The sequence below is a fragment of the Vicia villosa genome, linkage group LG1, assembly GCF_029867415.1.
Source record: "Vicia villosa cultivar HV-30 ecotype Madison, WI linkage group LG1, Vvil1.0, whole genome shotgun sequence".
NCBI classification, from domain to species: Eukaryota; Viridiplantae; Streptophyta; class Magnoliopsida; order Fabales; family Fabaceae; genus Vicia; species Vicia villosa.
In genome coordinates, this window is record NC_081180.1 from 241,320,876 (window position 1) to 241,392,964 (window position 72,089).

Sequence of the window (72,089 nt, forward strand, 5' to 3'; positions counted from 1 at the left end):
CTAAAGTACCCTTACTACTAAACAGCTAAGCTAATGGGACCCAGACAGCATCTTCTGGTCAATACTATCTTCTGAGTAACCATCAGAAGATCAGTCCATCTTCTGAATATTGAATTACTCTTCAATATTTATATGTATCTCAACCAACCTTAATAATGTTTCATCGTATATTAATTTCGAGTTTATTTTGATCTCTTAATTTAAAAATGTTTATATTAGTTCTTTAACTTTTTAAGTATATTATATTAGTCTTTTTCATCTAATTAGTAATAAATTTAGCGATCGATTTTAGAATTTTCTTTGTTATTAAATAGACAAAAATAACTAACAAAGCATGTTTTGAAGAGATAAGAGATTAATATGGATATTTCTTAAATTAAGAGATCAAAATAAATCTTAAGGTTAACATATCAAAACAAAAAAAGAAATTAAGCCTAAGAATAGAAAGCGAATAAGCTCTTCTGTCGAATTCTCTACTCTTACTTGTAAGAAATTCTTGATTGAATTTATAATAACTATTTTTTAATTATGATCTTTTACAAAGTATGATTATTCAATAAATTGATCGTCAAATAATTCGCTTATTCTAAAGTGACCACCAAGGTACTGGGAAAGCTAATCGCATTGTGCAAAGGTTTTATAACACGTAAATAAGAAGACTATTTTACAAAAACACGATTATCCAAAAAATTGATTGTCAAGTAATCCATTTCTCTCAGACGATCCCCTAAACACCGAGGGGACCTAATCACAAGTGACAAATGTTTTATAGCGCATAAAATTAGACAATTTTACTAATTAACAAGACTATTCTTGTCAAGGATCAAGTAATTATCCCAATCCTATAATTTCATTTATTGGATGTATGAATCTCTCGTTAGGTTTCATTATTATCTAAATTAATTATCTCAATTTCGTAGAAGAGAGAAAGCATTAAACGGAAATAAAACTACGTAATTTATCAAACAAAGGTTCTTTACGGAGACAATTACGAAAGATTATTTTGTTCACATATTAAAGAAAAAAAATCATATAAGGGAAACCTAATCTAAGAGAACTAGTCATTCATCTTTAAGAGATTCATGACTATTACAATTAAAAAGCAAAAGATCAAACTCATAAGGATTATGAATGAATCCCTAATGGTGCCTTTGGTTTTCCCGGCTCCTTGATGTCAAAATATGTCTTAGACTCTTAGAATTTCAGAACCTTATGGCTAATTTTTTTTTTAACGGAGATCGCGCCACGTCTATACTTAATTGTGCTGCATTTTCTCAATTTCTTTATTGTGGAAATTTGGCAGAATGTATGAACCGTGTTGTTGTACTGTTGAAAACACCACTTTGATTGACTAAAGTTTAATAGCGGTTATGTGCTCTGCAGGCGCACTGCTTTGATTGACTTTTATAAAAAAAATTCCCTGATTTTCTTCTGTTCTTTGTGTGTTAGTTCCATTCTTTCTTCTTTATCATAACTTTCATAGTAAAATACAATAAATTTTTCTGGTTTGACTAAATTCGATTTGGTTTGATCTTTTCCATGATTCTTTGAAATCTTTATTAAAACCCACAAAACAAAAATGCATTAACGTAAAATACAACAAAATTGAACACTAAAAACATAGTAAGACAGATTGTCATCACAACCCCTGGCTTGAATCTTTCTTTCTCCTCGAGGAACATGTTTGAAAAACGAGATTTTAAGAAAAATGAGAATTTACATGCTTTGATTATAATTTTCAAGTTGATGCTACTTACTATAGTATTTTCATGACCTTGTTCCATCTTCACTTCCATTATCATACCTTGGAACGGATAACTCAAAAGATTTTATTCTTGCACATTATATGTTCAACTTTTTCTCTCTTCTCTTTAATTCCCTCAAATGAAAATGTACAGTCAATCAACAAGTATAGATCATTTTACCATAGGCTTGAATAATTTTTAAACAATCTATCAAATAATTGCTCTACACACACTTTTAAGGTCTTAAGAGTTGTCACTACAAAAAAACGCTCATTAGCGACGTGATTTTCACGCCATAACGTGGAAAATCACGTCACAACCTATATTTTGCGACGTGAACGCCTGCGTCGCAGGAGAATGTGTGGCAACTTAGTAGTGACATGATCTTCACGTCACTAATTTGTGACGTGAAAATCATCACGTCGCAACATCCTGCACAGAAATCAACAACTTTTCAGTTGCAGCATGCATGGCAGAAGGGGCATAGAAAACGCAAGAATTTAGTGACGTGAATGACATGTGTCACAACTTTGCGACGTGAATCCCAAGTTACTAAACAACTGTTTTTTTAATTTCTGTTTGACATCAGCATGTTGCGACGTGATCTACATGTCACCAATTTGTGACATGTAAATCACGTCACTAAAATTATATTTAAAAAAAAAAATGATTAATATTAATAAAAAATGTTTTTATTATTAATTTTGATTCAAAATTAATAAATATAATACAAAATATTTATTTAAATATAAAATAAAAATTATAATATAATAATAAATAAAATATAATTAATAAACAAAAATAAAAAACTTTTAATTAAAATTAAATTTAATATCTTACATAAATTAAAATTTAATATCATACACAATTTCAAATTTCAAATAAAAATAAAAATAAAATTAATCCTATGTGTCTTCTAGGTTGGGAAAATTGTCAGGATTAATATCATCATCATTCTCTTTGTAACACCCCATTTCTACCCGGCAATTATAATGCGGAAAATATCAGAGTATTTAAAAATTTCTCGACAAACAAATGAGGCGTCACATATTCACTTCAACAATAAATCACTTCATCGCATTTCAGCGGATACATAGCACTTTCTAAAACAGAATAACTTCTTTTATTAATAAAACAGCGGAGTCATGATTCTCAATTTCAAAATCAAGTAACATCTTAATCACATAAACAACATCATATTAATAAAGCAACTTCACTTAACATATCATCCTAATAAACCAGGATAGTCACAATAAACAACAACATCATAAACATTATAAATTGTCCCCCCGAGTGCTACATATCAGAGCGACAACCGACTCGATTAACGGCAACTAAATCTTCATACTCGAACACCTGCACGTTACCAATATAAAGGCAACGGCGAACAAGAGAAAAGGGTGAGATATCAAATCATATAAGTGAGCGCATGATAAATTGTATATTAGGATCCAGGTATATATAGTCATCACATCACAAGTATTAATGTTGCTATACACTTCATGCTTTCACTAATTCACAAATCTCACATACTTTACATCTCACAACAAGTCACCACCAATCATATTCACATCAATTACATATAAATCTCATTCCTTTACTTTGCAAGCTAATTCATGATACATCACATATAAGTCACACAAGACATGTTCAGTTAACCGCATTCGCAAGTATTGATATCCTCATACTATTCACAAAATCATCAATTCACATTCTCACATACATTCATCATTTAACAAGTCACGGAATACAGTCACGATATAGTCACAAAATGTCATAACTATGAATCACATAAGACACATGGGACATGACTCATGTATATGCATGTGGTACCAATCGGAGCTTCAGCCCCCGTCACCAATTGCCCGAATCTGAGGCATAAGGCATAAGCCTTCGTCACTAATTTGCCAATCCGGGCCGTCACAGAGTATGCATATGAAATGTGACTCGACAAAAAGACATACACAACATACTCATCACAATCACACATCATCACTAGGCATACGCCCACGTCACTTATAATTACCAATTATTAGAGGTAATTCAACGTCACAATTAATCATTCATCTTCACTTAGTCACAAAATTATCATCACAAATATATACAACATCACATATTATCAATCATCACAAACATCGTCATGTTTCGACACATCTTCACAATTATACAACTTCTCATATAAACAAGATAATCACAATTATCATCATGTTCGGCACGTCATCACCAATCAACACATTAAGTCAATTCACATTAGCCTCATAATTCTCTATGAATTAGTCTTTTAATCAACTCACTAATCCACTATCGACTAACCAAAATCATTCACCTAATATTCTCTAATTAATTATATATATCCTACGTCACTACCGATTATCTAAATTTCCGGTTAAATTCACAATATTCACGACTTTATGAGTTTTCGGGTTATACTTCCAAGTCACTAAAATCAAGGATCAACCAGTTAATTCGGATACAATTCTATTCTTCATCGGTTATTCGATTCGTTCAATTAAATACTCAAGATATCGTAATTTACCGATAAACCGAATAGTTAATCTAAGTTCATATTTATTCTAATTAAATATGCTTATTGAAAAGTAAATTCAACCATAAATTTAATCGACCGATTAATGTCACAATTTCGACAAAATAACACCACCACGTTAATATACTAATTAAACTTAGCTACCACGTCAATTTTCATCAAATTCCGGACAACTAAATATACCGCTTAATTCGACTATTTTGATCAAAGGGGACTGTTTTGCATTTTATTATAACTTCTATATAAAACATATAAATCATTACTATTTCTAACATACATTGCTACGCTACTGTTGCTTCCATTTCCTATTAATTAATACTAGCCTAAACTACATGCCATTGTTATCCAAATTCAATGTATTATATAAAAATAAAACAAGTGAATGGAAACATATACAACACACATTCATCGAAACGTAACAGGATGCCTGTCATAGCCTTGTCGACCGTCACCACATTTCTTATTTATTTTTCTTTTCAAATAGAATACATTCACGGCAACAAACAGTAACAATAACAATGGAAATATTATGAATTTCAACTTTCGGTAACTTCTTAACACAACACAAGCAAAACCTAACCCCTAATTTTCTTCAATCAAACAACCACAACAACAACTTACAGAAACAACATTGATAAATATTCAATTTCTAGCAACAATTTAATACAGTAAGAGCAATAAATCTACACACCCAATTCCCTTTATACAATTGTTCATGAATCCCATTATAGGAAGAGAACCCCACCCTTACCTTAATCAATTTGAAGAAACTTGTTGGGTCTCCGATTTGGCACCATGGATGGAAGTTTCTAAGCTTTGCTCCTCTTGGCTTGCCTCCTTCTCTTCAAACTTTATTTTCTCCAAGTGACAACACTACACTTCATATCTCTAAAACCCTAATTTTATCATTCTAATTGGGGCTTATATTTTAACACCTCTTCTTCACAACCAATTTAGGCCCAATAAGACTAATAACTCAAAATAACCAATATATCACTTTAAATAATATTCTAACGATATAATAAATTCCGACTTGTAAATAATATTATTCTTAATATTATTCTTCGACCGTCCGACTAAAATCCGACTTTTAACTTAATAATTTCAAATACGCTTCTTAAAATAACACCGACAATCCAAATTCGACCAATATATCATATTTCCGGTATAATCTTAATTGCTCAGAAAATTCCCAAAACTTCAAATATTATTCCAATAATATTTCTAATATTGAAAATATCAAAACTCTTGATTAAATATCAATCCGCTATCCCAAACTAATACCGACTAAATTGTCTCAAAATACGAAAACTTCACTAAACACTCCGAACGTCTAGATTAAGCGAATAATCGAATTTCCGGACGTTACAACTCTCTCCCACTTAGAATATTTTCGTCCTCGAAAATCTACTTGACATCACCATCGCAACCAAATCTTGTATCCAATTCTCAAATATCCAAAACGCGTTTGGTAACACTTCAACCACTACTTCTCCGGCACAACAACGATTCCACAAGAACACAAACACATTACTATTCTTACAAGATTCAATATAATATACGTTTCGATGCAGCATCCTGGTTCATCGCACTTATTCCAACAGTCTATCAATCCAAACATCAAGATAATTCCACTTCACAGACTTCTGACATATAGTCCTTCACTTCTTACAAGTCGTACAACATCAGTGCCATATAATGCTTCCGCTGCGCAACTCTTATAATTCTTCTTTAAGTCACTGTCTTGTTAAAATCCCGTCAACTGTATGGTTCACAAATTTTCAATCCAACGCAAACTTTCCTTAATACTCATTTTCACATCGTTGTTTCACTGTTACTTCCAAATCTTTCCCTAGCGACATTCGCTTGTACATAACTCACTACTCCAAATTGTTCATTTCGTCAAACTCTTACTTAACCACTCCTCTTATCAAGTTACACAAATTGGTGAGTGACTACCTTCGCGACGTAACATCAATACTCTTTCTGTACTATTAAGATAGCAAGGCAGATTTATAACATTCACTACGATTGTCATCTACCATTAACAATGGATTGAGGGTGATCAGTTCCCCAATTTGTCAATTAGTACTCGACTACCATAGTGGAGTATAAACCTCCGTTACTTCGTAATAGCGTCATCTCCGAATTTTCACTCAAATCCATTAACACGTCATAATCCAATTATTCACCTTGGGTTTTTACAATACCCACAACTTCCTACTCGTTATATCTTGTCGGTGAGACACCAACGTCCAAGCATATTACAAAATCTGCTTCGTAGTCACTTAGCATCACACAATCGTCAAACGTCTTTCCATCTCTAAAATTACTTCTATACTCATACTTCACAATTCATCTCACTATCTTTCCGATGATTCAAACGAAACTCAAATTGGATATCTGAAACTCAAGTTATGAATTCTTAAGGTTTCACAATGATTCTGGATTTCCTACGATTCGCCTACGGAGATCCCACTCCGAAACTCACTTTTCTTCGACTCAAGCATGTTCCAAACAACCCCTAGCATAACTTCTCATCTTTAAACTCTTTATAACTCGAAAGGTGTATTCCTTCATCAAAATCCAGTCTTAATATCACCGAGACAACCATTCTTTTCACAAGCTACGCGCATCTTCGAGTTTCCAAATCGAACTCGCGATTCACCACACTTCACGCATCGAATACCTCCAACAATCACCTATGCGAGTCCAACATAACGTCTACTGCAACTTCATTACTCTATCACTTTTCAAACATCGGCATTACACACAAAAGTTACTCGCATCGATAACTTCACAGTCCTCAACCGTGCTGAACATCGTAGCTCTCTAATTTCTGCTTCCCAAAATCATTCTTAACTCCACGCCGCCTTCAAATCCGGTTAACATCCCAAACTTTCAACAACACTTGCATCATCGCTTATCGACAACATACCAGACCATTTCTCACAACAAAAAATTCTTCGAGAAGCAAAACTTCTCCCTCACTTAACATCAAACCAATTCCTGAAATCAAAACAAACAAGTACCAACAGTGTTCACACACTCGTCGCGTACCAAGGGATAGACAAAAATTAGACAACATTGGCCGGACAGACCGACCTGCTCTGATACCACTAATGTAACACCCCATTTCTACCCGGCAATTATAATGCGGAAAATATCAGAGTATTTAAAAATTTCTCGACAAACAAATGAGGCGTCACATATTCACTTCAACAATAAATCACTTCATCGCATTTCAGCGGATACATAGCACTTTCTAAAACAGAATAACTTCTTTTATTAATAAAACAGCGGAGTCATGATTCTCAATTTCAAAATCAAGTAACATCTTAATCACATAAACAATATCATATTAATAAAGCAACTTCACTTAACATATCATCCTAATAAACCAGGATAGTCACAATAAACAACAACATCATAAACATTATAAATTTTCCCCCCGAGTGCTACATATCAGAGCGACAACCGACTCGATTAACGGCAACTAAATCTTCATACTCGAACACCTGCACGTTACCAATATAAAGGCAACGGCGAACAAGAGAAAAGGGTGAGATATCAAATCATATAAGTGAGCGCATGATAAATTGTATATTAGGATCCAGGTATATATAGTCATCACATCACAAGTATTAATGTTGCTATACACTTCATGCTTTCACTAATTCACAAATCTCACATACTTTACATCTCACAACAAGTCACCACCAATCATATTCACATCAATTACATATAAATCTCATTCCTTTACTTTGCAAGCTAATTCATGATACATCACATATAAGTCACACAAGACATGTTCAGTTAACCGCATTCGCAAGTATTGATATCCTCATACTATTCACAAAATCATCAATTCACATTCTCACATACATTCATCATTTAACAAGTCACGGAATACAGTCACGATATAGTCACAAAATGTCATAACTATGAATCACATAAGACACATGGGACATGACTCATGTATATGCATGTGGTATCAATCGGAGCTTCAGCCCCCGTCACCAATTGCCCGAATCTGAGGCATAAGGCATAAGCCTTCGTCACTAATTTGCCAATCCGGGCCGTCACAGAGTATGCATATGAAATGTGACTCGACAAAAAGACATACACAACATACTCATCACAATCACACATCATCACTAGGCATACGCCCACGTCACTTATAATTACCAATTATTAGAGGTAATTCAACGTCACAATTAATCATTCATCTTCACTTAGTCACAAAATTATCATCACAAATATATACAACATCACATATTATCAATCATCACAAACATCGTCATGTTTCGACACATCTTCACAATTATACAACTTCTCATATAAACAAGATAATCACAATTATCATCATGTTCGGCACGTCATCACCAATCAACACATTAAGTCAATTCACATTAGCCTCATAATTCTCTATGAATTAGTCTTTTAATCAACTCACTAATCCACTATCGACTAACCAAAATCATTCACCTAATATTCTCTAATTAATTATATATATCCTACGTCACTACCGATTATCTAAATTTCCGGTTAAATTCACAATATTCACGACTTTATGAGTTTTCGGGTTATACTTCCAAGTCACTAAAATCAAGGATCAACCAGTTAATTCGGATACAATTCTATTCTTCACCGGTTATTCGATTCGTTCAATTAAATACTCAAGATATCGTAATTTACCGATAAACCGAATAGTTAATCTAAGTTCATATTTATTCTAATTAAATATGCTTATTGAAAAGTAAATTCAACCATAAATTTAATCGACCGATTAATGTCACAATTTCGACAAAATAACACCACCACGTTAATATACTAATTAAACTTAGCTACCACGTCAATTTTCATCAAATTTCGGACAACTAAATATACCGCTTAATTCGACTATTTTGATCAAAGGGGACTGTTTTGCATTTTATTATAACTTCTATATAAAACATATAAATCATTACTATTTCTAACATACATTGCTACGCTACTGTTGCTTCCATTTCCTATTAATTAATACTAGCCTAAACTACATGCCACTGTTATCCAAATTCAATGTATTATATAAAAATAAAACAAGTGAATGGAAACATATACAACACACATTCATCGAAACGTAACAGGATGCCTGTCATAGCCTTGTCGACCGTCACCACATTTCTTATTTATTTTTCTTTTCAAATAGAATACATTCACGGCAACAAACAGTAACAATAACAATGGAAATATTCTGAATTTCAACTTTCGGTAACTTCTTAACACAACACAAGCAAAACCTAACCCCTAATTTTCTTCAATCAAACAACCACAACAACAACTTACAGAAACAACATTGATAAATATTCAATTTCTAGCAACAATTTAATACAGTAAGAGCAATAAATCTACACACCCAATTCCCTTTATACAATTGTTCATGAATCCCATTATAGGAAGAGAACCCCACCCTTACCTTAATCAATTTGAAGAAACTTGTTGGGTCTCCGATTTGGCACCATGGATGGAAGTTTCTAAGCTTTGCTCCTCTTGGCTTGCCTCCTTCTCTTCAAACTTTATTTTCTCCAAGTGATAACACTACACTTCATATCTCTAAAACCCTAATTTTATCATTCTAATTGGGGCTTATATTTTAACACCTCTTCTTCACAACCAATTTAGGCCCAATAAGACTAATAACTCAAAATAACCAATATATCACTTTAAATAATATTCTAACGATATAATAAATTCCGACTTGTAAATAATATTATTCTTAATATTATTCTTCGATCGTCCGACTAAAATCCGACTTTTAACTTAATAATTTCAAATACGCTTCTTAAAATAACACCGACAATCCAAATTCGACCAATATATCATATTTCCGGTATAATCTTAATTACTCAGAAAATTCCCAAAACTTCAAATATTATTCCAATAATATTTCTAATATTGAAAATATCAAAACTCTTGATTAAATATCAATCCGCTATCCCAAACTAATACCGACTAAATTGTCTCAAAATACGAAAACTTCACTAAACACTCCGAACGTCTAGATTAAGCGAATAATCGAATTTCCGGACGTTACACTCTTCATCCATCTGTGCACCACCAACCCCTACGTTTCCACCAAACGTTTGATTACCGCTTCTTTGGAATTGCATAAGTAGCCGCATTTTCTCCTCCATCTCAGTTTGCCTCTTCGCCATTGCCTCTATTTGCCGTTGTTGCTCCTCCATTTGGGCTTTTAGCGCCGCCTCATGTTGTGATGAATCGCATCCCGCCTCACTTAGCGCCAATTGTCTTACTGTTTCTATCATTTGCGATGTTAATTATGGTGGACGTGACGATCCTTCCCCATCTCTAACTCTTTAAAATAAAGTTATATCCTCACTTTTCAAGATGTTCGCTAAATTTCCACCACCAAAAAAACACCCATTAGGCCCTTTTCCGCCAACGACTTCACTCCAAATATAAAAATCCACATCTGGATGAAGAGACTCTTTTTCTCTAGGAATATATTGAGGATTATTGACTAAAAATTGTACAAGCAATGTCTGACAATCTTCATACACATACAATAAAAATATTAAGTTAAATATAACTTAAATTAAATTAAATTAACTTAAATAATAAAATAAAAATTAGTTGCCACTTGATTTTCATGCCACAACATCTCAATTTCCACATGAAAATCACGCCGCAACTTCTCAGTTGCCACGTGAAAATCACGTTACAAAGTTGCCATTAAATAAAAAACAATGTAAGTTAAATAATTTACCAAAGCTTTTCGTGTACGCTCGTCAACAAAATCAGCCGATTTTTTTGTCCTAGTCTCTTTAACCAGCTCGACAATGAGTGGTTGTCTCCCCAACTTCTTAGCCTAAATAATAAAATTAACTTTAATTAAAAACATATAATAAATCATAACATAACTTTAAAAAATGGTAATAATTACCATGCGTCGAGAATGTTCGTAAGTACTTATACTTCCAACTGCATTAAGGCTACCCCCTTTTTCAGATGCCCTATTTTTTTTTTTGCATTTTCAGATTTAGCCTTAAATTCTGATGTATCACAATAGATAAGAAGTTCCTCAAGAACTTCTTTGCCTATCCATTTGAGACGACTACCATTAAGTTCCCAACGCTTTCTAGCACGCCGTAGCATGTCAGAAAGTCTTTTTGATGTTCTGCTATAATAATTTTTTGTAACAACCTTCTCGTTCATTTCTTCCCATGTACACTTTTCCTGATGACATTAAAATAAATAGTTAGAAAATTATAATAAAAAAGATTTAAATAATAATGACTCAAAAAATAAATTAATTATACCTTAAACAATTTAAATCAAGTGTCTTTATTTGAAACATCTCCAAAACTCTTTCAAGCTTGTTTATACATTTGTTAAATCACATAATTTATACATCTAGCAGCAGTTCGACTCGCCCTGAAACTAAACAACAATAATTTGAATTATCATGCATTAAATATAAATTTATATTAAAAAAGGAAACGTACACTTATTAAAAATTTATAAATAACATATTTACAAACTTCCAGCAGGCCAAATATAATATCTTCTATAAACAATATGAATCTCACTCAGATCATCCCCCTTGAAGATTGTCGCCATCCAACTAAATATCGTCCCCCATCCAAATCAATATCGTCCCCATCCGGCTCCACATGACCATCCTCACATGCAGATATATGTGTGGTAGGTGAGGTACGCGATCTCCAAGCCTGCTGAAAGAATTGGGGCACCTGTGCCCGATGTGTGGGGTGCGGGATCCCCCAGTCCGCTGAAAGGAAGGGGGCACCTATGTCGAATGGGGCGAGGGATCTCCCATTATGTTGGAAGGATGAGGGCATATGTGTGGGATGTGGAGTGCGGGATCTCTCGGTGTGCTGGGAGCCTGATGGCACTTGTGTGAGATGTGGAGTGCGGAATCTCCCAGTCTGTTGAAAGTCTGGGGGCACTTGTGTGGTAGGTGGAAAGCTAGGTGAAAAGCAAGGTAAAAAGTTAGGTGGAAAGCTAGATCTCGCACTGTGCTGATTTTTAATAAACATATTACTTTTAATACTCGTATAATTAACTATTACAAACAAATTATAATCATGTGTTTGTTTTAAATACATATAAAATAAAATGTTTTTAATAAAAGTTGAGAAGCTAACATATAATAACTATGTATTATATTTTCTTTATAAAAAAATTATAATATTTTAAACAATTACAATTTCATTTATTTTATTTTATTTTATTTTTAATAAACATATTACTTTTAATACTCATATAATTAACTATTAATACCAATTTGTTTTAAATAAACATATGCATATTATACACTATTTTTTATAAATATTTTGTTAGACAAATTTATTATTCTATTTTTAAAATAATTTATAATGTATAATAATTTTAATTATATTATTCATACATATAAAATATATTATGTTCTTAACTAAAAATAAAAATATATAATATTAAAACCTATATACATATATGATATATTATAACCTATATATTCTGTTTTTAACCTAAATAAAAATATGATATTTAACTTTTTTAATAATAAAATACGAAATATTATATAATATATTGTTTTAAATAAAATATAATTTGTTTTATAAGAAAAAATATATATATTTGTGTTATAATAAAATATAAAATATTATATATATCATAAAATCTATTTTAATATATATTGTGTATGTTATAAAATATGTTTTAATATATATTATATATTAAATGTGTTTTAATATAAATTATATATTAAATCTTAAACAAACAACATAAACCAACAACATATACCAACAACTACTATATCAACAACATACAAACAACACCAATCAAAATCTTAAACAAAACACATATATTAACTAGAAATTTTAGTTTTAAAATTGAAAACATACCTCTATGAAGCTTTCAAATAAACTCTCAAATAAACAATTGAAGCTTGGAATCTTGACGCTTGGTAAAAACCTCAACTACAACAAAAATAAATATCAAATATTAGAGATTAAATTTTAAACGAAAATTAAAAAATAGAGCATATAAATATTATCTTTGATTAATTTTGTGGGTGAAAAAACAATTGAAATTATGCTGGTGGTGGAAGAAGAGAGGAAGAGGCAGAGAAGAGAGGAAGAGAAAGAGATGGGAAAGAAAGAAAGAGAGATAACTCGTAAAACATTTTGCAAATGCATTTAATATAAAGGCATATAGCGATGTGATTTTCATGACGCAAGTCAGCGAAGTGAAAATCACGTCACAACTTTTCAATGGTAAGAATGTTGCCACGTGAGACGTGGTTTGTGTTCAGGTTGGATAAGTTTAGGCTAAATGGACTAATTATTAGAGTAAGGACCTAAGTTCCTTAGTCCATCTATGTGACTTTTATTTCCATATTCAACTCTTTAAGCGGTCGATCTTGAGTCACTTGAGACTTTTTATTTTCTCTTTGGTATACCTAATGTTTTCTTTTCTTTTTGCTTCTTTGAACAATTTTTTTCTTTATTTTGGTGCTTTGTTTTCACATGAGTATCTATTTTTCTTCTTCTTCTTTTTCTTCTTTTATACTGTCTCTTTACATTATGTAGGCTCTTAAGAACACCACCAGAAACTTAGAAGGTTGATATTCTAAAGCAACCCCAAATTTAAAAAAATTCCACACTTATAAATTTTTTACTCATAACTACCTAACTTCAAAGAGATGCAATGTTTACAAGAAATTTTCATAGCATTTTATTTGTTTTAATAAAGAAAGATTTAGACCTAAAAAGGATAACAACATATGTATTTGCCAATTATCAACATGGTAGTCTTAAGGAGTTTTAGTTTTCATAAAAAAATACGTCTCATTGTGTACATAATAAGACAATTAACTTTAGAGAAATAAATCAAGTTCTTGAAAATTTTACTACACATGAATAAACTCGGATTTAAACAGAATATTACATTGTTTACACAGAATATTAAAGTAAAAATTATTTTCCCTGAAGATCTAGATTTTAGGTCTTTGAATCATAGAATTTTGGGGAAGAGAAAATATTGGGTGAAGGATATTTTCAATTGCTTTTGTATGCATTTGTTTCTGAAATAAAACAAAAAAAAAGTGTAGATAAATAAATGATTTTCTGCCCAAATAAATATATAAGAATTCAAACTTTAAACCCAATTAATTTTATTCTCTTACAATCCATCGTAGAGATCTTTTCATGGCAAATGCTCTTGCAAATCTTAAAGTGGTGGATGAAGATAGTTTCAAGCGCTTCATGATGCTTCACTTACGTTTTGATATTCAAAATGCTTTTATAATGGAAGGTTAATATGTTTCACGCAAATCATTAAATGGTAGTGTCTTGAGCATTGATACTCATGAAATTGACGACAAGTATTAGTTTAAGGATGTTGATCAATATCCTCAATAATCACGTCAAATTATCCGCTCGATTTTGATAAAAACTGAGGTAAATATCTTTTTTTTTTTAAAATCATTACGTTGTTTACACATAATATTAAACAAATCCATATTCATCATCGTCGCTGTAATTTCAGATTTTGTTGCATATCTTGTATGCATCAAACTTCTAATCTTTTCAAAGGTTGAACTCCCTTCTTTGTTTAACCTGAAGCAAGAATAATTTTCTAGACTTCCAATCTATTATAGAGAACTTTTCCAATCATCATTAATTGAGCGTTGTTCCCAAAATACAACAACAACAACAACATCAACATCATTATGTGAGATAGAATACAAGGGCAGAAAAATGTTTTTTTTCAAGGATAGAAGAACATTGAAGATTTTTCTTTCTTGCAATCCATCTCAAAGAATGATGGATACGAGTTTGGGGTGACTACGTATAAGTTAATATCAGGGTAAAAATTGTTTAACGAGTGTTTTTATCGTAAAATCTAATTATTTTATCTCTCAGTTATTACAGAAACCGAAAGGATAGATTATTTAGAATACACTTATAAACAAGTAAAAACATAAACTGCAATAGCTGAGATTCGAAGCATGTCCTGAATTGTTTTCCCCTCGGTTATATTAAAAACCGATGGAATATATGGTTTTAAAAAAAAATAATAATAATATATGGCGCGCCTTGGCATTATATCTCAATTTTATTTTGGCTGAGGTGAAAGCTTTGTCTGAAAATATATTATTTGTAGTTGTGTTTTCCTAAAACCTTACTTATTTTGGTATATGAAAATCAAAATATCTTTTAGATATATTTCCATCTTTAGTTATTATATTTCCCTTTGTCTTTTTCAACTTCTGTGAATCTTAAACAATAATATTTAGGTACTTGGTATATTTTACAATTAACATGTATATATCATTAACCGTTCAAAATAAAAAGTTTTAAGAACACAAATAAATATCATAGTTCAAATATTTTTAATAGAAAAATGTAAATAGTTACAAATTTGGTGTTATGAGTACTACTCATCAACACTAATACGAAAGTAAAAAACTAAACAAAAACAAATGTTATAAATGCACACTAAGTAAAATAAAATTAAGAGAGAAAAACAGAATCCGGTGGGAGATACCCAAACCGCACCTGGTATGGATCGTTGTTTAGGGGAGAGCATGTCAAGGTTTGCCCTCTCTCACACACATCAAACTTAGCAGCCATTTCCCTTTCCCTTTCCTTATCGGTCAACATTCTTTGCCTTTGAAAAAAAGCTTGCATGTCTTCCCTCAGCCCAAATCACCTATAAGCATCGGGTTGAGGGTTTCTTTTATGGTGTAGGCACTTATGTTTTCCTTATTCCCTAGAACAATGTTCTATGATTGGAGGGTTGGTGAGGACTTTGAGGAACATTTATTTCTCCTAAGTCGTGTGTCCCAAAACATAAATGGGGTGATGATGTTGAGGCACTTTCTATTCCTTCTCTATTTGTTGATATTATTATGTTTTCTTTACTATAGGTGGTGGAAGGAGTTCTTTAATTATCTTATCAAAGCATACTTTATTCATTAGTGAAGTTAATTGAGGTGAGACTCAAAATATCTGTTTCCTTGCCTCTTGGGTTAGCGCTATTAGCCCATTGATATTTGAATAAAGCACCCCTCGAAATCTTATTTGTGTATCAAAACTACTCGAGTAACTTTTAGTGCCAAAAGTTCCAAGAACCCCAATATTGTAAGACTTTAATTGTTAGTATCATGCCAATGTTTGGAATTTATATCCATTAACATTGTATACGATGAACCTTTTTGGCATTGTAAGTAAGACTTATTGCAAGATTAGTTAGACACATCTTTTACTGATTCATTAAGATTGTTCAGATCTAAAAAATCTAAAGTAAAAAGTTGGAGGGTTAGTGTTGTAAATATCAATAGGACATATGTACTTTTGTGAATGTTTATTTATACACTAAGAGAACTAAATTATGAATTCTCTATTAAACTTTTATCTACCTCTTCAAGATTCCTCTATGAAACTATGTGCTTACAGATAATCAAAGCTCATATATAGGTAAGACTTGTTTAGCTCTGATGATGTCATGGTTTTGGTGATGACAATAATTGACTTAGATTTGACAATAAAAACACTTGAAGACAATCAATTAACTTCTAAAATTAGCTCAAGCGGTGATAGATGCATAAGGTTGTTGATCAAGCTATACCTCTGTATCAAGCTAATTAGGGTTTAGGATCACTAAGTGATATCTCTACTCTATGATGAATGTGACTAACTTGAAAATATCTCAAGCCACATCCAATAGAAGATTAAAGAAACTTGAAGTGCTAATATGATGGGTAAATCCTACAAAAGAACTTCAAGCATCTAAGTATGAAAGAGAGGAAGTGTAAAAGCTCGCTAGATTGTGTATGTTTGAGTGATCAGTTTATTGCAAAGACACAAGGGAATTTCTAGAAGTATTATGGCTAAAACACACACACACACACACACACACACACACACACTTAAAATTATTTTTAAAGCCTCTCTTTTTCAAATAAAATCACCAAAAATATTTTTTGAGCCTAGTCGGTTGTTTTGGAAAATGTCAAAATTGATTAAAACAAGTTTTTGAATTGTCTAATCGATTAGAAAAAATACCTAATCGATTATATGATGAAAAATCAAGTCCATAGTCGATTATTATAGTGCCTTACTGAATAATAACGACTCTCTATTAAAACATTCCAATTTGGGTAGTAATAATTGATAAGTGCCGAAATATCGTTATTTTGAGTATATATTTGTGGCACTTATCGATTCTATTCTTTTGATTTTTATGATAAAATCCCAACTTTTGTGTATATATGTGCATACTTGAGTTTTGATTCTTTTTGTGTACTATTTGACCATTTTCATTCGTTTTATAGGTATTGATGCATATCGGAACCTCGAGCAATAAAGTGTCGAAGGCATGACTTTGATTATGCATTTTTTTAACAATAAAAGGGAAATTATGCAGAAGCTCACTAAGCCAAGCTCGAGCGCGCTTGCATAAACGTAAAATAGAGAAGAGAATTTTCTGAGCTTGCTGAGCCAGGATCTCGTTGAGCCAAGTCCACTGTACCAGATATTTTTGACAGCTCGTTGAGCCAGCCTGCGGAAATTTTGCTTTATATTCTTTCATTTATAACATGGTTAGGTTATGGGGTTTTGGGGATTTTTGCTCCCAAACTTCATCACTCTCATTTTTAGGTTAGAAAACAACTATGGAGTTTGCATTTGGATGATTGGAGATGGATTGATCGTTGAAAAGAGCTGACAAAGTAGGAGATTTTTGGTTCATTTCTCTTCCTATTTGTGTTTTCTCTTATAGTTGAGTTTTGTGTATGTATTTACTTTGAACTCATGTATATTTGTCACCCATGACGTTATATAAAATCTTCTTTACAAATTTGTGTTAATTGTTGTCCTGGTTTTTTGCTCTCTGCTTGGGGTTTGAGTTGCTTTAGAGATAAACTTCTTGAATCCTTATCTAGGATGATTATTTGTTAGTTTTTGAACTCTAGAGATATATTTAGAGCTAACAAAATTTATGGGTGTCGAAGCTTAATGCTTTTGTGTTGGTTGTGTCGGTTGAGAGATCGTCGATACAATTGATATGGATGTCTGATGTGTTATTGAGGTTGGCTGAGAGATCGTCACTGAGATAATATAGTAGTTCTCTCTACTTTAGGTTAGAAATGACTTAGGGTGTGAGTGATGCTGGGTGACATTGACGAGTATTGTAGGTTGAGTACAATTGGTCGATAAGTTTAAGTTTGTGAGAAGTAGATTATATACAATGCTTGATAAGTCTTCTCTTTCCGAAGAATGAATTCTTTTGTGTTCATATTTACTTTTTCGTTTTAATACTTTTATCCATTTTAACTCGAGTTCGAAACCATAGAAACTGTTGAATGGCATTCTACATCATTCTCTGTGGACACGATAATTCCCAGATAAATATTTCCAAATCTTTTGTTGCTTGCCGTTATGCCTGCTTCAAAAATAATCTATTATCACAACTTCCTAATCAATTAGCTAATAGATTAGGTCATTTATTTAGACCATGATTTTTTTCTTAAAATGAAACATTTCCTACCCTATAAATAGAGGGATCCCTTTCATTTCAAATTGTGATGAAAAATATGAAATATCTCACTTTTCCTCTTTCTCTCAATCTCTCTAAATTATTTCCTCTTCTCTCACAATTTTATACATGGTGCTTGGAGAGAATTCCTGAGTATAGTGAGGAAATTGTTTTGGGTGAGGGGTATATTGTAAATTTACCAAGACTTCTTTTTCCTCTTGAGTAAAGCATTCTTCCTTTGGAAGTAACTATTCTGTTTTGGATTTAAACAAGTGTAAAATATCTTTTGGGGATTAGTATAAGTCTTTGTTTGGTTCTTAAGCTCCATCATTGAATAAAAACTCTCTTTTGGGGTTGGTGAAGAGCAACCAGAGAAAAATCTTCACAATGTTTCTTGGTCTAGGACCAGTTAAAAGCTCTGTATATTCGATATCAACTTGGTTTAAAATTGTGAATACAAGATTACACTCAAAGATGTTTTTGATTTATGGCAAACTCAAATGAGCATTCAAATAACAAGGAGAAATTTGATCACTCATGAAAGCAAGCACAAGGTGATCCACTTGGCATATAAGTCGACTCAACACAAGCTGGACATGAAAAATGCTCAAAATCAGCAGTTAGGTCGACCTACTATCAACCTAGGTCGACCTAAAATGAAGGAAAATCCATATACCTCTGCTAGGTCGACTCACAGACCATTTAGGTCGACTCAAAATGAAGAAATCTTCACATCAGTCTGCTAGGTCGACCTACATGGCAACTAGGTCGACCTGATCTGTGAAAAAGTCCCCAGAATGCATCAGAAAAGGATTCTGGTCGACCTACTCCTTCAACAGGTCGACCTAACTGGGAGAAAAATTCTGCAAGCTCTGTTAGGTCGACCTAAGCACTACAAGTGGTCGACCTAACTGATCAAGAAAGTTCAAAAATCAGTTTTTCTTGGTTCTAACTGTTATGCAATCATATATATTGTGCAAGGGTAATTATTCAATCAACACCAACGACTGAAAGATACACAAACGCTTCTCATCTTCGTTCTTCATCATCTCCAACACAATTACACATAATCATTCTTGCGTTGCGGGTTAGTGATGAGTTCGATAACGTCCATGGAACGGAATTGAAGATTCCTAGTGGGTGAAGGTTCGTGGGGTTTGTTGGTGAATAAAATCTGCGGGTTTTGTCCTCCACGACGGGTGGTTCTTGGGGGTTTTTATCAAGAGGCGTTCATTGAGGATTCGGCTGAGTGTAACGATTGAGGAACGGGGAGTTCAAGGAATCAAGACACTGCAGAAGGGAATCGAAGTGAAGCTCTTGGATAACCTTGATCTTGCTCAAGATTAAGGGGGAAGAAGATTCAAAGGATCGACATAATTGGTTTATCGTTTATCGCTTTGCTATCTTCTTTGTATATACTACTTTCAACATTAATGAAAGATTACCCAATTTCAATTTGGAATTGGGGGCAGACGTAGTCGTAGCGAGGACGATCGACGAACTGCCTAAACAAATATCGTGTTCTTATCGCTTTTACTTTCTCTTTTACCTTCTGTTCATAATTGGTTATAAGTGCAAAATTGATCAACGATTCGAGTGTTAAAATTGTGAATTAAAGTTCTGCACAAACATCACAATTCACCACAACTTGAATCACTATCAATTTGAACGTATCACCAAGTGTTTGTGTTTTTGCTTATCCAATCTTACTGCATTGCAAATCAAAGTTGTCAATCTAGAAGTTAATTGGATTTCAGTTGTTAAACGTATTGGTTAGCTATCATATTACTTCACCATCAAATTCCACTTACGTTTTGGTTTTGAAACACATACGACCTTTGCAATAGCGGTCCAGAATAGACGCAAGTCGATTCAGAACCGCTTTCGCTCGAGTCTGTAGAAAAATCTGTAAAAACTTAGTGAGATCTATTCACCCCCCCCTCTAGATCTATAGGCCAGCGTCTAACAAGTGGCATCAAGAGCTCTGGTTTATTCCGTGCTACGTGAAACACTTATTGGAAAGATGGCTTCTGGACCTAAAGGGGCTCATAATAGAGCTCCAGTTTTCAACGGAGAAAACTACGGCTATTGGAAGGATTGTATGTGTGTCCATATCAATGCAATTGATAGGAACATCTGGACAGCTATTGTCAATGGTCCATTTCAGATCACTATGACAAATGCAGCTGGTGCAGTTGTTCCAAAACCAGAAGATACTTGGAATGCTGAAGATGAAAAGAAATATGCATACGATTGGAAAGCGAGAAACATTCTAATCTCAGCTCTAGGAGTTGATGAATACTATCGCGTTTCCCATTGTAGATCAGCTAAAGCTATGTGGGACACATTGCAAGTTGCCCACGAGGGAACGGATGATGTCAAACTAGCTAGGATCAATACGTTAACTCAAGAGTTCGAACTTTTCCACATGGAAGATGGTGAAACCATCGAAAGCATGCAGAAAAGATTCGTTCACCTGAAAAATCGATTAAATTCTCTTGATAGACCGGTTTCCAATGCAGTTGCTACTAACAAAATCTTAAGGTGTTTGAACAGGGAATGGCAGCCCAAAGTTACAGCAATTAAGGAAGCAAATGATCTAAACACTTTAGACATTACCACTCTTTTTGGTAAACTAGAGGAACATGAACAGCATCTTAAATGCCTTGACATGCATGAGAAGAGGACAAAGAAAGAAAAGAACATGGAGAAAGAGGTAGAGAAGAAGTCAATAGCTCTAAAAGCTTCGAGCTCCAAGACCTCAAAACGAGAGCCAAAGGATAGTGACACAAGTGATGACGAAGACTCCGATGATGAGGAAATGGGACTGTTTGTGCAAAGATACAACAAATATCTAAAGAAAAATGGAGCAAAACATTCCGACAAAGGATTGATCAACTATAGAAAGCAATCAAACATGTTCAAACAAGATGACGACAACAAAGGAAAGATCAAAGGTCTTTGCTTCAATTGTGGGAAAGCCGGTCACTACAAACCGGATTGTCCATACCTTAAGAAAGAAAGGGAGAAGAACCAAAGCAAAGGTCATAACAAATCTAAAAGAGCTTACATAGCATGGGAAAGTGATTCATCTAGTGAAAACTCGTCAAGCGATGAAGAAGAATCAGCAAACCTATGTTTCATGGCTCATCAAAACAAGAAAAAGAAAGCTGTAAGTCATCTTAAACCTGAACTCGTAGATAAGGTATCTCATTCTCAACTAAAACTTGCTTTTGAAGAATTACATAGAGATGCAATTAAAGCTTTCAAACTTTTGGCCTCAAACAAGAAAATTTTTTCATATCTTGAATCAAAAGTTGAGAAAACCGAAAGGGATATGGAAGCTTTAAAACAATCTATGCTAGACATTCAAAAGAACAAAGTTGAATTAGATCCTACATCATGGTTTGGTTGTGAGACATGTCACATTTGGCAAAAAGAAGTGAGAGATCTAAAAGCCAAGCTAGACAAGGCTCTACAACCAAAAGTGACTTTTGCGGTTGATCCAAACAAGTTCAAAAGATCGTATACTCCTTTATATAGTAAATACACTTTTGTACCAAAAGTATCAACTAGCAAAACTCCATATTCTCATCATATTACCTGTCATTATTGTTGCAAAAAGGGACATACCATTGAAAAATGCAAATTTAGGAGAATCTTAGTTCCTAAAGGAGTATTTCAATGGTTGCCTAAGTGCAACAAATTGTGTACTCACTACCAAGGACCCAATGAAAATTGGGGACCTCCCTCTTTAAATTAATCTTGCAGGAAAAGTGTCTTGACATTGCCGAAAGGTTTTGGTTCCTTGATAGCGGATGTTCAAGACACATGACTGGAGACCTATCTCTTTTCGTTGAGTTTCAAGCAAAGAAAAAGGGGTATGTCACCTATGGAGATAACAATCGGGGAGCCATACTTGGTAAAGGAAGTGTAGGTAACCCTTCTACCACTACTATAACTGATGTGCTGCTAGTAGAAGGTCTTAAACATAATCTTTTAAGTATAAGTCAATTGTGCGACAAAGATTTTAAAGTAATGTTTACAAATTCTGGATGCACAATAGAACATACTAAGAAAAGAGACATTATGTTTAAGGGCTTAAGAGTAAACAACATCTACATGCTAAACTTGGATGAGGTATCTAAGTCTAGTACCAAATGTCTAGTTGCTCTAGGCGATGACTCATGGCTTTGGCATAGACGTCTCGCCCACATAAATTTTGACTTACTAAATAAAGTTGTCTCAAAAGATTTAGTAATCGGCTTACCCAAAATGAAGTTTTCAAAAGATCATCTATGTGATGCTTGTCAAAAGGGAAAGCAAACAAAAACCTCTTTTAAATCAAAGAACGTGGTTTCAACATCACGCCCTCTTGAACTACTTCACATGGATCTCTTTGGCCCTTCAAGGACTAAAAGCATAGGTGGAAACACCTATGGTTTTGTCATTGTCGATGATTACTCGAGATTTTGTTGGACAATCTTTTTACCTAGTAAGGATCAAACTTTTTCAGCCTTTACTCAATTTGCTAGATTATGTCAAAACAAAATGAACAACAAAATAGTTGCAATTCGAAGTGATCACGGTGGAGAATTTGAAAACATTTCTTTTGAAAAATACTGTGATAAACATGGAATTGAGCATAACTTTTCAGCTCCTAGAACACCTCAACAAAACGGAGTAGTTGAACGTAAAAATCGTGTTCTAGAGGAGCTGGCAAGAACAATGCTGAATGAGGGTAATCTACCAAAGTATTTCTGGGCTGACGCGATTAGTACAGCATGTTATGTTTTGAATAGGATAACAATACGTCCTATACTGAACAAAACTCCCTATGAATTACTAAAGGGTAGAAAACCAAATGTATCTCATCTCCATGTATTCGGTTGCAAGTGTTTTGTTTTGAACAATGGTAAGGATAATCTTGGCAAATTCGACGCTAAAGCTGATGAGGGCATATTCCTTGGTTACTCACAATCTAGCAAAGCATATCGAATATATAATAAGAGATTACTTATAGTAGAAGAGTCAGTACACGTTTCTTTTGATGAATCTTATGCAAAATATGTCGAGAAAGGTCTTTCATTTAATGATGCAGGTCCATCCACTGAAGACATTGTCAAGGATAAGGAAGATGAAGATGAAAGTGTTGTAAAGAAAGATGCTGAGAGAGAGAAAGATGAGTCTCACAATGAAAATGAAAAAGAAAGCATCTCAAACAATGAAGAGCTTCCAAAGGCCTGGACAAACGTGAAAGACCATCCAATTGATAATATAATAGGAGACATCTCAAGGGGCGTTACAACACGCTCAAAGATAAGTAACTTCTGCCATCATTTTGCTTTTGTTTCACAAGTTGAGCCGAAAAACGCTAAGGATGCATTACTTGATGAGCATTGGCTAATGGCCATGCAAGAAGAATTAAACCAATTTAAACGGAATGATGTTTGGGACTTAGTCCCTCATCCGGGAGATCATCAAGTAATAGGCACTAGATGGGTTTTTCGTAACAAACTGGATGAAAACGGTGTTATTACTAGAAACAAAGCTAGATTAGTTGCCCAAGGTTACAATCAAGAGGAAGGTATTGATTATGAAGAGACATATGCTCCTGTAGCACGTCTCGAAGCTATTCGCCTCTTACTTGCTTATGCTTGTTCTAAAGACTTCAAACTATTCCAAATGGATGTTAAGAGTGCCTTTCTAAATGGCTATATAAATGAAGAAGTCTATGTTGCTCAGCCACCCGGCTTTGAGAATTACATGTATCCGACTCATGTTTATAAGCTGAAACGTGCTCTATACGGTCTTAAACAAGCCCCTCGGGCTTGGTACGAACGTTTGAGCAAATTTCTCCTTAGTCAAGGGTACTCTAGAGGTAAAGTTGATACTACTCTCTTTATTAAAAGAAAAGATAAGGATATTCTCTTAGTCCAAATTTATGTAGATGATATTATATTTGGATCCACTAATGCAAAACTTGTCAAAGACTTTTCTAAGCTTATGCAGAGTGAATTTGAGATGAGTCTCATGGGTGAGCTAAATTTCTTCCTTGGCCTACAAATCAAGCAACTCAGTCATGGAACGTTTGTGAATCAAACTAAATATTGTACGGAGCTGCTCAAAAGATTTGGAATGAGTGAAGCAAAGGAAATTGACACACCTATGGCAACAAATACAAATCTAGACAAAGATGAGAAAGGTAAAGAGGTTGACGTGAAATTATACCGAGGTATGATAGGTTCACTATTGTATCTTACTGCCTCAAGACCAGACATTATGTTTAGTGTGTGTATGTGTGCAAGATATCAATCTTGTCCAAAAGAATCTCACTTGAAAGCTGTCAAAAGAATTCTGCGATACTTACGTGGAACTACTACATATGGCCTATGGTATCCAAAAGGAAATGAGTGTCATTTGGTAGGATTCTCCGATTCAGATTTTGCTGGCTGCAAATCCGATAGAAAAAGCACTAGTGGAACGTGTCATCTATTCTCAAACTCACTAATAAGTTGGCATAGTAAGAAACAAGTATCGGTTGCATTATCCACTGCTGAGGCAGAATATGTAGCTGCTGGAAGCTGCTGTGCACAAATATTATGGCTCAAGCAACAACTTCTTGACTTTGGTATTAAGCTTGATCACATACCTATCATGTGTGACAACACAAGCGCCATAAACTTGAGTAAAAATCCTGTCCTACACTCACGTACCAAACATATTGAAGTAAGGCATCACTTCCTACGAGACCATGTAGAGAAAGGAGACGTTACTTTTGAACATGTAGAAAGCAAGAAGCAACTAGCTGACATCTTCACAAAACCGCTAGCAACAGAGCAATATTTCAACATTCGTAGGGAATTAGGGATACTCGATATCTCTAATTTGGGCTAATTACGTTTGTCTTCTCTTAATATTATTTCTTCACTTTATGTATATATCTATGTGTCTTGCTAACAATTTTTAGCATAAAGGTAGCTCATCATCAAGCCAGGCGTCATATTGAACAAGCGGTAACATAATTGGTGTTCACTTCCAAAAATATTATTGATACTATAATATGCTATCAATTAACATGCTTATAGTGACCTCATGCATAAGAACTGCTCCTGCTCACATATGTGTCTCATTCTACCATTAACTACCTTTTACCTACTATACTATACATGCTAGCATTATTATCTATGGTTCTCTTGTTACTCTTCTCCTGTTTTCTCTTTTTGATGTTGACAAAGGGGGAGATAGCTGCTGAGTGTACGGGGGAGCTTTGTTGAGAGAGATGCTGGATGTACGGGGGAGTCTTTTGAGTCCTTGCCACTTACTACCAAAGCTCTTGAGTATTGGTTTGCCATCATCAAAAAGGGGGAGTTTGTGAATACAAGATTACACTCAAAGATGTTTTTGATTTATGGCAAACTCAAATGAGCATTCAAATAACAAGGAGAAATTTGATCACTCATGAAAGCAAGCACAAGGTGATCCACTTGGCATATAAGTCGACTCAACACAAGCTGGACATGAAAAATGCTCAAAATCAGCAGTTAGGTCGACCTACTATCAACCTAGGTCGACCTAAAATGAAGGAAAATCCATATACCTCTGCTAGGTCGACTCACAGACCATTTAGGTCGACTCAAAATGAAGAAATCTTCACATCAGTCTGCTAGGTCGACCTACATGGCAACTAGGTCGACCTGATCTGTGAAAAAGTCCCCAGAATGCATCAGAAAAGGATTCTGGTCGACCTACTCCTTCAACAGGTCGACCTAACTGGGAGAAAAATTCTGCAAGCTCTGTTAGGTCGACCTAAGCACTACAAGTGGTCGACCTAACTGATCAAGAAAGTTCAAAAATCAGTTTTTCTTGGTTCTAACTGTTATGCAATCATATATATTGTGCAAGGGTAATTATTCAATCAACACCAACGACTGAAAGATACACAAACGCTTCTCATCTTCGTTCTTCATCATCTCCAACACAATTACACATAATCATTCTTGCGTTGCGGGTTAGTGATGAGTTCGATAACGTCCATGGAACGGAATTGAAGATTCCTAGTGGGTGAAGGTTCGTGGGGTTTGTTGGTGAATAAAATCTGCGGGTTTTGTCCTCCACGACGGGTGGTTCTTGGGGGTTTTTATCAAGAGGCGTTCATTGAGGATTCGGCTGAGTGTAACGATTGAGGAACGGGGAGTTCAAGGAATCAAGACACTGCAGAAGGGAATCGAAGTGAAGCTCTTGGATAACCTTGATCTTGCTCAAGATTAAGGGGGAAGAAGATTCAAAGGATCGACATAATTGGTTTATCGTTTATCGCTTTGCTATCTTCTTTGTATATACTACTTTCAACATTAATGAAAGATTACCCAATTTCAATTTGGAATTGGGGGCAGACGTAGTCGTAGCGAGGACGATCGACGAACTGCCTAAACAAATATCGTGTTCTTATCGCTTTTACTTTCTCTTTTACCTTCTGTTCATAATTGGTTATAAGTGCAAAATTGATCAACGATTCGAGTGTTAAAATTGTGAATTAAAGTTCTGCACAAACATCACAATTCACCACAACTTGAATCACTATCAATTTGAACGTATCACCAAGTGTTTGTGTTTTTGCTTATCCAATCTTACTGCATTGCAAATCAAAGTTGTCAATCTAGAAGTTAATTGGATTTCAGTTGTTAAACGTATTGGTTAGCTATCATATTACTTCACCATCAAATTCCACTTACGTTTTGGTTTTGAAACACATACGACCTTTGCAATAGCGGTCCAGAATAGACGCAAGTCGATTCAGAACCGCTTTCGCTCGAGTCTGTAGAAAAATCTGTAAAAACTTAGTGAGATCTATTCACCCCCCCCCTCTAGATCTATAGGCCAGCGTCTAACAAAAATCTCACTCAATTTCTGAGTTCAGTCTGTGCTAAAGCTCAGTAGGTTTGAGATCATTCAGGTAAAAATCCATATTTGGTTCTTGGTCAAACTGCGTAAAACCTCAATTCATTCAAAGGGTAGCCAACTCAAAACTTCAGCTTGGTTTGAGATCAGCCTGTGGAAAATCTCGGTTTGGTATAGAGACTAACTGCTTGAAGCTCTACTCCTTTTTGGGAGTGAAGACCAACCGCTTCATTCCTCTGTCTTCTGTTTGGTTGGACGTTAGCCTAAAACTTCATTTTCCATGTATCAGGGGGTTCCTAGACTTAAACTTCTAAAAGATCTCAAGCATTATTGGATACTTCAAGATCTGACTTTGAGGATAAGAGTAGGTCATTTCATTAAGACCAAACCTCTATAAATCTATGATGTTATCTCTCTTCCTTTAACTCTTTTACTTTATACTCATTTCTTTATCTTGATTTTCTGCTACATATCCAAAAGTTTTTTAGAAAACAGTTTCAAACTCTAATTTAGAAAATAATTTGGTTCTAAACTATCATTTTTCAAACCTTCACAACTCACACTCCCCCTCTTGTGTATGGAGTCCCATGTTCAACAAGTGACATCAGAGTCTAACTTTTGTTTAAATACTAATTGTCTCCGGAAGAAGATGACTTCCAACACTGTTTTCACCAAGAGGACTTTCTTAAAGACACCTCCACCATTTAACGATGATAGGTTTGGAATGTGGAAATATAGATTTAAAATATTCATTCAAAATTTTGATCTTGAACTGTGGAAAACTATAACAAATGGTTTATTTATCCCTTCTCACGGATAAGTGCCAAATTATGGTATTTTGTGGCACTTATTGCTTGATTCATTGTATTAATAAGTCAAAACCTCAACTTTATTGTAAATATTAGATTTATAGTTTTACCATGTAAATATTGTATATATTAATCATTTTTTGTTCAATTTGTAGGATTTATCGCATTGATGAAGCATTGGGCATTGGAACCACAAAATAAAGCTTCAAGATCCATTTTTGGAAGGAAATAAGAAGCTGCAGAGTGGGTTTAGTGCACTCCTAGCGCACTGGAAACCCTAGGGATAGAGGTGGGCCTGCTTAGCGCGCTATTTGGCGCTTAGCGCATTTTAAGGTGGTTTAAGTGTTTCAAGTGGAAGCACGCTGAGCGGGATCTGACGGGGCAAAGCCCGGTCTTCAAATTCTCACTTGTATAAATAGAGTTCTAAATTATATTTTTAGGGTGTGACCCATTTTTTAGAGTAGGGTTCCACCATTTTTTGTGGGTGCTCCAATTTTAGGAAGAAAACCATAATTTTGGAGGTGAGAGGCTTAGAAATCAACAAGTTAAGGTGCATCTTGAAGATTGGAAGCTGGATTTGCATTGATTATTGAGACATCAAGGTTGGGGCTAGTTCATCTTCTTTTTTGTCTTTGTATCAACCCTTTTCTTGTTTGGATTTGAATGATTTCACCATAGTTGTATGTATTTCTTTTAAGCTTTGTATTGTAAACTTTATTTTGAATCAATATAGATGTTATTCTTTTGTTTTCATGTATATTATTGTTTGATTGGTATTGAGAAATATCTTTTAAACTATTGACCTGAGATTAATCATCTATCGATAACCAAACTCTAAACATAGATTTGAGTGTTGACATTCACTCTGTATCAGATTTTCATGTTGCTTGTTGTTTGATTTGTTGAGACATCATCTGTTAAACAACCAGAATAATTCTGCAACTCCGCTCTAGACATAGACGGTGTTGACGAGTGATACATGATTATAGAGATGATTAACTCTGTTCACATGCTGAGATTAGGAGAATGCATATTGTTATAGGTTTTTATTGATCATGGTGTTATTTGTAATCTTTGCCTCGTTTAATATTAACGACATATTTTCCTCAGTAAGATTATAAATGCTAGACATAGCTTAAGGTTTAACATTCATGAAATTATCGTTTCTTAAAGCTCTTTGTTGTTTAGTTGTGTGAGACATCACCGATGAGACAATACAGTAGAACTCTCATCGGTGCTTCCGACATGAACACTGATGTGAGCGGGATGTGTTGATGCGCATAAGGTTTATCATTATGCATGGTGCATAAATACTCAAATATTGTTTATATTACTCAAAGTGTTATATTTATTACTCAATAATATACAGATTATTCAAAATAGTATAAATATTACTCAGAACAATGAATATATTACTCAAAATAGTTAAAATTCGATATTACTCAGAATAGTGTAAATATTACTCATAATAGTGTACTCTATACTCACAATTAATAATTACTCATAATTAATAGATGAGTACAAATAATGCATATATTATTCATGGATTATGATATTATTACTCGTTTCTAACTAAAATGTTACTCGAAACAATTTAAATATTACTCGTACGAGACTTATGCACCATGCATAAGGATATACCTTATGCACATCAACCTGACCCGATGTGAGCGATAAGTGACATATTGATGAATGTCTAGATTGCGTTTAACTGAATGATAACATTCATATTCTATGGGAAAATTAAATTCAATCTTGAAAATTTCTATTCTCTCTGATAATTTAATGTTCTGTTTTTATATTCTCTATCTTATACATGTAAACAATTTGCACACCCAAGCTTAAAGAGGTAGTGATTATTGAACGACATTTGATCCCTCGCACTAATCCCTATGGAGAAGATAAAACAAATACTTACTTTTACTTGCTGATTTATCGCAACAACACTCACCATGTTAATAGAGAAGTAGTAGATAAACCATATTTTCTTAGGACCGCGGAGGAAAAGAAAAGGTTTGAAATTGATTTTAAAACAAAAAGTTTCTTAGTTACATCCTTAATTAAAATCAACTCTTTTATGTTCATAATTTTAAATCCGCTAAGGAAATATGGGGCACTCTTGAAATGGTATATGGAATTTCTCCAAGTGTCGAACAAGAGCAAATGAACACACGAGGCAAAGAACATGATTGCTTCCTCCATAAATGTCTTTCAATTCTTAAAAATTTTAGAAATCATGTTAGAACTTCCGTTACTAAAATAATATATGAGAATTAATAATTTGAATCAGAAACCTGATCCAATCCTTAAATTGATAGATGATAATGTTTACAACCTTTAGGAAAAATCTAAGAAAGAAGAACTCACCGAGAAATTTAATGAATTAATTCAACTATTGAAGGATGAAGGCATAAGCTCAAATTTGGAAAAATCTCCATCACCTTCACATGAATAAACTCCATTAATCTCTTTTGAAAGAATAGTCTCGATAGTTGTATGATTTTTAGATAGTCAACATCAAACGAAGGAATTTCATCAAGAAGGTATGATGAAGAAGTCTTATAGTGGAATATTTGAGAGAAGAAAGGAGGAGGTGGTCTTAACGAGTAATATAGTCAAAGACTAATCTTCAAGGTGTAATATCGAAGAATCAACCTCTGGTAGAAGCTTCGAAGAATCCCATTCCAAATAAGATGAAATTTTCTTGAAAGTATCTCACAAAGAAGATGAATGTGAGGTAACAAAGTCATAATACAAACAATTGTTTAAATTAAGAACCAAGTTAATCAAAGAAAATAATAAAATTAATAGGAAGAAAGCAAATCGACCTGTCTATAAGTGTTCTCGCTACAATAGATTTTGCCATCTAGAGCCCTTTTATTTTGATAAATTAAGAATGTCTAAAGATAGTAACCCTAGAACTCTTATAACCACTAACACAGCAGGACCTAAGAAAATTTAGGTATCAAAGGTGAAAATATAGTGTGTTTTGCAAAGATGCTTTACAGCTTTAATGAAGTTGTAGTGCATATTAATGAAGTTATGCAAAGAAAAGAGAATGCCTTTGAGTATATAGTAGTACTTATTTAAACTATTGTTGGTGATCCAAGGATGCTCGCTGATGGTATATATCAACGATTGTGATCAAAGTAAATGTTTGTTTAGTATGGTCTTAACATCTTTGATTTGTGATGATCAACTAACCTCTTAGTAGGTTGAGAAGATAAGTTTGTAGTTAATATATCTATCTCATATTCAACCAACTCTCATATCCAATGATTTATAGACAATGGCATACAACAGTATGGGTCCGTTCCCTCAAAAGGGGGAGTTTTTATCAAGGTTACGTGATAATTAAGGTAGTACATTGTTTAAAGGTTGAATAATTGGAAAACTCTGATTAACCCTTTAAATAAGTGTTTTTATTCTTTGCTCATAGGTTTTAAATAAATTTTACTAATAAAATAAATGAGTTTTTAGCTTTTTTAAGAAAGTGGTGGAAATAGAATGTGCAAGAGTGCAAAAAGCAGGATGACAAAGTTAAAACTCAACCCAAAGCCCAAAAAGCACTAAGGAGACTGAAAAACAAGAAACTAACCGTTTAGGTTATCTACACGCTTCAAAGTCCAAACAAAATCAAATTTAATCTTTGCCTCTAGGTAAATCACATGCATTAGTAGAAAATATGCGAGATTTTCAAAAACATCATGATCTAATCGATTAAGGCCTTAGTCTAATAGATTGGATCACCTATCTTGTAAAGATTTGGTTCTCATATTTTCTGGGCAAAATCTTCATTGATTTTGTGAAACTTTTGCACGCTTAAACTGCAAGAAGAAGCACTATAAATAGGTAACTATATTCCCTTCTTTTGAATCTCATACTTTTTTCTTTGCTTCTTGTTTTCTTGTGCTAGTTTCAGTCTACGCCGTAAGTATCATCGCTCATGACCTCAATAAAAATCCTTCATCATAAAAAATTTTCATCAAGAAGACTATTTGTAGAAGGTACAGACATCAAGAAGTAGAGAAAGAAGTGTGACGTCCAACCAAAAGGTTATACGACCTGTTGTTATGAAGGAGAATTTCCTCAACAACTTCAAACCATATGTTCATATCTGTCAAAATTTCTAAGAGAGTTTTTCACAAAGGTACCAGATCAAATGCTTCCTAGTCTTGTGAGAGAATTCTATTTCAACCTAACGATTGAAAACTCATAATTAAAGTCAACCGTAAAAGGGATAGAAATCGACATCCAAAAAGATCAATTCGAAAGAATGTTTGAGCTGCCCTTTACTAGGGTATCCTATACCTACGAAGAACCAATAAAATTTAAAAAGTTTAGACTCTCCACTGCCATTATCTCCTTTATTATGATCCCATGGAGAATAAGAAATTTCCCATCAAGGTGAGCTATCTGAAGGGAAGGATTCATGTTATGTACTACTTGATTACAAGGATACTCCTCTCAAGACAAGATAATCTTGACGTCATCATTGAAGAAAAGGCAATCCCTTTCTAATCTCCGACTCAACAGTTTCAAACTAATTAAATTGAACACATATTTCTTCACATGATCCATTCTAAGCAAACCCAAACACAAGATTTCATATGGACCCCTAGTGACAATAACTTATTGCCATTTGTCACAATTTACCACTTAAGATACCTATTTAAAATTTACAATATAACATTTCCATCACGCATCATATTTGTGCAAACATGTCTAATTAAAATTGAGTAGTTCGTGGCTATAGGAAGTTGAGAATGGTTTAGGTAACATCTACCATAAATAAATATAACAATTTAAAATAAAATACTCAAGAAGATAAGACCATTTTGACTAGCTTAAGAGTCAATTCATTTTCTTTATTATTCTTTAATGGTATTAATTGAAAAACACACAATTAATTAATCTGAATTCGTTTAAAACAAAAACAAACAAATATAAGACGACTAAAGAACTCGAAGCAAGTAGTTGACAAATTCATAATAAACTGCTCTGACGTTAATAAAACAGGATTTGGTGTGTTTTGTTTGTTGGTTACGGTTTCTTCTTCCGTATCCTCGGATTATATCCACTCTAATAAAATTTTGTTGAACTATTACTTCCTTATAAAATAGTATATATATTTTTTAAAACAAATCATAAATAATAATATGAATGAACACATTGAAGCAAATTATCACCTGATTAAGCAATTCTTAAAGCATGTGAGAAGATTTTTTGTAGAACAGTCAATTAAGTAAACGAAAACTAAAAAGGCCCAAAATAAGAAAACTGTTACGGACTATTTAGTGTGTGGAAGTTTTTTTTTTGGACTTTGTTACATTAACTCCCTTGTTTTTGCTCCTCACACCTCCTCTCTTATGTCTTTATAAAAATGTTCATGTAAAAAATATGTTGAGTGACAACACAAATTTCAATTAGTGGGTGGAAGATCATATACTATAAGTATTTATATATAAAATATATCTATGTATAAGTCATAAAATAATCAGATTATTATCTTAAACAAAAACCCGTTTGTTTTGCCTTTTTTTAAAAATGATTTTTATAGTGTTACCAAATTTTGGGAAAAAAAATTTTACAAAGAAACTTTTTATAAAAGTTTCAAATGAAAATTTTTTTTAAATAGTTATTCTTAAAATGTGATTTTAGATATTTCATCTATTTATGGCAAAAAAAATTGGATATCAAAATTTCAAAAAATCACTTAATTTTGAAGCTATTTCAAATAGATTTTCATAAAAATCATTTTTGAAATATAACTTTTTGAAAAAAAATTATGATTTTGACTAAGTTTTGGTCTTCAATTATGTATGTTTATATTATTGGATGTCAAATTAAATGTTTCATTTTAGAAAAAACGAATATAAAAAAACTTGTAATATTTTGAAAAACGGTTTTAGAAAATCTATTTTCAAAAATACAAAGAAAAAATCCATTTTTTAAAGCTAAAACAAAGTGGCTCATAGTAACACAATTTTTTTTACAATGTAGTTTGTTTTTTCATTTTAAATGCATCACATAATTTCTCTTTAAAAAATTTTATTTTGAGTATGTTTATTATTAGGTTTTTAAATGCTATTTTATTAATTAAGTTGAAATGCACGTAGTCCAATGATCTATGTCATAACTGAGAGTCCTAAATATTTGGTGTCAAACACTCAGTTATATATGTTATCATAGAACCTTTAAACATTCTCTCTTGTCATTTTTATGTTCAATTATGTAATTTAAGGTGTCAAACATTATAAAATATTCCTTATCGCACATCTAACTAGTGTTAAGAAGGTTATGTTTAAGCATTTTTAGAAATAAAACATTATCTATGGTGATTGTGGATAAATTTTCTGTAATACCTCTTCCTAAGATCTTACCTTTTTGTTGTGTTTCCATATGTGATGTAGTCGCTCTCTTTCTTAACGTAGTCAATGAATAATTATGTGTCTCCCATCATATGGCATAAACAACCACTATCTAGAAATCACATCTAATTTGCAGTTGTAAGACATTCCTATAATAAGATCAACAAACTAATTTAGGTACTTAACTCATGTTGGATCCTTAAAGATTAGTATTATGAACTTAGATATCCATCTCATTCGATCATTTGGAACTTTTACATTCTTAATGTGACATTAAGGCCTAATATCTTCTTTTTCACAAAAAAATAATACCAAATAAATTTAGAAGAAATGTTCTTTCTATTATTCTTAGTGGTGTGAGCATATTTCTTATTTGCTTTTCTAAAACTTTGATCATAACTTATATAAATAACAATAGGTGTTTTAGAGAGTTATGTTATTTGTCCTTTCAAATTATCAATGTCAATTTTAAACTAAGATAAGTATCACACTCAACTATCTCTATTTTTTCTTATAAAGTATGAGGAACAAACAATTTACTAGAAATGAACAATCCTATTTCTTGGACTCAAAGAACTTTTAAGTTTTAAAATTTATCACTAAAGTTTTTAAATATTTTTCTTTTAAGAGGAGATTTATGAAAACTTGTAAGGATTTTGCATGCATTTTATAAAATGCTTCAGAAAACTTATTATAAGAAGGTAAAGAGTATATGTTAGAATCATTTACTTCCGAGTCTTTTTGCTTATGTTCAGCCATCAAACAAAGATTAATAACTTCTTCATCTAAACTTGAATTTAAGGGTGTTGCACCCCAATTTTTGACCTCTGAGATCCCATCATTTTCTAAGTGTTATGATCATTATTGTTATACCCCAAAATTTGCCTGCGTTTTTTTTAAAAAAAAGAGAAGTCAACAGACTTCTGTCTAAAAATTTGGAGTTTTATACAATCTTGGATTTTTATTTCATAAATATCCTGATTTTATAAATACTCAATTTTTAGAATTTTTTATACAGTATTTTGGTTCGCTGCTAAATTTGTTCTTACATAAACGCCAAATACTGTTTATCACTTCATGCACTATTTATTTCAGATTTATTTTCAGATAAATAATGCCGACGCAATTGGTACAGAATTAAAATTTGCAGGCGCAGAGTCCGGGTTTCAGATTATACTGGTAACAATTAAATTATTATTGGTTTTATTTCCCACTAATTTTTATTTTTATACTATATTATTTTTTCAAAATCTCTTTCTTTCTTTTCAAATATCTTCCTTTCTTTTCAAATCTCTTTCTTTCAAATCAAATTCTAGCTTTATTCTATACCCCTTTTCTTTTCAAAAACCTACCATACTTTTTTTCAAATCCTACTACTATTCAAACGGTACCACTCCATTCCCAACGTCTCTATCTCTCTCTTTTCACTCTATAAATACTCCTCATTTTTTCCATAAATTCTCACATCAAATTTCACTCATCTCCCAAATTTCTCAAACTTCTATCTCATAATTATTTTTTCTTCTTCCCCGGCAAAAATGGCAAAGTGGATGGATACACTTTTTCTTATAGTCATCACTATTTTTACGGTGATCATGTCCTTCTTCTGTCTGCATAGTCCTGAAAAATGCGGACCTGCGATGGTTACACTTCCGATCATCTATTTTCTGTTGTTCATAACATGGATTATTAATCGTCATATGTAAAGTTTGTCGTATCTTCTGTTTTTTAGAATGTACCGTTCTTTATGTTTACCGTACTGTTCACTACGTTTTGTTTAGGTAATATTTGTACTGTCAGTATTAAGTATTACACTATCTATTATACCGTCGTTTAACTAGTAAGATAATATTATGTGTGTTTATTGCTAGTTAAATATTTATTTTTCTATGCATTAAATCCCTTTCAATCTTATTATTGACGGTAATTTTGTTCGCGTACAATGTATTTTAGTTATTTATTATATTTGTGTTTTTCTAACAAATCATGTAAATAATTTCTCACCATTAACACAACAAAAAACAAAAAGAAAAAATTGACTTTAACTGTTTAGTTTTCACTTTAACTGTTACGTTAATACCCGGACATTTAGTTACCAGTCAAACCCGCTATCAGCGCAATTCTCCGTGTTTGTACCATCAGTCAAATCAATTTTTCGCACTTCAAATTTCCAAGATTTTGTTCTAGAAGTCTTCTGATAATCACGTGATCAACAGAGACTCAACACTGCACAAAAATCAGGTACGCCTAACTGTCTCCTACACAAACAGTCCCTAACTAGGTTTTTTTTTTTCAGGAGAACGAGTTTTTGAGACCTCAAATGGATTTCATGGATCTCCATATGTCTTAAAGTACCACCAGACAAATTTTCAAACTTCGATTCGCTCGGACGCACAGTCAACAGCTCAAACAGTCAGCAGAGGACCAGTTTGACCAAAAAGTCAACAGACAGTCAAAAATGCAATTTTTTGTCAACATCCATATTTTGTCAAAAGATTCATCATGTGATCAATGGTTGATCATAATTCATCAAGAAAAGTTCAGAAATCGACAAAACTCAAAATTGCAAAATTAGAGTTTTTTTACCTAAAAGTCAACTGAACTTTGACCGACCATAACTCTCTCATAATTTATCAGAAAAATTCCAACCAAAGCTCATTCTCAAGGAAATTCAATTCTCTACAACTTTGATGTTGGGACCAAGGTCAAGAAATGCTTCCGCCTAAGAGATATAAGCCAAAACATTACATGTCATTTTCAAAGTCAACAAAAAGCAGTTTTTTGTCAAAGCCCATATCATCAAGTTATCTTCTCCAAATGCAAAAACACTTCCAAAGTGGCTTGTAGAGGACATCTTGGGCTTTCCAAAAAGTACAAGAACACTTTCATAGGATCAAAATTGAGGGATATATGCCTTGATGAAGTTGACCTTTTTTGGGAAAATGCATAAAACAAGTAATGACCAAAACTTGATTCTTTTTCAAAAAGGCCAATTCTTTTGTGATTCAATCTTGATTCCCATATGTCTAAAGGGCATCCACGACCTATCCATGATTCATGACACTTTTATTTCATTTTAATTAAATTTTATTCATTTAAAGTTTAATTAAAGTGAGATAATTCAAAGATATTATCAAAGATGCTTATGGTTGCCAATCAAGACCAACTCAAAGATGCTTCAATATAATATTTGAGATTGGAAAGAATAACACTTGATTGTTTTAACCATGGTTAAGCAAATGCACTCATGAAAAAATATTCCATTTTATTTTCTTTTCCAAAATCAATCATGAAAATTCCAACTTGCAAGGGTTCAAGATCAAATCATTTGCCTATAAATAGAGATTCATTTTCTTCATTCAAGGGAGGGGGAACAAGAGGAGAGCACAACAACAAACACCAAAGCCATAGCATAAGTTTTATATTTTCCAAAAGTTTCAATAAACTTGTAAAAAATCAAGGCTCATTCAAATAGCCACTTGCAATCAATTCAATCACTCTATTCCACTCTTGGGACATCATAGAGTAAGCATCATGTAACTTATAACATGTAGTAGTGTTAGGAGTTCATGAATCAAAAACTCCATATTTATGCATATTTCAAATTTTATCATATTTTTATTATTGTTATATTTTGTTGAAATTTATTGACACTAACATGTTCCTTGGAATATTTATAGTAATTTTGAACGTTAGCATGAAGCTTTAATGGCCAAAACCAAGAGAACCATGTTAAAACACCATGTATGAACATAACCATGGCCAAACTCGAAACTCATAGCTACGTTGCTCAAATGGAAAAACTAACACCGCTATCATGTTTAGAAGGGTCAAATTAGGTGATCTGGGTGGCCCTTGTTATTTTTTCATCTTCATTTTGTAGGTCGTTCAAGAGCTTGAAAACTTGAAGGAAAAATCCGCAGGAAAATCCGTAGGTAAATCTGCAGCAAAATCCGCAGGTAAGAGGTTGAAGAAGATGAATAGTAAAGTTGAAATATTGACCGCTTGCGTGGCAGTCTCCTTTCTTCCCATTCGCTGGTCAACTGCTTGGGGCCCACCAGAGACTTTGAAAAAGAGGATTGATTCATTACTTTCCTCCCATAATAATTATGGTACGCTTTTCAATCATAACCATCAGATCATCACAGATCTTCATCCAACGCACCAGCATGTGCAGTCCCACCATGGTCCACCATAATATCACCACACCGGATGCAGTTTATTTAATTTTCTTTATATTTTCTTATTTAATATATTTTCTTTATAAAATTAATTAAAAATACTTTAAAAAATCCAAAAAATATTTTAATTTTAGTTTTAAGTTTATAAAATATTATTTTATTTTTTAACATAAAAATATTTTATTTTTATTTATAATTAATTTATTTTGCTTAATTAATTAGTAATTATATAAATATTGCTTTTTAATTATTTTTTAACTAATAAAAAAAAACTCCAAAAAAATATTTTCCTTTTAAATTTAGGTTTATATTTTTATAATCTAATATTTGACATAAAAATATTTTATTTTTATTCATAGTTAATTTATTTTGCTTAATTAATTAGTAATTATGTGTATATTTGCTTTTTAATTATTTCTAACCTATCAAAAAATTCCAAAAAAAAATTAATTTCTTTTATTAAATCAGGTTTATATATTATATACTATTTTTAGACATGATTATATTTATTTTTCTTGTTAATTATAATTATTTGTTTTAATTAGCTTTTAATTAACTTAAAAACATCCAAAAATAATCACACAAAAAATGAATTAAGTTTAATTTGTTTTATATTTATTTTTGTATATTATTTGATATTATTTCTTATCTTTTTCTTTGTCCCGAATTGGAATAAAAGATCAAATATGGCAGAGATTGTATGCAGTTGATTTAAGACTTTTGGAAATTTATCGTGTAGTCGCTATGATTCTATCAAGCTTCTGATAAATTTTCATTAACTTTAAATCCGAGATCATCATTCACTCACCATCGATCTTCACTAACATCGTGGATATACTTGACTAGCTTCAAGATGATTCGCGTGCTAACATACTAACAATTAACTTTAAATTCCGCATTTTATTATATTGTTCTTTATATTTCTTGCTTTATACTTTATTTTATCGTTCATCATATTTATGTTTATGTTTTTTTTTCTTTGTCCATTTGGACATATTATTTATATTTCTGCTATTTTTTCTTTGTCCATTTGGACATATTATTTATATTTCTGCCATTTTTTTCTTTGTCCATTTGGACATATTATTTATGTTTCTGTCATTTTCTCTTTGTCCATTTGGACATATTATTTATGTTTCTGCTATTTTTCTTTGTCCATTTGGACATATTATTTATGTTTCCGCTATTTTCTCTTTGTCCATTTGGACATATTATTTATGTTTCTGCTATTTTCTCTTTGTCCATTTGGACATATTATTTATGTTTCCGCTATTTTCTCTTTGTCCTTTTGGACATATTATTTATGCTTCCGCTATTTTTTCTTTGTCCATTTGGACGCATTGTTTATGTTTCCGTCATCTTCCTTTTGTCCACTTGGACCATATTTTTACCTTTGAGCTAAAACATTAATAATCAAGATAAAACTTAAAAAAAAAAAAACACTTTGCACACTTGCACCTCTATGATTCTCCCTCTTATTACTTTTTTTTAATCATACCATCATTTAAGAAAAGTATTAAATGCATAGGAAAGGTCTTATAAATTGAGAGTAGATAACTCCTAATTGCTTGCTCAAACACTTTCATTTTCAAACAACGTATTTTCAAAACTTCTCATCTATTTTCAAAACTTTCATCTGGTATTCGAAGGGCATTATTCCCGGTGAAACTCTTCAGAGACCTATGTGACCTATTGTCCATCTTCACTTCTTCTATTTTCAAATCAATAAAGCATTTAAACAAAAAGTGAGCTAAACAATTAGGAGCCCATGGATACAAAGGGTGCTTAAAACCTTCCCTTTGTATAACCAACCCCCCGAACCTAAAATCTGTCAAAAGGTCTTTTTTCTGTTCTTTTATGCCTTTCCTATTTGGATAAAATAAAAGTCGGTGGCGACTCTTGCAAAAAAAAATAAAAAAAATATCAAAGACAAAAAAGAGCAAGGAGTCAGTTCGCCTTAGAAAACCGAGTTTACAGAACTGGCGACTCTGCTGGGGACTTGAAAAATCTTTTCTAAAAGAGGGGTTACCTTAGAGTTTTAGATCACTTTAATATTTGCTTATACTTGGTTATTTTGTACATACTTGTTATTTCATGCTATTCTTGATATATGTGTGGTTCCGTCACTTGAGATACATTATGGACAAATCCTAACCCGGATTAAGTACATATAAGAATTAGGTGGAGGGTATAGTCATGTATGGCATACAAGGAGTTCAGTCCTTAAAAAGCTGGTATGAGAATCCTTCCGCTCAGTGGAGGTTCCTTGTTGGTAGTATATGTTTAGCAAGTTCAGTTGCGAAGACATTATTGCTTTCATTGAACTGTAGAAGCTGAGTTGGCTGTAGAACCCATAACCCATCTTGGCCTTATTAGGTTGTGGCGCAGAAACTATTCAGGTGAAGACTTGGATTAGTTGTCATGCGGAGAGCCACACTCAGACGAGTTTTTCTTGAGAATATTGCTAGCTCACAAGTACAGTTGTGCAAGCCGGTAATATCCGAAAGAAGAATGTGGACTCTGACGTATCAGTAGAACATGTTGTGCAGGTGATTAACCCCTAGTACTATCCCATGTTTGGTTCTTTGACCTCATGCTCGTGACGTTGAACTTTGGAACCTATCTTATGTGCACCATGTTTGTGTTACCATGTCTGTATATATGGCATTCATGCATCATGCATACATACATCCATGCATACATACATCCAGTTTACCCATGAAACTTATCCTTGTCTGTCTCCATCCTCAGAGTTGTCTGTCTACCGTCAAGCTGATTCCTTCACACAAGTACGGAACTAGAGCCAACGTCAGATTAAGAATGGAGTATCAAGAGCAACATAACGTAGAGGTCAGGATGGAAATAGAGGATTTGAAGTCAAGTATGACCAAGCTCACTGAAATGTTGCAAGTTTTGATCGCTAGAGGGGAACCGCCTCAGAAGACTGTCATTGTTGAAGTCCCAAGTGCTGATGTTGACCCTCAACCCACTCAACAACCACCTTCAACATGGCCCGAGTTTGGTTTGCCACCTGATTTTACTCCTCCCTATGAGAAGACTCCTGGTATTGGTCAATCATCACAACCTGTGATGGGTCAAACTTCAAACCCAGTTATTCGTGCTCCTATCATGACTGAATCTCAGCCCATTGTGCATACTGTTGCTCAACATGCTTATGAGAATCCTTTATTTGAATACCAAGCTGCCAGTTCCCAGAATGGAAGCCAAGGGGATGCTGGAGATATTGAAGGTGTCAAAGAACAGTATCAGACTTTGGAAAAGCGATTGAGAGCCATGGAAGGCAATAATTACTTTGGGGTTGCTGCTAAGAATATGTGTTTGGTTTCTGATGTCGTCATGCCTGCAAAATTCAAGACTCCTGAATTTGAGAAATACAAAGGAAACACCTGTCCAAAAAGCCATTTGATCATGTACTATCGCAAAATGGCTGCTTATACTCAAAATGACAAACTGCTCATCCATTGTTTTCAAGATAGTTTGAGCGGAGTTTCGCTAAAATGGTATATGGGACTCGAGAGGAGTCGTATTCAATGTTTCCAAGACCTAACTGATGCTTCCATTAAGCAATATAAGTATAATTTGGACATGGCACCTGATCGCCGACAACTACAAAGCATGTCCCAGAAAGAGAAAGAGTCTTTCAAGGAATACGCTCAACGCTGGAGAGAGCTTGCTTCTCAAGTAGAGCCACCTTTAGTTGAAAAGGAACTAACAGACATGTTTATGGATACTCTCTCACCTTTCTTCTGGGAGAAGATGATCGGCAGTGTATCTTCCAACTTCACAGACTTAGTAACCATTGGTCAGAGACTTGAAGAAGGAATCAAGAAGGGGAAAGTTACTCATGTTGTTGAATCCTCTAGTGGGGCGAGGAAGCCTTATGGAAACTTCCAGAAGAAAAATGAGACGAATGTTGTGTCGGAAGACAGAAGATCTCTTCATAGACCTCATAATGGTGATCAACCTTATGTGGCTGTTGTTGCTCCTGTACGAGTTCAAGCTCCTCGACCTGAGGTTGCTAACCAAAATCAAATTCGTAATAGGGTTAACTTTGACCCCATCCCTATGACTTATACTGAATTGTATCCTGCATTGGTTCATAAAGGATTGATCACAACAAGAGCTATGCCTCCTCCTCGGAATCCTCTTCCAGATGGTTTTAGGTCTGATCTTCATTGTCCTTTCCATCAAGGGGCAGCGGGCCATGATTTAGAAAGATGTTTCCCTTTGAAGGCCAGAGTTCAAGAGTTGGTTAGATCAAAGATGCTATCTTTTAAGAATGTTGGTCCCAATGTTGTCACTAATCCTTTGCCGAACCAGAGTGGCTGAAGACAAGTCAAAGGCAATTATCTTCCTAAAGCCAAGTGTTTCAGACGGGATAGCTCATCCCTGTTGCTGATTAGTCACTAGGCCTTGTTTCTTTACTGTTTGCATTTCCTTAATTGTGCTGTTTACTTTTAGACTTTGTTTGTTTATGAATGGTGATTTTAATGAAATGAGCATCGTATGTTTGAATTCATTTTCATCTACTATGTCTATGTTTATGCTTCTTTTACAAAACTTTTCTCCTATTTTGCTTTCTCTATCAAACTTGTGTTTTATGCAAAGATTGGAGGGAGGATGATGACAACGAAATACCCAGGTTGTTGAACTGTATGCTTTCAAATAAAACTTTACTGACGATGTACATGCATTGTTTCAATTCCCAAACACTGGAGAAATAAGGAAGTTAATCCCTCGTCAACCCCTTTGAGCCTAGAAGTTGGTGTTTCTTTCTATACGAAATAACCCACATTTTAACCCGGGGCAGGGTAGTTCCCAGTTAATTTGGTTGTGCATTCTATTTTAAGAGAATCATTCAATACACCTTTCAACTAGTGTTTTAATCATAAGCTTTGCTCCGCATACATCAAAGAAATGTTGGAGATGCCAATCAAAAGCCAATGATGGTTCATTATAATCATTAAGCAGGATAGTCACTATCTTTTAAAAAAAAGTATCAAAAAAAGAAAATCAAAGAAAGGCCTGCTAAGTCAAAATCAAAAATGACTTAGGCAAAAATTAAGGCATCCCGCTGACTGTAAGTTCAAAATAAACAGTTCAGGCAAAAGTTAGGGATATCAAAAGAAGGAAAAAAGAAGAGATAAGTCAATAAATTCTTGAACCACAAAATGTTGTGACTATCAAAAGGAAGAAGTGACTGCCATCACTAAGTTTTCTTGGCTTGTGAACTATCATCATTACAACAGGTAAAATTCCGGAAGTCTCTTGGAACCTGAATGCATATTTTGAATTAACTGAGTTTAGGAATGAAGATCATCACGGAGATGGGGTGGGTTACAAAAAATTTGAGCCTTATACCTTTTGTTTTTTTTAAACCGTGAACCTAACCACGTTACAACCTTCAAAAGCCCTAATTGAAGCAAGGTTTATTTTGAAAGCATACTACAACAAGGTTGCGTAAGCTGACTCCCAAGAGATTTACCAATCATTTATGTTGATACCATATCTTTGCTTTATCTTTTACTTTGATTGTCTTAACCTTTGTGTTTTGACCAGTGATTCCATTTGCTTTACACATATATAACATCATTCTAAAAGTGACTTTAATTTCAAAAAATATGTTTTGAGCATTGCATTAAAATTACTATTCTTGAATGAACATTTTATTTGCAAGTAAGCACTCATCTTCTAGGAAGTTCAAACAGTCGAGAAACTTGATCAATGATCCTGTCAGGGGCACATTACTTCAAGATCGTGTTGTTCGGATGTTTAATCAAGATTTGTTGATCAGAATATCCTCTGCAAGATGTATACTATGGCAAGTCTTCCCAACATTCATTTCAAGAGTTGAATCTGTGATCAGTTCATCCCCAACATAGTTCAACTGAAGCCATGATCAGTTAACTTGCAACAATTATTCAATCAGGGGCAATCTTCTTCACCAATCCCCAAGCATAGTTTATCAGTCCTTCTCAAAGGATCATTTGTTTAATACAATTATCAGTGTGACAAGAAGTTTGTTCAAGCATCTTCCGAAGCAGAGTTGGTAGAATTTCCGTGTTGAGGAATCAAAGCTCCAATCTTGCCTCACAAAAGAGTCATTCTCAGTTGTCATAAATAACTACATTGCATTGAGCATTCATCATGCATAGAAAAGTTTAACATCATGCATAGAAAAAAATTCAACATCATGCATAGAAACAAACTCATGCTCATTTATATTTTTCCAAGTCTTGTTGTTATCAACATCTTACCTTGAGATCAAAGTCCAACTTACTTGGCATTGACCTTTAATATTATTCAATCACGCTTTACTCTTGATTGATCTTTATTTATATTCAATCATGTTTTACTCTTGATGTTGTTTGATCATGCTTTACTCTCGGTTGGTGTCTCGATCATGTTTTACTCTTGATGGCCTTTGATGTTATCCAATCATGGTTTACTCTTGATTTCTTTTGATGTTCAATCATGTTTTAGTCTTGATTGCCTATGATTTTATCCAATCATGGTTTACTCTTGATTGCTTTTGATACTATTCAATCATGTTTTAGTCTTGATTGCCTATGATGTTATCCAATCATGGTTTACTCTTGATTGCTTTTGATACTATTCAATCATGGTTTAGTCTTGATTTCCTATGATGATGTTCAATCATGTTTTACTCTTGAATGGCTCTGTCAATTTATATTCCTTTCCAAATTCATTCATGTTTTACTCTTGAATTATTTCTGATGTGGGTTCCAGAGATTTTTCTTTCTGAACGTCTCTATTGATTTCCTGTCCAGAGTTCCTTTCACGTTTTATTCCTGAAAACTTCTGTCGACTGTTTCTTTCTTTTGTGAAGTCCGATTCTATTCCTGGATGACTTATACCTTTTCCCCAACGGAGTCTGTTTACTTCTCCCCTGTGGTGTCCTGTTTCCATCTCGTGGAAATCATATGCATTCATAATCATAAGCATTACATTGCATCTCAGGTTCAAAAATTGTGTTTTTATATATATTTAAGTCTCTTCAATCACGTCGAAACGAATATTTACAATCATCGTGTCTCCGGATAGAAGAAACTTAAATAGGGGCATCTGTTGCACCCCAATTTTTTACCTCTGAGATCCCATCATTTTCTAAGTGTTATGATCATTATTGTTATACCCCAAAATTTGCCTGCGTTTTTTTTAAAAAAAAGAGAAAACAACAGACTTTTGTCTAAAAATTTGGAGTTTTATACAATCTTGGATTTTTATTTCATAAATATCCTGATTTTATAAATACTCAATTTTTAGAATTTTTTATACAGTATTTTGGTTCGCTGCTAAATTTATTCTTACATAAACGCCAAATACTGTTTATCACTTCATACACTGTTTATTTCAGATTTATTTTCAGATAAATAATGCTGACGCAGTTGGTACAGAATTAAAATTTGCAGGCGCGGAGTCCGGGTTTCAGATTATACTGGTAACAATTAAATTATTATTGGTTTTATTTCCCACTAATTTTTATTTTTATACTATAGTATTTTTTCAAAATCTCTTTCTTTCTTTTCAAATATCTTCCTTTCTTTTCAAATCTCTTTCTTTCAAATCAAATTCTAGCTTTATTCTATACCCCTTTTCTTTTCAAAAACCTACCATACTTTTTTTCAAATCCTACTATTATTCAAACGGTACCACTCCATTCCCAACGTCTCTATCTCTCTCTTTTCACTCTATAAATACTCCTCATTTTTTCCATAAATTCTCACATCAAATTTCACTCATCTCCCAAATTTTTCAAACTTCTATCTCATAATTATTTTCTCTTCTTCCCCGGCAAAAATGGCAAAGTGGATGGATACACTTTTTCTTATAGTCATCACTATTTTTACGGTGATCATGTCCTTCTTCTGTCTGCATAGTCCTGAAAAATGCGGACCTGCGATGGTTACACTTCCGATCATCTATTTTCTGTTGTTCATAGCATGGATTATTAATCGTCATATGTAAAGTTTGTCGTATCTTCTGTTTTTTAGAATGTACCGTTCTTTATGTTTACCGTACTGTTCACTACGTTTTGTTTAGGTAATATTTGTACTGTCAGTATTAAGTATTACACTATCTATTATACCGTCGTTTAACTAGTAAGATAATATTATGTGTGTTTATTGCTAGTTAAATATTTATTTTTCTATGCATTAAATCCCTTTCAATCTTATTATTGACGGTAATTTTGTTCGCGTACAGTCTATTTTAGTTATTTATTATATTTGTGTTTTTCTAACAAATCATGTAAATAATTTCTCACCATTAACAAAACAAAAAACAAAAAGAAAAAATTGACTTTAACTGTTTAGTTTTCACTTTAACTGTTACGTTAATACCCGGACATTTAGTTACCAGTCAAACCCGCTATCAGCGCAATTCTCCGTGTTTGTACCATCAGTCAAATCAATTTTTCGCACTTCAAATTTCCAAGATTTTGTTCTAGAAGTCTTCTGATAATCACGTGATCAACAGAGACTCAACACTGCACAAAAATCAGGTACGCCTAACTGTCTCCTACACAAACAGTCCCTAACTAGGTTTTTTTTTCCAGGAGAACGAGTTTTTGAGACCTCAAATGGATTTCATGGATCTCCATATGTCTCAAAGTACCACCAGACAAATTTTCAAACTTCGATTCGCTCGGACGCACAGTCAACAGCTCAAACAGTCAGCAGAGGACCAGTTTGACCAAAAAGTCAACAGACAGTCAAAAATGCAATTTTTTGTCAACATCCATATTTTGTCAAAAGATTCATCATGTGATCAATGGTTGATCATAATTCATCAAGAAAAGTTCAGAAATCGACAAAACTCAAAATTGCAAAATTAGAGTTTTTTTACCTAAAAGTCAACTGAACTTTGACCGACCATAACTCTCTCATAATTTATCAGAAAAATTCCAACCAAAGCTCATTCTCAAGGAAATTCAATTCTCTACAACTTTGATGTTGGGACCAAGGTCAAGAAATGCTTCCGCCTAAGAGATATAAGCCAAAACATTACATGTCATTTTCAAAGTCAACAAAAAGCAGTTTTTTGTCAAAGCCCATATCATCAAGTTATCTTCTCCAAATGCAAAAACACTTCCAATGTGGCTTGTAGAGGACATCTTGGGCTTTCCAAAAAGTACAAGAACACTTTCATAGGATCAAAATTGAGGGATATATGCCTTGATGAAGTTGACCTTTTTTGGGAAAATGCATAAAACAAGTAATGACCAAAACTTGATTCTTTTTCAAAAAGGCCAATTCTTTTGTGATTCAATCTTGATTCCCATATGTCTAAAGGGCATCCACGACCTATCCATGATTCATGACACTTTTATTTCATTTTAATTAAATTTTATTCATTTAAAGTTTAATTAAAGTGAGATAATTCAAAGATATTATCAAAGATGCTTATGGTTGCCAATCAAGACCAACTCAAAGATGCTTCAAGATAATATTTGAGATTGGAAAGAATAACACTTGATTGTTTTAACCATGGTTAAGCAAATGCACTCATGAAAAAATATTCCATTTTATTTTCTTTTCCAAAATCAATCATGAAAATTCCAACTTGCAAGGGTTCAAGATCAAATCATTTGCCTATAAATAGAGATTCATTTTCTTCATTCAAGGGAGGAGGAACAAGAGGAGAGCACAACAACAAACACCAAAGCCATAGCATAAGTTTTATATTTTCCAAAAGTTTCAATAAACTTGTAAAAAATCAAGGCTCATTCAAATAGCCACTTGCAATCAATTCAATCACTCTATTCCAATCTTGGGACATCATAGAGTAAGCATCATGTAACTTATAACATGTAGTAGTGTTAGGAGTTCATGAATCAAAAACTCCATATTTATGCATATTTCAAATTTTATCATATTTTTATTATTGTTATATTTTGTTGAAATTTATCGACACTAACATGTTCCTAGGAATATTTATAGTAATTTTGAACGTTAGCATGAAGCTTTAATGGCCAAAACCAAGAGAACCATGTTAAAACACCATGTATGAACATAACCATGGCCAAACTCGAAACTCATAGCTACGTTGCTCAAATGGAAAAACTAACACCGCTATCATGTTTAGAAGGGTCAAATTAGGTGATCTGGGTGGCCCTTGTATTTTTTCATCTTCATTTTGTAGGTCGTTCAAGAGCTTGAAAACTTGAAGGAAAAATCCGCAGGAAAATCCGTAGGTAAATCTGCAGCAAAATCCGCAGGTAAGATGTTGAAGAAGATGAATAGTAAAGTTGGAATATTGACCGCTTGCATGGCGGTCTCCTTTCTTCCCATTCGCTGGTCAACTGCGTGGGGCCCACCAGAGACTTTGAAAAAGAGGATTGATTCATTACTTTCCTCCCATAATAATTATGGTACGCTTTTCAATCATAACCATCAGATCATCACAGATCTTCATCCAACGCACCAGCATGTGCAGTCCCACTATGGTCCACCATAATATCACCACACCGGATGCAGTTTATTTAATTTTATTTGTATTTTCTTATTTAATATATTTTCTTTATAAAATTAATTAAAAATACTTTAAAAAATCCAAAAAATATTTTAATTTTAGTTTTAAGTTTATAAAATATTATTTTATTTTTTAACATAAAAATATTTTATTTTTATTTATAATTAATTTATTTTGCTTAATTAATTATTAATTATATAAATATTGCTTTTTAATTATTTTTTAACTAATAAAAAAAACTCCAAAAAAATATTTTCCTTTTAAATTTAGGTTTATATTTTTATAATCTAATATTTGACATAAAAATATTTTATTTTTATTCATAGTTAATTTATTTTGCTTAATTAATTAGTAATTATGTGTATATTTGCTTTTTAATTATTTCTAACCTATCAAAAAATTCCAAAAAAAATTAATTTCTTTTATTAAATCAGGTTTATATATTATATACTATTTTTAGACATGATTAGATTTATTTTTCTTGTTAATTTTAATTATTTGTATAATTATTTGTTTTAATTAGCTTTTAATTAACTTAAAAACATCCAAAAAAAATCACAAAAAAAATGAATTAAGTTTAATTTGTTTTATATTTATTTTTGTATATTATTTGATATTATTTCTTATCTTTTTCTTTGTCCCGAATTGGAATAAAAGATCAAATATGGTAGAGATTGTATGCAGTTGATTTAAGACTTTTGGAAATTTATCGTGTAGTCGCTATGATTCTATCAAGCTTCTGATAAATTTTCATTAACTTTAAATCCGAGATCATCATTCACTCACCATCGATCTTCACTAACATCGTAGATATACTTGACTAGCTTCAAGATGATTCGCGTGCTAACATACTAACAATTAACTTTAAATTCCGCATTTTATTATATTGTTCTTTATATTTTTTGCTTTATACTTTATTTTATCGTTCATCATATTTACATTTATGTTTTTTTTTTCTTTGTCCATTTGGACATATTATTTATATTTCTGTTATTTTTTCTTTGTCCATTTGGACATATTATTTATATTTCTGCCATTTTTTTCTTTGTCCATTTGGACATATTATTTATGTTTCTGTCATTTTCTCTTTGTCCATTTGGACATATTATTTATGTTTCTGCTATTTTTCTTTGTCCATTTGGACATATTATTTATGTTTCCGCTATTTTCTCTTTGTCCATTTGGACATATTATTTATGTTTCTGCTATTTTCTCTTTGTCCATTTGGACATATTATTTATGTTTCCGCTATTTTCTCTTTGTCCTTTTGGACATATTATTTATGCTTCCGCTATTTTTTCTTTGTCCATTTGGACGCATTGTTTATGTTTCCGTCATCTTCCTTTTGTCCACTTGGACCATATTTTTACCTTTGAGCTAAAACATTAATAATCAAGATAAAACTTAAAAAAAAAAAAACACTTTGCACACTTGCACCTCTATGATTCTCTCTCTTATTACTTTTTTTTAATCATACCATCATTTAAGAAAAGTATTAAATGCATAGGAAAGGTCTTATAAATTGAGAGTAGATAACTCCTAATTGCTTGCTCAAACACTTTCATTTTCAAACAACGTATTTTCAAAACTTCTCATCTATTTTCAAAACTTTCATCTGGTATTCGAAGGGCATTATTCCCGGTGAAACTCTTCAGAGACCTATGTGACCTATTGTCCATCTTCACTTCTTCTATTTTCAAATCAATAAAGCATTTAAACAAAAAGTGAGCTAAACAATTAAGAGCCCATGGATACAAAGGGTGCTTAAAACCTTCCCTTTGTATAACCAACCCCCCGAACCCAAAATCTGTCAAAAGGTCTTTTTTCTGTTCTTTTATGCCTTTCCTATTTGGATAAAATAAAAGTCGGTGGCGACTCTTGTTAGAACAAGAATTGTTCTGATCAATTATCTTAGTTTTGATGATAACAATAATATGAATTTTGCTTAAGATAATATGGTACTCTAATCCAATGCAATTTCCTTTTCAGGAAATATATAAAGAGTACGCATAATTCAGCGCTCAGAAGCTTTGTCTCAAAGGGTTCAGCATGCAACATCAGAACATGGTCTGGCAAGACATCAGAAGATGGTCGAAGCAGAATCAGAACATGGGTCTATGGAAGCATCAGAAGAACAAGAGAACAGAAGCACTGAAGCTCTGATGGTATCACGCTCAGAAGCACTTCAAGGTCAGAAGATCAGAAGATGCTATGCACCAAGCTGTTTGACTCTGATGATATTCAAACGTTGTATTCACAAACATCAGATCAGAAGGAAGTACAAGTGGCAAGCTACGCTGACTGACAAAAGGAACGTTAAAAGCTACTAAAGGCTACGTCAGTAGACACAGCGTGAACAAGGCTCGAGGTAGTTGACAAAAGCGTATAACATTAAATGCGATGCTGTACGGAACACGCAAAGCATTAAATGCACTCAATGGTCATCTTCTCCAACGCCTATAAATATGAAGTTCTGATGAGAAGCAAGGTTAACGATTCCGCACCAAAACAACTCATATTAACTTGCTGAAACTCTGTTCAAATTCAAAGCTCAGAATCTTCATCTTCATCAAAACTCACTACATTGCTGTTGTAATATATTAGTGAGATTAAGCTTAAACGTTAAGAGAAATATCACAGTTTGTGATTATCGCTTTTAAGAAGCATTTGTAATACTCTTAGAATTGATTACATTAAGTTGTAAGGAACTAGAGTGATCGTGTGGATCAGAATACTCTAGGAAGTCTTAGAGGTTATCTAAGCAGGTTGTAACTAGAGTGATCGTGTGGATCAGTATACTCTAGAAAAGTCTTAGAGGGTATCTAAGCAGTTGTTCCTGGAGTGATCAGTGTGTGATCAGAAGACTCTGGAAGACTTAGTTGCTGACTAAGTGGAGAACCATTGTAATCCGTGCGATTAGTGGATTAAATCCTCAGTTGAGGTAAATCATCTCTGCGGGGGTGGACTGGAGTAGTTTAGTTAACAACGAACCAGGATAAAAATATCTGTGCAATTTATTTTTATCTGTCAAGTTTTTAAAGCTACACTTATTCAAACCCCCCCCTTTCTAAGTGTTTTTCTATCCTTCAATTGGCATCAGAGCGCCGGTTCTAAGGTGCAAGCACTTAACCGTGTTTAGAAAAGATTCAGGAAGAGAAAAACGCTTCAGTAAAAGATGGTTGATGAAAGTGAAAAGTCTACACCTGCATCTACATCTGGCTCTGCTGAGCAATACAACGGTAACAATGGTTATACTAGACCGCCGGTATTTGATGGTGAAAACTTCGAATACTGGAAAGATAAACTGGAAAGTTACTTTCTTGGTCTAGATGGTGATCTATGGGATCTTCTGATGGATGGTTACAAACATCCAGTAAATGCTAGAGGCGTAAAGCTGACAAGGCAAGAAATGAATGATGATCAGAAGAAGCTTTTCAGGAATCATCATAAATGCAGAACTGTTTTGCTGAATGCTATCTCTCATGCTGAGTATGAGAAGATATCTAACAGGGAAACGGCCTATGACATATATGAGTCCTTGAAAATGACTCATGAAGGAAATGCTCAAGTCAAGGAGACTAAAGCTCTAGCTTTAATCCAGAAGTATGAAGCCTTCAAGATGGAGGATGATGAAGACATTGAAAAGATGTTTTCAAGATTTCAAACTCTTACTGCTGGATTGAGAGTTCTTGACAAGGGATACACCAAGGCTGATCACGTAAAGAAGATCATCAGAAGCTTACCCAGAAGATGGGGTCCTATGGTGACTGCATTCAAGATTGCAAAGAATCTGAATGAAGTTTCTCTGGAAGAGCTTATCAGTGCCTTGAGAAGCCATGAAATAGAGCTGGACGCAAATGAGCCTCAAAAGAAAGGTAAGTCTATTGCATTAAAATCCAATATCAAGAAATGCACTAACGCTTTTCAGGCTAGAGAAGAAGATCCTGAAGAATCAGAATCTGAAGAAGAAGATGAACTGTCTTTGATCTCCAGAAGGCTAAATCAACTCTGGAAGACCAAGCAAAGGAAGTTCAGAGGCTTCAGAAGTTCAAAGAAATTTGAACGTGGAGAATCTTCTGATGACAGAAGATTTGACAAGAAGAAGGTCATGTGCTATGAATGCAATGAGCCTGGACACTTCAAGAATGAATGTCCAAATCTTCAGAAGGAAAATCCCAAGAAGAAGTTTCATAAGAAGAAAGGTCTTATGGCAACCTGGGATGAGTCAGAAGATGATTCAGACTCTGAAGATGAGCAGGCCAACTGTGCGCTGATGGCGACAGAAGATGACGGATCAGAATCTACATCAGAATCAGATTCTAAAGAGATATCCTTGACTGCAAAAAGGACAAAGCACAACATGTCATGGTACCTGGACTCTGGATGCTCACGACACATGACAGGAAGAAGGTCTATGTTCCAAGACCTGGTGCTTAAGTCTGGAGGAGAAGTCAAGTTTGGAGGAGATCAGAAGGGCAAGATAATTGGCTCTGGAACTATAAAGTCTGGTAACTCTCCTTCCATTTCTAATGTACTTCTTGTAGAAGGTTTAACACATAACCTCTTATCTATCAGTCAATTGAGTGACAATGGTTATGATATAATCTTTAATCAAGAGTCTTGCAAGGCTGTAAATCAGAAGGATGGCTCAATCCTATTTACAGGCAAGAGGAAGAACAACATTTATAAGACAGATCTGCAAGATCTTATGAGTCAGAAGGTGACTTGTCTTATGTCTGTTTCTGAAGAGCAGTGGGTCTGGCACAGAAGATTAGGTCATGCTAGTTTGAGAAAGATTTCTCAGATTAACAAACTGAATCTGGTCAGAGGACTCCCTAATCTGAAATTCAAATCGGATGCTCTTTGTGAAGCATGTCAGAAGGGCAAGTTCTCCAAACCTGCATTCAAGTCCAAGAATGTTGTTTCTACCTCAAGGCCATTAGAACTCTTGCACATTGATCTGTTTGGCCCAGTCAAAACAGCATCTGTCAGAGGGAAGAAATATGGATTAGTCATCGTAGATGATTATAGCCGCTGGACATGGGTAAAATTCTTGAAACACAAGGATGAGTCTCATTCAGTGTTCTTTGATTTCTGCATTCAGATTCAATTTGAAAAAGAGTGTAAAATCATAAAGGTCAGAAGTGATCATGGTGGTGAATTTGAGAACAGATCCTTTGAAGAATTCTTCAAAGAAAATGGTATTGCCCATGATTTCTCTTGTCCTAGAACTCCACAGCAAAATGGAGTTGTAGAACGAAAGAATAGGACTCTGCAAGAAATGGCCAGAACCATGATCAATGAAACCAATATGGCTAAGCATTTCTGGGCAGAAGCAATAAACACTGCATGCTATATTCAGAATAGAATCTCTATCAGACCTATTCTAAATAAGACTCCTTATGAATTGTGGAAGAATAGAAAGCCCAACATTTCATATTTCCATCCTTTTGGATGTGTATGCTTTATTCTGAACACTAAAGATCATCTTGGTAAGTTTGATTCCAAAGCACAAAAATGTTTCCTTCTTGGATATTCTGAACGCTCAAAAGGCTACAGAGTATACAATACTGAAACATTGATTGTAGAAGAATCAATCAATATCAGGTTTGATGATAAGCTTGGTTCTGAAAAACCAAAGCAGTTTGATAATTTTGCAGATTGGGATATTGATATATCAGAAGTTGTTGAGCCAAGAAGCAACGCATCAGAAGCAGAGCTTCTCAGAAGCAAAGAATCTGAAGATCAAGTATCAGCTTCTCTGGAGAATCTAAGCATTTCTGAAGAACCATCTGTCAGAAGATCATCCAGACTCATCTCTGGTCATTCAGAAGATGTCATTCTTGGAAAGAAGGATGATCCAATCAGAACAAGAGCATTCCTTAAGAACAATGCAGATTGTCAATTAGGTCTTGTATCTTTGATCGAGCCAACTTCTGTTGATCATGCTCTAGAAGATCCAGACTGGATAATTGCTATGCAAGAAGAACTGAATCAGTTTACAAGGAATGATGTTTGGGATCGTGTTCCTAGACCAGATGGATTCAATATAATAGGTACAAAATGGGTCTTCAGAAACAAGCCAAAAATGAGAAGATGAGAAATTCTTATGTATGGGTATCTGCTGAAATGACATTTTTTTTAGAAGTTCTGATTGAAATCAATTAGAATTGTGATTCAGTTATTACTAACGTTTCATTGTCTAAGTTGATTCAGAATCTCTTTAAAAGCAAAACAGCTGTAACTGGCTATCCAGATGGTAAACACGTGTTCACTATTCCTGGACAAGCGTGCGTGCAGTTGAGGGGACGTCTACTTAGGTAACTGTGCAAATCACATCTTTTGTCATTATTATCTCTCCTCACGTCACGTAACATTAAATGCTTTTCATCATTTACTCTCTTTCAGTTTTCTTTTTATATTCTTCAAACGTTTCTTTTCCCTCTTATATTTCTCTCACTCTGCATTCAGTTTCTTTTTCGTTCTCTCTCTTTACGTTCATATCATAAACCCTAGCAGTTTCAAATATCTGCAACTTCATCATGAATCCACCGTCAAGCTCTGGAAATCAAGATAATGATCGGAAACAAAAGAGAAAGGCAACTGCTGAACCAGAAACCAAACCAAAAAGAGTAAGGATCACTTCCTCCTCAAAGACCTCCACCACCTCTTCCTCCTCATTCATCCTCTCGGAACCACCTTCTTCACCATCTGATATCTCCTCTCCTTCAACCCATCCATCAGACATATCTTCATCTCTCTCACACCCTTTTCCCACCAGAACACCTAATCCCTACAGTGTTGTTCTTCCCGACTCCAGGTTCACTGTCAACCCTCCAACCCCTACCACTCAATCATATCTGGAGCTTTTACATTCTGATGTAAATGGCTGGTTGGAGATTCTGGGTGCTGCTCACCTTAACCATCTGGATGAGTATGCTACAAGCAACCTTTGGGATACCTTTCGTCAGGATTTTCTGGTTAGGGCTACAGACACTCAGAGAAGGATCATGTCTGAAGCTCCTGGTATTCGTGGTCTTCAGTTGGAAATTGGTGAAAGCAGCTGTCACCATCTCATCAGGAACAGAAGTGTTCTTGAGAAGAAGATACCTGCAGATAAGTTGGAAGAAGGAAATCTCTGCAGAGACATCGTGGTGTGGAAACCATGGTTTCCTGTGCTGACTGGAGATTTTTAGTGGCTGTTCAACTGGTTCAGAATGAACCCTTCTGAAAAAGCACCTCACATGGTCTTTCCAGTAGTGGTGTATCCTGCTGAAGTTGCTGGTCCTACTCCTCCAACAAACCTAGCAGCTATTCTTCAAGCATTGGAAGATGGAACTTCTGAGCTGCCTGAACCAGAATATGCTAAGGCTACTTCTGAGTCAGACTCAGATGAGGAAATGGAAGATGCTCAAGCTGAAGATCTCCCAGAAGATCACCCTGCTGAGATTGCTGTCCCTTTTGGCAGAAATTCAGGTGCCTCTTCTTCTGGTGAAACCTCAGCTCTGATGGAGACCTTGGAAACTCTTCATCAGAATCAAGCTATGCTGGCTTCTCGTTTGAACGCGCAAGAAGCAGCCAATGCTGAGTTTCGCTCCTTCATGGCAAGGCAAGCTACAAGCACTGACGGGATTCATGATGTTCTGGCACGGATTTTGCGTAGGCTAGGATCTTAGTCCTTTGGTCTTTGTAGTTTTCTTTCCTTGTTGCATCTGTTTTCCTGCATTCCTCTCCTGTAATCCTTCTTTTGTTTATCAATGAAAAGTCTCTTTGTTTTTTTTTTCATTCCAGTGATTTTATTTGTCGTTTTATTCATCTGAATCTTTTGAAATATTCTTTTTGATGTTATGACAAAAAGGGGGAGAAGATAAATGATAAATGATTTGATTAATCTATCAGTTGCTGGGTAAAGCTCCCACACATTTACTAACAAGAACTGCAAGTTCTATATGGTTTAAGTGTTTTGCAGGTATAAAGAAGTAAAGAGAATCTTCAAAGCAAACACAGAAGCAAAACCATAAGGAGTGTTATTCTGTAAAAAGAATAAGCTCATGGAAACTGAAGCAAGCTGAGTGCTATCAAGCTTCAGAAATCAGAAGCACTGAAAATAGAATTTAATCCATATCTGTCTATTTGCTTTGACAAAATTCTATTTGCTCTGATACATTATTTTAGCCTATATGGCTCTGATACATATAATGTGTTCGAATATATATTTTATGTTCTAACTCGTTCATGCTGACTTTTGTCGTTTAGTTTTTGTTCTGTAACATTTCAGGATGTAGAGATGCTCTGATGATGCTCTGGTACATTCAACAATGTTCTGATACAAATCTAGCATGAAGTGATGTTGGTAGAAATTCAAAGCTCTGAAGCTATCCGAGGGAAGCAGAAATCAGAAGCTGCGAATGTTCTAAAGATCCAGAAAACTCAAGTTCTGAAGCTGTCCTAAATGGAAGCAGAAATCAGAAGCTGTGAATGTTCAGAAGATCAAAGAAATTCAAGTTCTGAAGCTGTCCTAGATGGAAGCAGAAGTCAGAAGTTGTGAATGTTCAGAAGATCAAAGAAATTCAAGTTCTGAAGCTGTCCTAGATGGAAGCAGGAATCAGAAGCTGTGAGTGTTCTAGGGATCTAAAGAAATTCTAGTTCTGAAGCTGTCCAATGGAAGCAGAAGTCAGAAGCAATGAATTCTCTGAAGACAGAAGCTTATATGATCGTCTCTACCGAAATAATCAGGGAAGTCTTTTATTAAAGTTCTTCGAGTATTTATTTCAGGGGGAGATTATTTATCTCAGGGGGAGATTGTTAATCTCAGGGGGAGACATATTCATATGCTTATGCTATAGCTGTGTAATTTGTCTTTTGCCGTCTGTTCTTTCTGATCGCAAATTCATATCATTTATATATGTTTTTGTCATCATCAAAAAGGGGGAGATTGTTAGAACAAGAATTGTTCTGATCAATTATCTTAGTTTTGATGATAACAATAATATGAATTTTGCTTAAGATAATATGGTACTCTAATCCAATGCAATTTCCTTTTCAGGAAATATATAAAGAGTACGCATAATTCAGCGCTCAGAAGCTTTGTCTCAAAGGGTTCAGCATGCAACATCAGAACATGGTCTGGCAAGACATCAGAAGATGGTCGAAGCAGAATCAGAACATGGGTCTATGGAAGCATCAGAAGAACAAGAGAACAGAAGCACTGAAGCTCTGATGGTATCACGCTCAGAAGCACTTCAAGGTCAGAAGATCAGAAGATGCTATGCACCAAGCTGTTTGACTCTGATGATATTCAAACGTTGTATTCACAAACATCAGATCAGAAGGAAGTACAAGTGGCAAGCTACGCTGACTGACAAAAGGAACGTTAAAAGCTACTAAAGGCTACGTCAGTAGACACAGCGTGAACAAGGCTCGAGGTAGTTGACAAAAGCGTATAACATTAAATGCGATGCTGTACGGAACACGCAAAGCATTAAATGCACTCAACGGTCATCTTCTCCAACGCCTATAAATATGAAGTTCTGATGAGAAGCAAGGTTAACGATTCCGCACCAAAACAACTCATATTAACTTGCTGAAACTCTGTTCAAATTCAAAGCTCAGAATCTTCATCTTCATCAAAACTCACTACATTGCTGTTGTAATATATTAGTGAGATTAAGCTTAAACGTTAAGAGAAATATCACAGTTTGTGATTATCGCTTTTAAGAAGCATTTGTAATACTCTTAGAATTGATTACATTAAGTTGTAAGGAACTAGAGTGATCGTGTGGATCAGAATACTCTAGGAAGTCTTAGAGGTTATCTAAGCAGGTTGTAACTAGAGTGATCGTGTGGATCAGTATACTCTAGAAAAGTCTTAGAGGGTATCTAAGCAGTTGTTCCTGGAGTGATCAGTGTGTGATCAGAAGACTCTGGAAGACTTAGTTGCTGACTAAGTGGAGAACCATTGTAATCCGTGCGATTAGTGGATTAAATCCTCAGTTGAGGTAAATCATCTCTGCGGGGGTGGACTGGAGTAGTTTAGTTAACAACGAACCAGGATAAAAATATCTATGCAATTTATTTTTATCTGTCAAGTTTTTAAAGCTACACTTATTCAAACCCCCCCTTTCTAAGTGTTTTTCTATCCTTCAACTCTTGCAAAAATAAAAAATAAAAAAAATATCAAAGACAAAAAAGAGCAAGGAGTCAGTTCGCCTCAGAAAACCGAGTTTACAAAGGGTGAATAATTTTCATCTTCTTTCCTTTGCCTTGGATTTTGAATTTGTATAACGGTTGCTTGCCTTTATGCTTCGTCAAGTTTGGAGTATCGTTTTTATATTGCTCGGTTTTATCACACATAAAGCATGTTACTTGTTTTTTATTTTTTTTCATCCCACTTGTTTCTTTGGAGAATTTGATTTTATGAAATCCACCAAGTTTCTATCTAAATATTTTGGATGTTCTTCCTCATGTACTTATTATATTGTCTCACAAATTTCTCAGATCTTCATCTTTCGAAGAGTTATCACTCGAGTCACTTTTATCGTCCATTACCTTGGCCTTGGAAGTTGTGGTCTTCAAGGAAGTGATATTTTTTTTCTTCTCATGTTTATTCTTATCTTTATACTTTGCAATATTTTCACTCACGTCAAACCAACTCATAATCAAGTTCAGTGAGCTTCCTAATGATAGTTGATGTTGTCGCGTGTGGCAAAAAATCACGGAGTCACCACCATATTTTTTTTCATTCCTAAGGAATAGGGAAGTCTCCACCATATTTTCTTAATTCCTAAGGAATAGGGGAAATAATGATAAATCATAAAAGTAAAGATAAGATGGTCATCACAACCGAATATGAGTTCGAGAGTCGATTAAGTGAGGGAAAGGTGTTAGGCACCCCTCACCTCCTTTGTACGAAAGGGGGAACCTTCTCTAGGTTCAGGGTTAAGGTGTGTTTGTATAATATTTATTTTCCTAATTCTTTATTTTTTGCTCAACTATTTATTGAATATTTATAGAAAAATAATTTTAAAAGGGAAAATGTTAGTTTTATATTAGGAGACTCGCGTTGGTTTTGCAACTGTGTGCCTACGTATTTCTCATCAAGTAATGAGAAAAATCAGAGTCTACGTAGTTCTGAGTTTTATTGGTTGGTTATTTTTAATTTATGAAAAGCATTGTCTTGATTTTGAATTAGATGCTCTAGGAAAAAGTATTAATTTGTCACAGGGGGCGAAAAATGAACGATTGTCGCACTGGGCAAAAAGAAATTAATTTGATGGGTGACGTGAATTTTATTGTGTGAAGATGTTTTTTTTTTTTTGTCTTTTTTAACTTATAGTTAGTGATTTATGTACAAGAATGATTTATTTACAAGTGAATGATTGAGGAAGTTAAATGCATATTTTTATGTTTTTGTATTTTTTTTTTATAATAAAATTATGTAAATTAACCTAATAGAAAAACAGAACAAATTAATAAAGTAAGTTAAATAAACTAACCTATTATAATTAAAGTAATTAAAAGGTTAATTAAATAAAAAATTTAATAAAATAGAAAGTGATATTTTTATGAAAATAAAATTAAATGACAACTTAATTAATAAGATTCAGGACCGGCCCTAGGCCAGGACAACCCGACTCATAGTCTAGGGCCTCTAAAAATTAGGGACCTCGTAATTTTTGCATTTGGGTTATAGAAATAATAAATTAAAATATTTATATATAAGGCGAGTTGAAATTATATTAACGAAATCAATTACAGCGTAGCCGTTCTACACTTTTATGTTCAACCTTGGGGTGGCATGGGTTCGATTCATTCTACACTTTTATTTCAAAAACTGCCAATAAAAAAAAGCTAAAACAAGGACCAATAAATTCTAAATTAATAAGCGTAATTTTATCCTTTGTTAATTATTGTTTTAGTTTTACTTCATTATTTTAAACTAAACTTTAGATAATATTGTTATTTTATGGTTTATTATAACTATCTAATTTATTATTAAAATTTTATATAACACATTGTATGTATTTAATTTTATTTTTATTTTTTATATAAAAAGATATATTGTTTTGTATTATTTTATAATCATATAAAAATTATAATAACTAGCGTCTAAACGGGCACTCCCGTGCCCGTTTATCCGTTTTTTTAATGCGCACAGCAGAAAATTATAAATTATTGTTTTTTTTCATAACTTTGAATATAATTTATTATGTGTTTTATAGAAATTTTTTGTGATATGTATTCCTATATAGTATAATTATAATTTGTTGATTTTGCATTTCATATTGATATGCGACGATGTTATTCAGAGGCTTGTCTCTCCGTTTTTTTATTGCGTTAACGCATGTATATTTTTTATTAATTTTTTTAACCTTCTACTAAAAATAATTCTATTTAAACACAATTGTTAAAATTAAATAAAATTAAGATAAAAATAAATGCATGTTGTCCAAAATACAATAATATCTCTCTCTATCTCTATTTCTCTCACAAATAAAATACCTCTCTCTAAATAAAAAATAGAATTAAAATTGAAAAATTGATAGCCTTAATTAAAATTTTGGTTGTGTGATATATGTAGAAAGCAGTTATATAACTTGAAACAAATTGCTACTGAAATATAAAATTTTGTAGGTATAACCGATATAACTATGGTTGCAATTTGCCCGTAATGGTAAGACACGTGATACAAATTTCCATTGCAGTAGGAGAACAAATTTAAAAATTGAATGTAATTATATCAATAGATGGTGTGATTTTGATTACGGAATTGTGGATGAATTTAACAATTAGTTATAAGTGTGATGAAAAATAAACCACCCAATAACTTGCAGCGGTTTTTTTCTTTTGCGGTTATCAAATGTTTTTTGAGTATACAACTTATTTTTATTTATTTTAATTTTTCAATAAAAAATAAATTAAAAAAGTGTTTACTTATTGTAATTAACTTAGTGATAGAGGGTATAATAGGTATAATAAAAGAGTCAGTCCAAAAGGTTGTATCCTCTTTATATATTGTTATAGATCATAGATAAGATGGTTTTATTCTATTAGAATAATGAATTATTTTATTAGGTGATTTAAGTCTTATTATTTTTAGAATAAAACATCACTCCTATTCTCAATCAATAATGTAAAATTGTCATTATATGTAATAGAAAATCCTAAATTTAAAATCTCTCAACTATGTATATTTGAAAAACTCTTATTTAAAATTCATATCGCAAGAACCAAAATGCACATGACATTAACCGTAATGATAATATATGCAATTTTGATTTCTTAATTAATATGATTTGTAAACGGTTAATTAAAATATAATAAAAATTGAACATCAACGCAAGAAGTTTCAAAGGTTGAAATGATTTCACAATTCTTTACTCTTCTCAAAACATGCATTTATCTCCAATATAAAGTTAACATGTTCAATACAATTAAGCATCACAATTAATTCACAACCTCATATATTGATGATTTACCTATATACACATATATCACTCATACATACACACACACATATATATATATATATATATATATATATATATATATATATATATATATATATATATATATATATATATATATATATATATATATATATCTATATATATATATATATATATATATATATATATTCCACATTTCACATCAAATATGTATTAATCACATAAATCTCATTCTCATCACATTCTCTAATTCATATCAAATGATTCATCATTCCACATATATGCATATCAATCAAATTCACATCCACACATTCATACCACATAATCACACATAATAACATTTCACACCGACACGTGCGACTCAAGTGTGACTCTATGCGATATGCATGTGGATCCCTCCGTTATCATTTTCGGTCATGCCGATTGCCATTCTCTACGGACAAGATAACCACCTCAAAGCCCCATACTCGTTAAGCTTTCAAACTCCATACTCGTTAGGTTTGGGACAAGTAAATAACCTTCGCGAGATTACCCAACATTGCCACTTTCAAAGACTCATGCTTGTTGTAATACGGTGAACTGACTTTATTGAAATGTCGCGGTAAGCAAGAGTCGCCACCGACTTTTATTTTATCCAAATTAATCAGAAAGGCTAAAAGAACAGAAAAAAACATTTAAAAGAAATTTTGAGTTCGGGGGGTAATTATGCAAAGGGAAGGTGTAAGACACCCTTTACATCCATGGTTATCCATGGGTTGCTTTGCTCTTTAGTTTTGAAACTAAAAGTTTAGAAATGTAGAAGAAGAAAATAAGGACTTTAGCTCGTAAATGAGCGTAGCCTTATTGAAGTTTTTTAAGAAAAGGGTAGAAAAAGGAATTTAAACCAGAGCATGCAATTAAGGGCAAATTACCTTGATATTTGTAAAAAGATTCTTTTAGCCTTTCAGGGTTATCCATACCATAGGAGGGTAGGAAGTCATTTTATTTGGAGGTTGAAGGGTCGTCGCAATATCGTTCGCCATAAGACTATTCCATGCCATAGAGAGGCATGTAGTCTAAGGGAAGGATCAGAATAGCCTTTCGTTTAGGCAACCAGAGGACACCTCAGCCTTTCGTAGGCAACTTCCGAGGGACGAGATCATATTAGTGTATCGAAGGCAGCATCATTAGGGACTTATGATCTTTTCATTAATCGAGGCAACATGGCTGAGGTATCCTCGTATTCGAGGGACATGGCTATTCTGCAAAAAACACAAGGCAACAAGGCAACAGGCAACAAGAGGGGTTACCAAAAAAGTGTGTGTGGGTGCAACAATCATGTGATCAATTCATAATTTTAATCTTATAATTAGCGATGCTAATTCAGTTCAAGATTATCACTCCCTAGGATTACTAACCACATCAATTAATATGGGGAAGGGGAAAAAGAAACCAGCGGGGGAAAGGGAGAATGAAGCCAGCGGATCAATAGTGCTATAGGTCTAACACAAGTAATAATTAAAATAAATCAGGGTTTTAGGGTTATCGACTATTGAGCTTTGACGGTTGGCAAACCCTGAAAATTGGAAAAGGGAGAAATAAACAGAAAATAGTGAGTGTATGGCTAATTCAATGGCAATTAAGGCTAACCCTAATTTAATAAAAAATGGCAAAAAGAAATTAAACAAACATATAAAAAGACTTAGCTTTGATTTGATCTGATATGGTTCGTAGTCGGAGGTAGCCTCGGGGTTAACCCTGAAAAAATTGGCAAAGCAAAGGCAGACAGAAAAAGAAGTGAGTGTAGGCGGAGTTCATTATATTTAAAAGCAAACCCTAATTTTAAATAAATAACAAATATTTAAATAAGAATTAAATCAGGACTTAGCTTCGTAACAGGCGTGACGCATAGTCGGAAGAAACCCTGTTGCTAACCCTGAAAAAATGCACAAAAGAATATTTTTCAGTGTATGGCAAATTCTCGCAAATCCTGATTCGGGCGTAAATTAAATAAAATGATCGATTTAATTAATTATTGGTTTCGCAACCTAATTAATTAAATCGGAGAAAAAGAAAATAATTTAATCTGACACAAAGCATTCTCATAATTTTTTTGTGAATTAAAACAAATAAGATATGATTTTATAAAGATATTTGAATAAATAAACTAATTTTAAATAATTAAAATAGGTAAAATAAATAAAATAAAATAATTTTATTATTTGTAAAAAAACATTTTTTGGATAAAAAAACTAATTTTATTAGAATATATAAAAAAGGGGGAAAAATAAATAAATATATATATATATAAATAAATAAAAAGGATTGTATAATTAAAAATAAAATAAAAATTGGAAACTTAGCTGGGTGATTCTGTGTGGCAGCGCGCGCGTGTGTGTCATGGACCCTCAACTGTGGCGCATTGGATTGAAGTGCTGGCGTGATCGGATGGCTGGATCAGAGAGGCATACCACATGCGTGTGAACCGAGAAGCAACGGATCATTCTGTTTAAAAACAAAAAAACGCGCGCAGCTTGGCCAATAGGATGAGGACGCGTCATCTTCTTCTCCACAGAATTTCTGAAACACGCCTTTTTACAGCGCTTATTGCAGATGCGCTATAAAAGCCCTTCTCTATTATACCTGCGAATAACGAATATGTGCAAATGGCTACAGAAATTTGGCGCGATGGTGCCATTGAGTTCGTCTCGACCACGCGAATCCAATGGTACCTGCCTTAAGGTCTGATTTTACGTTATTTGAAAAACCCCAATCTCAAGGGCATGAACCCTAACATGGCAACTCGCTCATATCGACATAAAAACACGATTAAGTCTCCAGAATCAATCACAACATCTTACTAAGCATAAATATGCAATAAAAATTCAATGAGAATGCATGAATTGATGGGATCGAAGAGTTTTCAAAAAGTGCAAACCGTGAGGTATTGAGGACGATTCTGGATGTGTTGCTCGAGTGTGAGAGTTGGAATTGCTTCAGTGATGTCCAAGGAAGGTGCTTCAATGATTGGATCTCCTTGAATTGCCTTGTAACACAGAATTGGAGTTTGAGTTTTTTGTCAATCTTTGAACTCGGGTAGGGTTCTCTTATGCAGCAATTTTTGTCACCCTTGCATCTGTGAGTGTTAGGTACTTATAATGGATGGAATTAGGGTTGTGAAACACAATCAAATCTTCTTCAATCAATTATTTGAAATTTGATTTCAATCTTATGTTAAAGTTTCTAAATTTGTCCAAATATGATCCAATTTCTCTCAATTAGTATTTGCACGAAATTACATCAAATATTGTGTTTAATTGGTGATTGAATTGATTAAAAAATATAACTAAATCAAATCTTTTCAAATTTCTTTGATTTATTTGATTTAAATCATATTTTAATGAATAAAAATTCAATAAAAAATCAAATAATTATCACAATTTCGTGGCATTGGTCTTGGATCTTCTAGATGACTTGGGAAGCAAGTTTGGGCCATAAAAACTTGGGGTCCTTTGCAAAAAAATCAATTTGAGGCCTTTTGTTTCACATTTTCCCTCTCAAATTTGTCCAACTTTAACAAGGCATATCTCCCTCAATTTTTGAGGTATGGAGGAGTTCTAGGACTTTTTAGAAACCTTGAAGAGTCCTCTAACCAGTCTTTTTGGTCTCATGTAAAAATGATTTTCCATGCTCCTTGTGTGTTCTTTTGAAAAAAATGACTTTTGGTTGACTTTTGAAAAGGACCTATAATGTTTTGGTCCATATCTCTCAAATGAAGCATTTTTAGACTTGGCATGTGAGAGACAAAATTGTAGATAATTCAATTTCCTTAGAAATGAGCTTTGAATGGAAAATTTCTGATGTTCCATGTAGGAGTTATGGCTGGTCAAAGTTCAGTTGACTTTCTCCTATGAAAACCCTAATTTAGAAACTTTTGGAATTGTTGATTTCTGATCTTTCCTTGATGAACCATGATCAATTATTGATCAAATGGTGAATGGTACTTCAATATTAGGATGTTGACAAAAAATCAGGAGTTTTGACTGTACTTTGACCACAGCTTGACTTTTAGGTCAATTCAGTCGACTGTTGACTTTCTGAACAATTGAGTGATCAATCCTTTGAGTTGAGACCTAATACTTGTCATGGAGGTAATTTGAGACATCATAGATCATATGGGATGCTTTGGAGCCTTTGGTTCATTGATTTTCCCTTAGAACAACAAAACCCTAATTCTCTGAGCCTTGTTTAGGAAAGGGTGTCTTTGAGCTTTATATCTTAATTTGAATTTGAACAAGAGAAATAGTATGGGCAAATTTTGGGGTATGACACTTGTGTACGTGTGCAACAAAACAAGACTCATGCATTTAAGACGATCTCACTATCTCTTAAACTACACAATCACATCTTTACAACTTTGCACAATATTACACAACATGAATTTCAATCCAATATCACACATCAATTAGTATTTATCAATCAATCACATAGTTCATGACATTAACATCTCATAAGGCCTCCATGAACATTGATCATTCAAGATTCATCCATAACATAAACATATAATTACATGTTATTTTCAATTAACATCATAATTAAATTAAACAAATGCCAATCAACCCTACTCTATCATATAGAAAATCTCATTAGCTTCTCAACGCTTCGAACGGCGCATAAAACGGAGTTACGGATCAAAAGTTATAATCTTTACAAAATCTGCTCAAAATTGAACCCCTAGGTCGACGCAAACTCATTTAGGTCGACTCAAAACTCCTCTAGGTCGACGTAACTAAAGGAAAAATAGATTTTTGGCTTTCTGGACTGTTTAGGTCGACTCAGCTTCTACATAGGTCGACCCAGGCTGCGTGAAAACTCATATTTCACCATTTTTCTCCCCTAATCCCCTCATACAACACCCATTAACCCATACACCATCCATACATCATTTGAAAGCAAATTTAGCACATATGTAAGGTTCCTAAACATGTTTCTAACCATGGGTCATTCATACAACACATTAAACATGAACAAACCATAAAATCCAATTGATTTCACATAAACCCTATCATTTTCTAAATTCATGAAATAGAATCTACAAGAACTTGTATTCAAACCCTTACCTCTTGAATTTCTCCTTTTAACTTCAAGAAATCTACAATCCTCTTCTCTTCTCTCTTCTACTCTTTTGCCTCTTTCCTCTTCTCTACTCTTCTTTCTATTTTTCTATCTAATTTAGGTTAACTCATAAAATTCTCTTCTAACTCTCATTATCTCATTGGGCTTAACCCATCCACTATTCTCATTTCTAATTCCCATTAAGCCAAATAGCTAATTCTAATAAAATTCTACCATTTATTAATTAGATAAGTAATATATTACCACACAATCAAATAATTATTACTCAAACAATAATTAAATAAACACACAAACAACTATCAAATATCAAATTATCCTAATTAAATAAAATCTAATAAAAATAGGGTGTTACAAATCTCCCCCACTTAAAAGATTTTCGTCCTCGAAAATTACCTCAAACAAACAACTCCGGATACGATTCCTTCATCTTATCCTCGAGTTCCCAAGTGATATTACCATCGGCGACTCCACCCCATATCACTTTCACCAAAGCAATCTCCTTACCACGAAGCTTCTTCACTTCTCGATCCTCAATTCGCATAGGTGATGTATCAACCGTCAAATTATCTCTCACTTGAACATCATCTAATTGAACAACATGCGATGGATCCGCAATGTACCTCCTGAATTGAGACACATGGAACACATCGTGAAGATTAGAAAGAGACGGTGGCAATGAAATCCGATATGCCACTTCACATACTCTCTCCGAAATCTGATAAGGACCAATGAAACGCGGCGTCAACTTACGCGACTTCAATGCTCTACCAACACCCGTTATTGGCGTAACTCGAAGAAACACATGTTCATCCTTCTCAAACTCAAGAGCCTTCCTCCTCTTATCATGGTAACTCTTCTGACGACTTTGAGAAGCCTTCATCTTCTCTTGAATCATCTTAATCTTATCCGTAGTCTCTTGAATTAACTCGGGTCCAACCACATCACTCTCTCCCGATTCATACCAACACAAAGGAGTTCTACACCTTCTACCATAAAGAGCTTCAAAAGGTGCCATTCCAATACTCGAATGAAAACTGTTGTTATACGTAAACTCAACCAAAGGTAAGAAACTATCCCAATTTCCTCCTTGTTCCAAAACACATGACCTCAAAAGATCTTCAAGCGACTGAATAGTCCTCTCCGATTGACCATCAGTTTGCGGATGATAAGCTGAACTCAAACACAACTTCGTACCCAAAGCACTTTGCAAACCTTCCCAAAATCTAGAAGTGAACCTTGGATCTCTATCTGAAACGATACTTGACGGAATACCATGTAAACACACAATCTTCTCAATGTATAACTTCGCAAGTCTTTCCATTAAATAATCCATCCTCATCAGAATAAAATGAGCACATTTCGTCAATCTATCCACAACGACCCAAATTGCCTCACAATTACTCGATGTTCTCGGCAAACCCGACACAAAATCCATAGAGATACTATCCCACTTCCACTCGGGAATAGATAACGGTTGCATCAAACTAGACGGCTTTTGATGTTCAATCTTTGACTTTTGACAAGTCAAACATGAATAAACAAATTCCGCTATATCCTTCTTCATACCTTGCCACCAAAACATTTTCCTCAAATCTTGGTACATTTTAGTAGCACCGGGATGAATACTCAAACCACTTCTATGCCCTTCCTCAAGAATTCTCTTTCTTAAATCCATAACATCCGGAATACAAACTTGATCACGACATCTCATAATACCATTCTCGTCAATCCGAAAATCACCACCTTTACCTTGGTTAATCAATGTAATAATGTCAACCAATCTTAAATCCGATTTTTGACCTTCTCTAATCTCATCCAAAATACCACTAGTAAGCTTCAACATACCAAGCTTAACACACGAAGACGTCGCTTCATAAACCAAACTCAAATCTCTAAATTGTTCCAACAATTCCAATTCTCAAATCATCAACATAGACATATGCAATGATTTCCTACTCAATGCATCGGCTACAACATTCGCTTTTCCAGGATGGTAGTTCAAACTAAAATCATAATCTTTCAAGAATTCCAACCATCTTCGTTGCCTCATATTCAACTCTCTTTGATCAAACAAATACTTTAAACTCTTGTGATCACTATACACATCAAATCTTGATCCAAACAAATAATGCCTCCAAAGTTTCAAAACAAACACAACGGCGACCAACTCTAAATCATGCGTCGGATAATTCCTCTCATGAATTTTAAGTTGCCTTGAAGCATAAGCTACCACTTGCCCTTTTTGCATCAAACGCCACCCAAACCCAATAATGAAGCATCACAATACACAACAAACGGTTCAAATGGATCCGGCAAAATCAAAATAGGGGCAGAAGTCAACCTTCTCTTAAGCTCTTGAAAATTCGCTTCACATTGCGAAGTCCAAATGAAAGCTTGACCCTTTCTAGTCAACAGCGTCAACGACAAAGATAACTTAGAAAATCCCTCAATGAACTTCCTATAATAACCAGCCAAACCAAGAAAACTTCTAATCTTAGAAACAGACTTAGGAGCTTCCCATTGAGATATAGCTTCAATCTTCGACGGGTCAACAGAAATACCTCCACTAGAGATCACATGGCCAAGAAAACTCACTTCCTTTAACCAAAATTCGCACTTAGAAAGCTTAGCAAACAACCTCTTCTCTTTCAACACCGATAACACAATTCTCAAATGCTCAACATGATCATCTTCACTCTTGGAATAGATCAAAATATCATCAATGAACACAACCACAAACTTATCCAGATAATCATGAAAAATCCTATTCATATACTCCATGAATACACCAGGTGCATTAGTCACACCAAACGGCATAACAGAATACTCATAATGACCATACCTCGTCCTAAAAGCAGTTTTCTGAATATCCTCCGCCTTCACACGAATCTAATGATACCCAGACCTCAAATCAATCTCGCTAAACACACAAGCTCCAACCAACTGATCCATCAAATCATCAATCCTTGGAAGTGGATACTTGTTCTTAATCGTCACTTTGTTCAATTGCATATAATCAACACAAAGCCTCATAGAACCTTCCTTCTTCTTAACCAACAAAACAAGCGCACCCCACGGTGATACACTAGGACGAATGAACTTCTTCTCCAACAAATCCTCAAGTTGACTCTTCAACTCTTTCAACTCAGAAGCAGATATCCTATATGGAGCCATCGATACAGGACTAGTTCCAGGAACTAAATCAATCAAAAACTCAACTTCCCGTTCCGGCGGTAGATCACTTACATCCTCAGGAAATACCTCCGCAAAATCACAAACTATTGGCAATTCCTCAATGGTTCTCTTCTCATGCATATCTAAGGTTGCGAATAACATAAACAATTCAGCCCCATCTTAAACAGATTCACCAACTTGCTTAGCAGACAAAAACAAATCTTCCTTAACACCAATCTCAGGAAAAATAACAGTCTTATCAAAACAGTTGATATACACACGATTAAATTCCAACCAATTCATTCCCAAAATCACATCAAATTGCTCTAACGGAAGACAAACCAAATCAATCCCAAAATCTCTACCAAAAATACTCAACGGACAATTCAAACACACAAAAGAAGTAGAAACAGAACCCATAGCAGGTGTATCAATAACCATACTTCTACGCATGTCAGATAACATAAGATTCAATCTCTTGGCACAATCCAAAGAAATGAAAGAATGTGTCGCACCGGTATTAATAATAGCAATCAAAGGTGTACCATTAATAAAGCACGTACCTTGGATTAACCTATCATCGGTAGAAGCCTCCGCTCCAGACAATGCAAACACTTTCCCTTTCGCTTGTTCCTTCTTTGGCTTATCACATTTGGTGCTAATGTGACCTTGCTCCCCACAATTGTAACAAGTCACTTTCGAACCACCTCTACACTCGTTTGCCTTATGACCACTCTTGCC